The 71,256-nt window shown below is 40.2% G+C and overlaps 3 protein-coding genes and 2 long non-coding RNA genes across 12 annotated transcripts; 4 read left to right on the forward strand and 1 right to left on the reverse strand.

Moving 5' to 3' along the window:
- Positions 1-8,810: 8,810 nt before the first annotated feature.
- On the forward strand, positions 8,811-55,182 carry LOC120732099 (myelin-associated glycoprotein-like). Of its 4 annotated transcripts, XM_040029446.1 has the most exons (9): positions 8,814-8,914; positions 9,727-9,793; positions 9,876-10,283; positions 10,379-10,669; positions 10,814-10,913; positions 11,024-11,059; positions 11,154-11,186; positions 11,528-11,542; positions 12,049-12,145. In XM_040029446.1, exons 2-8 carry the CDS (start codon positions 9,748-9,750, stop codon positions 11,538-11,540), a joined length of 927 nt encoding a protein of 308 aa, XP_039885380.1. In that variant the 5' UTR covers positions 8,814-8,914; positions 9,727-9,747; the 3' UTR covers positions 11,541-11,542; positions 12,049-12,145. The 4 variants fall into 4 exon arrangements, with proteins under 4 accessions (XP_039885381.1, XP_039885380.1, XP_039885378.1 ...); XM_040029444.1 differs by lacking the exons at positions 11,528-11,542; positions 12,049-12,145 and adding an exon at positions 54,360-55,182; XM_040029445.1 differs by lacking the exons at positions 11,528-11,542; positions 12,049-12,145 and adding an exon at positions 54,363-55,182.
- On the forward strand, positions 18,689-59,361 carry LOC120732097 (myelin-associated glycoprotein-like). Of its 3 annotated transcripts, none has more exons than XM_040029442.1 (11): positions 18,689-18,864; positions 25,634-25,710; positions 25,805-26,212; positions 26,308-26,601; positions 26,780-26,879; positions 57,451-57,486; positions 57,581-57,613; positions 57,956-57,969; positions 58,441-58,465; positions 58,605-58,797; positions 58,876-59,360. In XM_040029442.1, exons 1-9 carry the CDS (start codon positions 18,821-18,823, stop codon positions 58,449-58,451), a joined length of 1,017 nt encoding a protein of 338 aa, XP_039885376.1. In that variant the 5' UTR covers positions 18,689-18,820; the 3' UTR covers positions 58,452-58,465; positions 58,605-58,797; positions 58,876-59,360. The 3 variants fall into 3 exon arrangements, with proteins under 3 accessions (XP_039885376.1, XP_039885375.1, XP_039885377.1); XM_040029441.1 differs by having other exon boundaries at positions 18,690-18,864; positions 58,441-58,538; positions 58,876-59,361; XM_040029443.1 differs by lacking the exons at positions 57,451-57,486; positions 57,581-57,613; positions 57,956-57,969; ... (1 more) ...; positions 58,605-58,797; positions 58,876-59,360 and adding exons at positions 27,077-27,109; positions 27,655-28,023 and having other exon boundaries at positions 18,691-18,864.
- On the reverse strand, positions 20,170-22,910 carry LOC120732101. Of its 3 annotated transcripts, none has more exons than XR_005695524.1 (5): positions 22,497-22,909; positions 21,235-21,682; positions 20,832-20,920; positions 20,547-20,719; positions 20,170-20,386 (listed from the first exon to the last, which is right to left on the reverse strand). It is a non-coding gene; the product is annotated as an uncharacterized LOC120732101 (long non-coding RNA). The 3 variants fall into 3 exon arrangements; XR_005695525.1 differs by having other exon boundaries at positions 20,170-20,719; positions 21,235-21,346; positions 21,444-21,682; positions 22,497-22,907; XR_005695523.1 differs by having other exon boundaries at positions 20,170-20,719; positions 22,497-22,910.
- Positions 43,899-45,003, forward strand: LOC120732102. The gene is made up of 2 exons (XR_005695526.1): positions 43,899-44,412; positions 44,488-45,003. It is a non-coding gene; the product is annotated as an uncharacterized LOC120732102 (long non-coding RNA).
- LOC120732100 (myeloid cell surface antigen CD33-like) lies at positions 56,426-57,316 on the forward strand. Its single transcript, XM_040029448.1, has 3 exons — positions 56,426-56,703; positions 56,804-57,129; positions 57,242-57,316. Exons 1-3 carry the CDS (start codon positions 56,535-56,537, stop codon positions 57,278-57,280), a joined length of 534 nt encoding a protein of 177 aa, XP_039885382.1. The 5' UTR covers positions 56,426-56,534; the 3' UTR covers positions 57,281-57,316.
- Positions 59,362-71,256: the final 11,895 nt, after the last annotated feature.

Here is a 71,256-nt window from a genome sequence, read left to right on the forward strand (position 1 = left end):
CCGCACTTTGTGTTTACGCCCTTTTTGCGCTGATTCTAAAGCTGTTAGTTTTATCTCTCTCCAAACAATATGGACTGAACCAGCAGCAAAAGAAGATCCAAACTAAGCTTCACATAAACATCGTCATGAATTCCCTCTGACTTTTGCTGTTTTGCTTCCACCACAATAAAATCACACTTCATGCACAGCTCTCGCTCTCTTTCTCAGTGTACTTCAAGAACAGTTTCCCGTCTATCCCCGAAATCTGTTTTCTGCATTATTCGCTTGCTTGTTACGCACAAGACTACAGTTATTTACAGTGCTGTCGGCCGATGTTTTTTTTTTCCTTTTACTTACTTCTGAAAAGAAAACCTAATTTCTGCCGTTCAACAGGCTTCTGAACAAATTTAAACTTTTTAAAATTATACAAAAGGCAAAATGCTTAGCCGTGTCTCTAATAAAACTGCTGTAACTTCAGAGGTAATGTTCATAAGTTGATTAATGGTTTTCTTTCATTTATGATGTACTGCAGAATATTTTTATAAAATCCCAGGCCAGGAAAATCACCTTCATGCTTTTCTGTGTTTTATCTTCAGCTACACAAAGGCATCTGCTGTGATGCTTACACCTTTGATAAAGTCTGGAAAGTGTCAGCTTCCTTTTTATAGATACAAAAATATGTAAATGTACTGATCTGAATTATAATATTTCTCACTGTCTGAGGAAAAAATTCCCAGATACAAATAGAATTGAATCGAATTGAATCGTGGATCAAATCGATTCAGGACCTTGTGAATCGGAATCCAATCGATTCTAGAAATCAGTGCCGATACCCAGCCCTAGTTACATCTCCTGGGTCTAGGTACGGTTTGCCCCTCTGGGGGCAGGGGTACCTGGACCTGAGATATAGAGTAAGTTTTTTGGAAGTGTGATTGTTGGGTACAATGTCTATTTGTCTGTCTCCACGTCGGGTGAGTGCCGAATATTTGCTTATGTGTATATGGGGGTGGGAATGCATGTTTGTGTCTGTGTGCGCCTGTTCGTCTGTGTCTATATGTCAGGTTGGGTCTTGGACTCCACCTCTCTGGGAACATCTCCGGCTCTCCAAGGTATGGAGACCTATCTCCCCTCACCACACTCCCTGCCGTGGCTGATGCCCTCAGACGTCGGTGCATTGGTGGTTCTTGGTGTCTGGGGCTGGGAGCTCATGTATGTATCTGCTCACTCCTGGTGGCCGCTTGGTGGGGCCTGGCGTCTGTGGCCCAGCTGGGCCCCTTCTGGGGGGTGGGGCGCCCTCAGGCCTCTGGGCCTGGGGCTCGGTCCTTTCTGGCACAGCTGGCTGCCGGCAGAGCCTGCGGGCACGTCACTGCAACCCCCTCTCCCAGGAGGGTGGCACGGTTGCCCCTTTGGTGGTCCTCCTTGGGTCCTTGTACTCTGGGGCCTCTGTCTGGGGCCTGGATCTCCTCCATACCTGCTTCATGCCCTGGGGGACGGGGTGTGGAGTGTGTGGAGTTTGCATGTTCCCTTTGTGTTTGCATGGGTTCTCTTCAGGTGCTCTGACCTTCCCACATTCTGAAGACATGCAGTTAGAGGGGTTATGTAATTTGGTAACTCTAAATTGCCCATAGGTGTAAGTTTGTGAATGGTTTAGCAACCTGGTTAAGGGTATCATGGGTCTGTAGCTCTGTTCACGGTTTTGGGAAACATATTTAGTTTTAAAGTAAGTTACAGGGCTTTTCTCTGCCTTTCTGAAAGGCTTATATATATATATATTTTTTTTTAAAAAGCTACCTGATACACATATCATTATAATTATTTAGTTTTATTATTACAATATTAAAAAACACACACTGTGTTTTTAGTTCAGTAAGAAACATTTTGTATTAGATTTATATTTCAGATGCCAGTTATCACAAACACTTTATTGCAGTTCTTCCTGCTATGTGTGGCCCAACAAGTTATCAGGTTTAGTTGACAATCCCTTTTCACACAGGGCCATGTAGCTTTGAATTTTCTTTCCACTTAATAACAAGCGCTGTCATTTAGAAAGAGCATTTTGTAGTATTTTTGTCTAATATTTAAATTAGTTCATCTGGAATATTTGTGTGACAAACATACAATAAAATAGGGAATCACGAAGGGGACAAACACCACTCTCTGTTTGTGTCAGAAAGGGCATTCCTGTAAAAGTATGCCAAATCAAATATAAGGAGCTACTTGTTTTAAGTTGTTAGTCAATGATTGATTTTAATCTCATGAATTAGTTCTATCTCCAAAAGTTGTTTCTGTTCATCTGGACGTGGCGTTTTGTGGGAGAAATCCATCCAAGTGACTTCTTCAGTCTCAGCTGACTGCAGGGTTCCCCAATCTTATAAACAGTACATTTGCATAATGACTGAAACCAGCCCACTGAAGGAACAATGGGCTGGGAGGTCAGTTCCTTAATCTTAATTATGCACATTCTCATGACCATTGATCAACAACCACTGATCAATGGCCATGAGTACCATTCACAGAGAGTTGGGGAATGGCTGCAATCACAGCATTGTAAGATGGTGAAAGATGTACCCTTAGGCCCCCTCCTCGATTCAGAGATGGTCTTTCCCTTTTCACGTAAATGGCCTCCTTGACTTCGCGCTCAAACCAGGATCACATTAACTCGGTGGACCGACACATCAAATTCACCAGGGAGGATATGAAAGTGGTAGGTTAGCCTTCTTAGACTGAGATTTCCATCAGTAATGGGGGACATCTAAAAGCTGACGTGTACAGTAAACCTACACATACGGATCAGTATTTAAGGTTTGATTCTCATCATCCACTGGAGCACAAACTGGGTGTCATTAGGACGCTACAACACAGAGCGAACACCATCCCCACTGACACAGCACCCAGGGAGGCAGAAGAACAGCACATCAGGAAGGCCCTGAGTAAATGTGGTTATCCCAGCTGGACTTTTGTCAAAGCTGGAAAGGCACCTAAAGAAAGCTGATCCAGGAGAGAAGGACAACCGCTGCCCAAGCGAAAACCTGTAGTGATCCCATATGTGTCAATGTGTCAGGAGTATCGGAACAGTTGAGACGCATTTTTTCTAAACACCGGGTCTCTGTGGCTTTTAAACCCCAAAACACGCTGCGCCAAAAATTGGTCCACCCCAAGGATCGGGTCCCCCGACACAAACAGAGTAACATAGTGTACGCTGTTAAGTGCCAGGAGGATTGCCAGGATTTATACATCGGGGAAACCAAACAACCTCTGGTGAAGCGGATTGCACAACACAGAAGAGCTACCTCGTCAGGCCAGGACTCTGCAGTCTATTTACACCTACAGGCCAGTGGACACTCTTTCAAGGATGAGGATGTACACATCCTGGACAGGGAGGAACGCTGGTTTGAGCGCGGAGTCAAGGAGGCCATTTACGTGAAAAGGGAAAGACCATCTCTGAATCGAGGAGGGGCCTAAGGGTACATCTTTCACCATCTTACAATGCTGTGATTGCAGCCATTCCCCAACTCTCTGTGAATGGTACGCATGGCCATTGATCAGTGGTCTTTGATCAGTGGTCTTTGATCAGTGGGTTTTGGTCAGTGGTTGTTGATCAATGGTTATAAGAATGTGCATAATTAAGGTTAAGGAACTGACCTCCCAGCCCATTGTTCCTTCAGTGGGCTGGTTTCAGTCATTATGCAATGTACTGTTTATAAGAATGGGGAAACCTGCAGTCAGCTGAGACTGAAGAAGTCACTTGGATGAGTGATTAAACGTTTCTCCCACTGAAAACGTTACGTTCAGATAAACAGAATCAACCTTTGGATTTACTTACCTGGATGACTGAGCATGCATCAAGACGAATTAGTTCTATGTGTTCCTTTTCTTTTTATGTAATATAAATACTCTATGGCAATACTGAAATAAATTAAAAGAATGAAAGAAGATTTCTTCTAGAGGCCCAGCTACAAAATATTTTTTTTAGTGTCAGTTTATAGTCTTTCTCTGAGTGTGCACTCAGTTGCTTCAGTGTTGTGAGTATGTGACTTATGCAGTAATATATAGATTACATTTAGCATATGGGACTTTTTCATAGATGAATACCACTGTTTCTTTGGGTTGATGTGAGGACGTACAGATCTGTCTTTACTAAAAATAACAACCTTGACGTCATTCTCTTTTTGGTTAGGGTGCTGCAGCTGTTTTTGATAACTGATAGACTTTAAACTTCAGCTTTCACACCCCAGTGCATCACTGGGCTCACAGTAATTTCCCCACATGCTTCCAGAAATAGAGTGTTTATTTGTGATAACACGCTTTCTAATTTTCTGTTCTGCTTTCTCTATGGCCTTATCAGAAGCAAGCATTTAACACAATAAATGAGAAAAAATGCATAGCAAGTTATTAATACATTTTTTACTATTAGTTCAGATGTTGTCAAAGTTATTTTAAAATCAGATAGAAAAATTACTGTTGGCCTTGTATCAGCGGAAGAAACTCAACAAACTGTATTTAGATATGTTTAGTGGTGGATATCTGCTGATAACAGGCAAGTTTCTCCTTTGCCTTTGAGTTAATTCCAGGTTATTTTATTTTCATCATGCATATTTTCAAAATATCATTGCACCCTCAAACGTACCTGAATGCACTCTGTTCCTTTAACACAGGAAGAGGCTGCCCTGCTTTTGTCAGATTTTACAAATTTACCCACACAGAACATGTGCATTTATTCCACGATTAGATCTTGCACAGTGAACCAGTCACTTCCTGTGCAAAGACAATGAGCTGCTAAAATCAAAAATAGCTCACTGGTTCAAATGTGCCATTTCAAAATGGCACAAAGACAAGTTAAATACAACATATATATTTAAAGTAGACATTGAATTGAATCTAAACAAGTGAAAAGGTAAATTGTGTTTGTGTCTGTTTGACAAGTTTATTGTTTCTGGAAGTAAAATGATGATGAGTTGCTTAATTGCATTTAATTAGCAAAAATTGCACTCTGACAATTAAGTTTAGGTTCTTCAAAATGGATAGAGTTGGAATTATCGGAAACGTTTTGACTATATTATTATTATTATTATTATTATTATTATTATTATTGTTGTTGTTGTTGTTGTTGTTGTTATTGTTGTTGTTCCATCCATTGGGGGATAGAGGTGGGCTGAAAACTGCACAGTTCACCCATCTATCAAAGGGCTAACATAGAGAGACAAACAGCCATTTGAGCTCACATTCACATTCACGCCTAAAGTCAATTTTAAAATCACCAATTAACTTAACATGCAGGGCCCTGTTTCAGGAAGCCGGTTTAGTGGAAAAACTGAGTAAGTATACCCTGAGTTAACGAAAACTCTGGGTTTTCGGTTTCACAAAGCGAGTTCAGATGAAGCCTCAGTGAGTCACCATGACGACACACTCCGTGAAGCTAACCTGCCCCCTAGCAGGTTTACTACAACTAACCCTGACTGTCTCCGCCCCTTTGTCGGAAACCTGACAGTAGGAAGTGTCGGACATGGCGTGCCCCTGCCTTGAAGAGCCAGTAGATCGTGAAGCCCGAATTCTCTGCAGAGCTCTCCGCCGGGAGAGAGTGATTAGAGCGCGTTTGGACATTTTATCATTTCCTGATGATTTTCTGTGCGAACGTTACCGTTTCTCAGCACAATCTATAATTTATTTGAATAACATCCTCAGGCCTAATATTGCTCATGTGACACATCGCGGACATGCTCTCAGTTCTGTACATATTATTTGTATTGCACTTCGGTTTTTTGCAAACGGGAGCTTTCTGTATAATATTGGTGACGCTGAGCACGTTTCCAAGTCTACCGTCTGTCGGGCAGTCAGGAATGTTACAGTTGCACTGAAACGTCTCCTGTACTCGTCTGTGGTGTTCCCCGGTCACAGACCCACAAGATTTATCAAAGAGGGATTCCACAAAATTGCAGGTATCAGGATGAACGAAACTTAATTCATGATGTGGTGATACTTGGACTACTACTTAAATTTTACATTTATTTTCAGGGTTCCCAGGCGTGATTGGCTGTATAGATGGCACTCACATTCCAATCATTGCTCCTTCAGTAAATGAAGGAGACTATGTGAACAGGAAGTCTTTCCCCAGCATTAATGTACAGGTACATAGTTCCCTGCAGCATTTCAAACTAACATATTATTTCATTATAGTAATGGATGCTAATTTGTGTTCTCTGCACTGTGAAGATCATATATGATGCTGCCAACATTATCACAAATGTGGAAGCCAAGTGGCCAGGCTCTGTCCATGACTCACAAATATTCCGTGAATGTACACTGAGCACAAAATTTGGACATGGTGAGTTGAGAATACTTTAAAATATATAAAGACCAATTGCTTCAGGGACATTTGAACTGAAGTGTATCCTTCTGTCTTAGGAGAGTTCACTGGCTACTTGCTTGGTGATAGGGGGTATCCATGTTTACCCTATTTGCTTACCCCTTACCCTGACCCTGAACCGGGCCCACAGCAGCGATATAATCTGGCTAATTGCAGGACAAGAGCCAGAATTGAAATGACTATCGGAATGCTTAAGGCCCGGTTCCAGTGCCTGCAAAGACTCAGGGTCACCCCAGAAAGGGCATGTGACATTATTGTGGCCATGTGTGATTCTTCACAACATTGCCACAATTAGAGGAGAACACTGTCCTTCTGAACCAAACATCAGCAGTGATCCAAACCATGAACATCCTGACCCTCCCACGGACATACAAGATGGAAGCGCAGTCAGAGACACCATATGTCACAATCATTTCTTTTGACCCATCACCTCAACATGTTGAAAGAAGAATAAACAGATTTTTTGTTCAACTGGCTTTATTGGTCGCCTGTGTTTCCTGTACACAAAGTATTAAAAGATGTAAACCTCATAAAGTGTCTCTGTTGCTTCCTCCTCTGTAATAGCTGTCAATGTTTCTTCATTATTTTCCTGTAGTAAAGAAATAAACAACTTTGCTGTTCTACTGTAAACTCATGTAATCTGTGGAGTATTACTCACAGCTGCGTGTTGGTCTGGCTCAACAGGAGGCTGCACCAGATGCAGTACACCACCACCATCAACTGATAGAATATGAGGTTTATACAGGTCACTTATAACTTACAAGGGACCAAATGGCAATTAACAAACATACCAATCACCTTACACTTCATTGTCATATTGCTCTCAAAGACAACCAAGACTGAGGGAAGGCAAAATCAGTAGGAAAATAACTTCACTACAAAATAATCCATTATGGTAAAGAGTTTATCAAATGAATGAGTAGCACTGCAAAGGTGACTGTGAAGACAGGATGTATGCACATCATGTCTTATTTTGAATTTACCCCCTATGTAGGCACTTGTGTCTTGCAGGGTTATTGACTCAGAGGATGTCCCCGCAGAGATGCCTTCGGCCACAGGGCGCCCACTGTTTTGGCTGAGGGCCAACTGCTCAGCCTCTGTGAGTGGTGGTGGTGGAGGACCCCCACCTGTTTTTCGGGCCTCCGCTTTTTTTCTGTTGGCTATAACGGGTCACATTTGAGCATACAGAGTAAGCAAATATGTACTTGTAATGTGCTCAGATAATTTCAATAAGTGCTTACAGAAAGGAAATTAATGTAGCCTCTAACTGCAATTGATTTACATCGGACAAACAGACCAAGCACTATGGCCCATAATACAATTACACCTCACCTGTTTGGACTATATTTTTATATTTCATTTTTACTTGCTGCCAGAAACGTTTGGGGCCTGTTGGGTTGCACCTGCGCTCACATCACGTCACAAAATAAAATGTATAAAATAAAAAATAAAATATAATGAATAACGTGTTAAATGGGTGGAAATCCCTAGATCAATGTTTAAATTAACACTCACGCATTGACTCTGTCGGCTATGTTTTGCCATGCATGCTCCCTTTCTTTTGCAGCTGAGGCTGTGTTACTTTTTTTCTGCAAAATTTGCATGTTATCGGCATATGCTGCCATCAGAATTTCGGCATCAAGCGCTGTAAAATACATTGACCGCGCCTTCTTTCCCTCCGTCTCCATGGTGACTCGCTTAATCTGTGCTCCACTGATCAGGGCTTTATGTATCCTCGTGCGCGAGCTTAACTTGGGGTTAAAGCAACTCCGCGTTGATTGAACTACTTGTTATCAGCCTTTCTGAAACTGAATATTCCGAGTTGGACAGTTCGGGGTTACTCAACCCTGAGTATCGTTTTTCACTCTGAGTTTTCTAAACCGGCTTCCTGAAACAGGGCCCAGGTCTTTAGATTGTGGAAGAAAGGCGCAGAAGTCACACAGGAAACACGGAGCGCATGTCACTGTACACACAAAGGCCCTGGCCAGCCACTGGATTTGAAACTAGTGTGGTAGTATAGTGCATACCAATAACTGTCCCACCCATTATTATTTATTAATTTAGAGTTTAGTAAAACCTAGATAAGGTAAATATAAAATAAAATCCATGTGTTACATATTAAATGTAATGTGCAATATGTTGATATCCTTATTAATTTCCGGTAATACTTCTCAGAAATGAGCCTTTGCTCCATGGCACACTGATCTATTCTCCACAGATGTTTTGGTGTTTTACAAATAAACAATATTTTGAAAAAAATATGGAATCATATTAAGATATCACTATCTTGCGTGTTGTTAGTTCAACTGGGAAGAAAAAAGGGTACAGATTATTGTAGTGAGATAAAGTGTTCATGGAGAACTGAAACTAACTAACATGTCACAAAGAAAAGCATATTTTATTTAAAAAAAAAAAACAATTAGAAGGCTGTGCTTCTGTCTGCAGTCAGAGGTAAGTGGGTGGTCCCTTTGAGGGGGATTTGAAAGTAAAGATCTGAAAGACTCAGACACATTGCTAAAGTGTTTTGTAGCCTTATATAAATCAGCCTTATATAAATCAGCCAGACAGCAGGTAAGATATTTATATGATTATATGATTATTAGATAACAAGTCTTGAAAAATAGTTCTCTGAAGGTCTTTCAAAGTTTTTCTTTGGACATTGGCTAAATGGGCATTGAAAGAGGAAGGAACAAAAGAAAGCATTCAGTGTCCTTCAAGAAGCCTTGAGAACTATTGCTTAAGACTTCTTAGTGAAATAACAAGAAAGCGTGCATAAAAGAGTAAAGGCTGTCTTGGAGAATAAGGGTGTTCAAACCAAATATCAACTTTAAGTTTGTTAGAATTGCAAAAACTTGTTTTTTCTTTATGTGCTGTATTTCCATGTGTTGGTAAATATTTTAGTAAATATCTGCACTTATTTCTCATTTTCCTTGCAAAATATAGAGAAATGAACAGTGGCTCAAGACTGTTGTGCAATACTGTAGCTTATGCAACTTACTAAGAATTTCACAGTAATGAATGATGTCAAAGCATAGAGATACTGCCAGATTTGAAGCTCTGACCTGGTCATGTCTATTTTTTTATATTTTATAGTCACTGAAGGTTCTAAGAACCCCTGATACCCTCTTACAGTTTGATGTCAAATGGCAAAGACTTTAAATATACAAAGATAAGGAACTACTGAGAGTAGTGAGCGATTTGCTGCATACAAGTAAAAATAAAACAGGCAAAATATAAATGACAGAGGCAAGGCAGTGACAAAATACAGAGAGTATATATAGTAATACATATGAAAATCTTAATTATTTGAATTTCATATGAATATATTTTTCAAGTTGCTTCATTTTTGACTGCTAATTTGTTCAGTTTATTTATTTTTCCAGTGTGTTACACAAAGGAGAAGCATGGACAAAGAGGCAAAGTTTATGATAACTTGTCTGATTTTTGCAGGTAATGAGCCAGCTTTTTATTTACAATTGTTTTATAAGTGCTCTATACCTTTATAAGTGACATTCGCTTAATTCTCTTTCAGTCATCTGTAGCTCCGCGTCCAGTGATGAATGGAAGGCCACTGTTGTAAAAAGCATTGACGCTCTGGTTGGATCCTGTGTTGTGGTACCATGTTCATTCTCCCATACTGGAGGAAACCTGCCCTCCTCCAGACTCAGAGCAATGTGGCACTATAAAGGCAAAACACCAGATACTAAAGGAAACAACATCTTTCATAGTGATACTACACTGATTAAGGACAACTTTAAGGGCCGAACAAAGATGTTGGGAGAGCTGGGCCAGAACAACTGCACCTTAGAAATAACTGAAGTTAAAGATCATGACAATGGCCCTTTCTGTTTCCGGGCTGAACTAGTGCGAACAGAAAACAATGACCCCACCAAGGACATGTTCTCCTTTGTTGAAGACTGCGTCGAGTTGAACATGCTCAGTATGTCACCGACTTTCCATGACTTCAAACATCTATACCAGTTTTCTGTTAAATCATTTTGCCTCTTACTTTATGTCTGACTTTTTCATCTTCAGCTGAGCCTCCAAAGCCTACATTGACTCAGCCAATGGCAGCCACTCAAGGAGAGCCCTACACTGCCATCTGTTCAGTCATGCACACCTGTCCAACCCATGTACCTACACTTCAATGGAACTGGAAGACAGAAAGGATCGTGTACCATAGACTAATTCATTCTGGCAACTGGGAGACACTGTCCATCCTGACATTTATTCCTGAGGAGAAGGATGACAACAGAGAGCTGACATGCACAGCTGAATTTAATGGAGGGCAAACATCCTCCTCAAAATTCACACTGAATGTAAAACGTGAGATCCTTTCAGTTCTTCACTTCCAATATGTTTGTTCACCTTAACTTTGAATAATTAAGAAAATGTTAACATCACTGTTAAAAGTATCTTTCAATGACTGTATGCATTCTTAATGATGTCATAAATTCTGTCTATTTCCAGGTATTGAGAGCTATAATCATATCATCATTCCTGCTGTAGTGGGGATTGGTACAGCTCTGCTCTTTGGCATCTTCTGCATTTTCATGGCAAAAAAATACAAGTGAGTCATTTTATAGAGAATCAAGCTTTCTGTTAACAAGGAGGAGACATTTTTCCTCTCATCAGTTCTACAGTACGCTCTTTAATATACATTTTTTTGTTCTGTTTAAGAAACCGCATTGCAGAGCTTCAAAATCAAGAAGGAACGTAAGTAGAAAAATATTTTGGATCAGATGCAGTTGGTTTCTGAGCCTGTCATCATATACGATAACAATATAATGATTGTTTTTATTTATCACAGCATGTGGAACAGGCTTTCCAGGTTATCTCGTAGGTGAGAAAACAATGTTTCTTTTCTTTTGTTTTTACAGTTTGGAGCATTAAATACGCATGTATGGTTTTTTTTTAATTGCAAAATCTTTGGAATTGTACATCCACACACATCTTCAAGATTACATTTCTAATTAAATTAAACCATTCAAGCCATTCTGATTAAAGGCCAAAGGGATTTTTGGTTCTCCACATATTTCACCACTAACTTTCCGTGCACATATGCCTCAATGGTCTCACAGTCATTTCAAGCAACAGGGCAGATTTGTTTTTCTTTGTTGTTTTTGATACTAAATTTAAAATGATATCTCATTTTCTGTTCTTGTTTGTCTGTGGTTTCATCAGGGGAAGACGCTGAAGGTGAGCTATGAAAAATGAATGCTTCTTTAAGACAGATTTATTATGTTATTGCTTAATTACTTATGTTATTACTCTTGAATTTCATTTCTCTTGAACTTAAAGCTCCTTTCAGCATTATTTACAGTCCTGATTTCATCATATTTTTTAAAATTATAAAAATTAAATACAAGTAAAATAGTCTGCTCATAAGAGTCGAATTAGGTTTGCAGGAGTCCTCTTCGCACTGGTTGATTTCACTTCCCCCTTCATTTTACAAAGTCTTAGAAGTTGATGTAGAGTTAGAGACACATTATACATTTTGTTTTTCTTCTTAGTTGTTTTTCACTTTTGAAAGTTCCTTGTGTCTCGTGCTTTGTTATTCCTCACATCTTTGAAGGCTTCCAGCCTACTGGATCAAAGGACAGAAACAGAATAGTCCTGTTCCCTTCTGTGTCTGTATCTTGTTCCTTTGCTTGAACTTAAAATCGTACGTATATACTTCAAACCTGTATTTTCTTATTTTTCAGACAATGAAATGAAATCAAGAAGGGGACCAAATTCAAATGGTTACATTCTGCTTTATATTTGCATATCAGCTTCAGGAAAATATGTTAGAAAAGTGTTAAAAAAACCCACAAAAATGTAATATAAAAAAGCTTTTTCTTCAACAGATAGCTTCTACCCTTTTTTATTAACTAGTATGATCCTTTCTCTTTGTATTCATGCTTGAAAGGATGCACTATCATATGATAGATGATTTATGCCAGAAATGTTAACTGAGCATGTAGCAATGTAAGCCCACCACTTCCTGTTTTCTAAACAGATGTATCAATACTGTAAGCCTATTTTTCAAGAATAAATCTTCATTTGTCTTGAGACTGAATTCATTGTTTGAACCATAAAGACCTTCAGTATTCAGTAAAATTTTAATTTAATTTACTCTCCTGGATCACTCAAAGTACTTTATACAACATGACTTGCACACCCATTCACACCCATCCGCGCAAGCACCTTCTTCTAAGTGCTTTCTGTCATTCATACTCCATTTCGTTAATGAATATAATTAAGGGGAAAATTATGGAAAATGTTGGGAAACAAAGACGCTCTAAAGTTAAAGATGGATTTTAATTCTAATTGTAGAGCTATTTAAAGCTTTTAAAGAGAATCAAAATGCGATCTCTCATATTTTAAGACGAACAGTAATAACTAATTTTAATGTGGAGATTTTGATCAGCACATGAGTATGAAAAGAAGATACTCAGTTGTGAAGAGGGAAGGGTTACTGAAAACAGGCCCTGTGATGCCACTACAGCACAAGACAGAGACAATTGTTTGTCTTGCTATAAGTCTGTGTGTGTCAACTTGTGTGGAGGAAGTGAGATTACTATAAAAATCTGATGTATTTAAAGATTATCTGTAGTCTTAACAGAGTCGTGAGTAATGGAAAACTAACTACTTGAAACTCAAACCTTAAAATGTTTAGACTGTAGTTACTTCATTATTGGTTGATCGGTGTTACCTGTATACAGACCCTCTGCAGAATGCTCATGATAAAACCTGCTCATGCTTTATATTCTGAGTGATGACATTACTTGAGTTTTGTTAAAACTTTTCTGAAAAATTGATACTCATGGTAGTTTAGTTTATTTAAACACTTATAATGTTTATAAAAATTTGAATTTACTTTGATGAAAAGTTGATTCTGTTCATCTGAATGCAGCGTTTTCCGTGTGAGAAACTTTTCATCACTCATCCAAGTGACTTCTTCAGTCTCAGTGGACTGCAGGTTTCCCCAACCTTATAAACCAGACGTCTCAAACTGTAATCCTCGAGGGCCGGTGTCCTGAAACATTTTTCCATGTGTCCTTGTTGCAACAGACCTGAATACAATTAGTAGGTCATTAGCAAGAGTATAGAACTTGACTGCATGTTGAAGTGGCAACCCCTAACCCTACTCAAGTAAATTTAAGTAAATGTAGGTGTTTAGAAAAAAGTACTTCTGAAAGTACTTTTATTGCACCATGTTCATTCATTCATGAGCTGCTTCAACATGAATCAAATGGCTGAATTGCCATCTCACCATGCAGTCAAGTTCTATACTCTTGCTAATGACCTACTAATTGTATTCAGGTGTGTTGCAACAGGGACACATGGAAAGGTTTCAAGACACCAGCCCTCGAGGACTGCAGTTTGAGACTCCTGTTATAAATAGTACGTTTGCACAATAACTCAATAACACAATCATTAATATGCAAATTGTCATGACCATTGATCAACAACCGCTTGTGATTGGTTCATCAGCAACAGGTGAGTATGATCATCAGCAGGTGTGGCTGTCTCCAGAGAGGGAACTTCTCAGACCCCAGCGCTGTACAAAACCTAGGACACAGGCAAACACAGAAACACACATAAAAGGGAGAGAGAGACAGGGAGCTCTAGGATGTAGGGAAACAAACAGAAATGGCAGGTTCAGCCAGCAAGGACAGAGGGACGGTGACAATAATCAGTCACAATATAACTGTTAACTTATAAAAATGTATCAACTTACTTATAATCTTTACAAAATACAGAAGGGCAGGCCGCTTGACCATCATTTTTTATCAACTGGTCAAAGGCGTAGAGCAGGGGTGGCAGACATAGTGCCCACTGGCTGATTACAATTATATCTGGCCCTTGGATTCGCTGGCCAGTGACGTCTGACCCAGTCTGCCAATCCTCCCGGAAGCCCCTCCACAAAATGCTCCAATGATATCCAGCAGCCTCCACCCTCCGTTAGGGTGGATGTCATAGCAGCGTGGTGTAACAGGTTTTCACATCCAGTGTGTCAAATAGCTGACATGGCTGCACCAGTGTATTGTGATGTTTCACCAACATGTATCAGATGCTGTTGTTGCCATCCATGTGGACATCACCAGAGACAGCCCCTGCCAGAACAGAAACTAAGACTGTAAAAATCTGCGCCTGTTTTTTGGTGCATTCTATTTATTAATGATTATTATGAGCAAACTATGACTTTTTGCATTCTGTTTTTTTTTTTTTATCTTTACTAGCCACTCTCTAAATCACACTCAAACAGCAATTAAGAAACCAAACTTCTTGGAAACTGTTGATTCTGTGACTTATAAAGTCCTTAAGTAATCCAGGTAAAGGTTAACTTCAATTCCTGATTTATTCTGTAATCTCTGGTCATATCTTATTCCCCTCAGTTTATTTGCTGCCATTGTCCCTTCTTTGTAATTGATTGTATTTCATTGTTTATACTCAGCTGCTGCCTTTGGCTCAGTATTTTGAGTTTTTTATTGACTTATCATAAATTGTCTTGAAATTCAGAAATTATTTATGTTCTCGTTCCTGAGTATATTATGTTTGAGTGCCTCTGAGTTTGATAGTTATAGCTCTTGATTTCTTGTTATATGTTGGTTCTTCTTTTTGTGACCAGTCTGTGCTTGTCTCCATGTCCTGTCTTCAGCATCTTTGTGCTTGTTTACCTTCAGTTTCTCCAGTCTGTCATAACACCTGTATGGTTTCACTGGGTCTGTGAAGTGTCAGTCTTTGTTTCGGTGTTGACTTACCTTTGGTTTGTGTCTAGTTTACAGACTACAAGCTAAACATGAAACTATAATCTTTTAATATCCTGATCTCTCCTTAGTTTGCAATATTTAGTTATCTTCATCATTGGCCCTGGTCATGTCTCCGTATCTACTCTGTGCCCTGTCTCTATGGTTGTCTGGTCTTCCTGTTATTCACATGTCTGTGTTTACTCCTTCCCTCTGTGTTTAAGTTTATGTGTCTGGAATCTGGGTCTATCTCTGTTTGTGTCCTGTCTTCTTTTGGTAGTCTCTTGTCCTGCGTGCATTGTGTTTCAATTCTGTTGCCCTAGTCTTGTTATTATGATCTAATTCAACTGTGTTGCCTGGTGTGTTCTATCTTCCCGATTAACTAATGATTATTTAAGTCCTTAGTTTCCGTCTTTCTTTTTTGCAACCTCCCTATAGGTGTCTGTCCTGTCTGTTTGGTGGTTTCCTGTGTATTTCTTTAGTTAGCATTTCCAAGAATATGTCCAATTCTCATGACAGTTTGCCTTTTTTACCGTGTTATCTGCCTTTTTGCTTTGCCAAAATCCAGATCACATGAAGACCCGTTCAACAGCTCATTTGGAAGTACTGACATCTGCTGGTTATTCAATATACAGCAGCCCTGCTGTGATATTACATATGGGCTACATGCCAGTCGATATATAAACATAAAGATGTACCAAATTGCAGAATACCCATATGATGTCCTGAATAAGCCTATCTCTGATTGATTAAAGATGTATGTTATCATTGTGAGATACTGTGTCAAAATGCTCCCTAACAGCTGATGTTAGGGAACACCTCGGATCCAGTTTAAGCAAGAAATCGATTCCCGCATTTTCAACAGATCGAATCACATAAAGAGTTCCCTCATTTCAGTGAAACGGGACCTCATTTATGTTTGGTCATGCCATATTCTGTAACCTGATAAGGGCCTTGACATGGACTTCATTTGGACATGTCCCCTATGCTCAACACAGGTCTTGGGGTTTCAGTATCAGACGCAGCGTCACTAGTTCCTTGAATTTCCTTTCCTTTGATTTCCAGCAATAAAGCTGTGGTTTAACTCTACTTACTCACCTGAGTCCTGCAATATTGGCTCCACAACTCTGCCTTCCGTGCATAGCGTAACATGACATTCCTTTTGTCACTCACCACATTGCTTTAAGTTTGGGGGGGGGGGGGTTCACATAGCTTTACTATATTGAGTTGTCATGTTTTCAGCTTTTCAGCTTTTGTCAGCAGCATGTTTTGACAAAGGAAATTCACATTAATACATTGACTTTATAGTCAGAATTATCTTGACAGTCTTTTACTGCATATAAAATATGTCTTGATGACTGATTTATTACCTTTCATGAGGGAAAGTTTTAAAGTTCTGTATTTCAAAGCTGTAACAATACGAGATTTGCATTTATTTATAAAGTTACTGTAGAAAATCCAAAGAAATATGCAATAAATAATTGTGTTAGCTGAATTCATGCATAACTTTTATTATCTAACATGCATTATTAGTCTAAGTCATCATATAGGTAGTTATACGGCGATATCATACAGGGATTAGTGTGCTCAATTGGCCAACAAACTTGCCTGACCTGAACCCCATAGAGAATTTATGGGGCATTGCCAAGAGAAAGATGAGACATGAGACGGAACAATGCAGAAGAGCTGAAGGCTGCTATTGACGCATCCTGGTCTTCCATAACACCTCAGCCGTGCCACAGGCTGATAGCATCCATACCACGCCGCACTGAGGCAGTAATTGTGGACGATCGTGGCTCAAGAGTTGGGAGTTTGCCTTGTAATCGGAAGGTTGCCTGTTCGAGCCCCAGCTTGGACAGTCTCGGTCGTTGTGTCCTTGGGCAAGACACTTGACCCATTGCCTACTGGTGGTGGTCAGAGGGCCTGGTGGCGCCAGTGTCCGGCAGCCTTGCCTTTGTCAGTGCACCCCAGGGCAGCTGTGGCTACAATGTAGCTTTCCATCACCAATGGGTGGATGACTGGATGTGTAAAGCGCTTTGGGGTCCTTAGGGACTAGTAAAGCGCTATACAAATACAGGCCATTTACCTTTTTTTTTTTTAAAAAGAGGACCCAAACTAAGTACTGAGTACATATGTATGATTATACTTTTCAGAGGTCTGACATTTTTCTATTTAAAATCCTTGTTTTATTGATTTAGAGATTAGATTAGATTAGATTAGATTAGATTAGATTAGATTAGATAAAACTTTATTAATCCCTTGGGTGGGTTCCTCTGGGAAATTCTGTTTCCAGTAGCACAGCACTGACAGAAGTTGCAAAAGAATGTAAGCAGAAATAGAAATATATCATATATACACATATACACATATATAAACACAGAGACATATATAAATATAGAGTATATAATAGTGATAAATAGGATAATAGGAATAACCAGGGAATTGCACATTTCAACTATTTTGAGTCTATTGCACCGTTGAATATGGAAAAATACTGCACAGTGAAAAGGGCACTGCAGATTAGATGTTCCCGCCCTCAACTGTCCCCCTGTTTCTCCTCCCTCTCCCCTCCAGCGAGGAGTTAAACAGTTTAATGGCGTGTGGGACAAAGGAGTTTTTAAGTCTGTTGGTCCTTGACTTTGGGAGAAGCAACCTGTCACTAAACAGACTCCTCTGGTTGTTTATGACCGTGTGCAGATGATGCCCAGCATTGTCCATAATGTCCAACAGCTTCTTTAATGTCCTCTTCTCTGTCACTGTCACCAGAGTGTCCAGCTTCATGCCAACCGCAGAGCCAACCTCCTGAGGAAATACAGTTTGCTTTGGCCTTTTTTATACAGGTGCTGCGTGTTGCATGACCAGTCCAGTTTGTTGTCCACCGATAGCCCAAGGTACTTGTATGTGCTGACCACCTCCACCTCCTCTCCCTCTATCTGAACCGGCAGTGGACATGGTCTGGACCTCCCGAAGTTCACAACCAGTTCCTTGGTGTTTGAAGTGTTGATTTCATGAAATATTCTAATTTTCTGCGATTTTGAATTTGGGGTTTTTATAAGCTGTAAGCTGTAATCATCGAAATTGTAACAAATAAAGGCGTGAAATACCTCGCTTTGCATGTAATGAGTCTATATCACATATTAGTTTCACCATTTTTCTCTTTTATACCACATATTTTAAAGGTTTTAGTGAAGTTACATTGTCATGGTGAGATAAAGTTTCAACGGGTGTAATTATATGTGTGTGTGTGTGTGTGTGTGTGTGTGTGTGTGTGTGTGTGTGTGTGTGTGTGTGTGTGTGTGTGTGTTATAAACATCAATAACAGGCCTTTTCTGAAAGTATAAAATAGGGTTTGAATTCAAGTTATAGCAGACTGTTGGCACTCTGAAATGAAATGCAGCCCCCCTTTGGCAGACAGCTTAAAACAGGAAATGTGCACGCCAAGTTCACCCAAAACATCCACAGCAACCATCACAGCAATGTCTTTAATAGTTGTAACCCCCCCCCCCCCCCCCCCCCTGTGTAATGTTATAAAATAGAGTCTGCCAAACAGAATCTTGTATAGGGCCTCAAAAAAGTTAGAAACGGCCCTGTCCCATTTCCAGTGAAGGATTTTTTGTATCCGCCATCTTATCCTGATCATGTTTTTGTATGTTAGTAAGACTGCTGTACTTCTTTCTAGGATTCCAGTGAAGTGGGTGGTTCCAGCTGGAAAGATTTGAAAATCCTCCCGAAAGAGTCGGAGATGATGTCAGAGATTTGCAGAGACAAACAACTGAGTAGAAGCAGGTAAAACAGTACTGTAATGACAACACAATAGATAACAGTATGAACTGTGTTTAAGTTTTGTGCTTAGGTTGAAAGTAACCACCTCGATCAGTAGCGGTCTGTCGTGATGGAGCGAGAGTTGAGCCGAAAGGCGACACTCTCAGTCTACATTTTAACCATGCTCGGCCCGAGGCAGGGCTGGACTGGTAATCTGGTAAACCGGGCATTTTCCTGGTGGACAGGCACACTTTCGGGTTTATGGACCGACCAGGAAGCAAAGGCAGCAGCCCGTTTCTTCATTTTCATTACTGACACTGGATTCCCCAATCAAATTTCTTACGTAAAAAAAAGTAGGAAAAAGTTTAGTTTGGAAGAAGTGGCGAAACGATGGAGAGAAAGGTTTAGTGCGTATTTGGGAATATTTCACGTCACTGCGAGCCGATTTAAGCCTAAACAGTAACACATGATACGCAGTCCTGTTCGTTTATTAATCACCAGGGGATGTCGCATAAAACGAGATTAAAGAGGCACAATCGTGTCCAATAGGGGTTAAACTTGCGGTTTCTGTCTGCACACTGCTGATTTGCACACCTGTGGTTTTTAACTTAAATTTATACTTGATATTTAATTTTAGCTTCATTCTCGTGTCTTTTCGGAAATTGCACAGCAATACGCATTTCACTGCATGTCATACTGTGTATGATTGTGTATGTGACAAATAAAATTTGTATTTGAATTTGAGCTAAAAAAAAAAAAAAAAGAGTAGCGAACATAAAGGGACGTTACCCAGATAGCAAGGAAACATTGAAACAATGTTGAGTCAATATCAGGCTGTGTCATTGATTCAACGTTGAAGTGTGACGTTGACCTAACGTCACTCTTGCACCCTTTTTTAACGTTGAAACAACGTCAGGTTTTGATGTTGAATCAATGTTGAAACCTGACATTGATTCAACGTTATATTTTCTAATACTGCTGACATTGAAACAATGTCAGATTCTGATATTGAAACACTGTTGAGCTATGGTGTTGATTTTCCACCTCTTTCGCACAGTTGCTTTTTATTAAAACAACAGTTAAATCATGACTGGAAATCTACCTTTCTTTATAGGTATTTTAACCAATACTAAACTACTGCATGTTTCCATCAATACTTCAACCACCTAAACACATAATTGTACTTATTCCTTAAATTGGACACCCTTTATAAAAAAAACCCCAAATGTCTCACAATGTATCATGTCAATATTAATATCCTAAAATAAGAAAGCATTGCATGTGATGTAACAGAGAAAAAAAATAAACAAAAAAAGGTCAATAGGCATGTTTCGTTTGCTAAATACTTTATTAAAAGACAGTTTCCTATTTACGTTTATATGATTCACAGAAGTTTGTAATTTTTTGCATGATGTGCGTCCTGCACCACCCAAACGATCTGGGGCATATCGGAGCCATTTCTGCACTGCTTGTGCAAAGACAAACTCGGACATAGAGTTTGCCCCTAACTGCTGCGTCAGGCTCCAATCAAGGCAAAGCGTCTCACCTATAGACACATTTTAAGAGATGGAATTAGCGTGTCTCATGTCTTAAATGTGTATGCAAGTGCTTGTGTGTTTAATCAACAGGCCGTTATGTATTTAAATCACATCTGACAGCTATTACACTTTATAGTTACAAAGTGTACATAACCTTTATATACTTACCATTGCCTTATTTGCCTCTTGTGATTGAAGAGCTGCCTCTGCATTGTTTAGCTCCTCAATGTTGTGCAAGGGCAAATCCAGAGGCAGTACCCCAGCATCTACCGATTCATTGCAGCCGGTATTGCGGATGGCTCTGACCTCCTCACGGAGTTCGTTAACAGCTCTCGTCAGGTCTGACAGAAAAAGATAATTTTTTTTAAGTATTTAAGAATACAGACAACTTGTCAAAAGTTTCCTTGTGTCACACACAGATATGTACAAAGACACTAGACAGTATTTTATTACCTGGTATTTTCACTCGAGGGGCCTGGGGAAACCATTTTTTTGTGGGCTGCTCATCCTCTGAGTCACTATATGTGTACAGGGGATTTGGTCTAAAGAAAAAAAGTTGAAAACGGTCATAAGTAATTACAAATGTGCTTTTGGAATATTTTTTCCTAAAGTTACAGTTTGATTTATAACAACACACACAGGAAACAGAGATGTGCAAGAAGGTACAGTATACAAGGAATTTTTGAAGTGCCCAAGTGTACAATGCTTTGCATTTATAAAAAGTTTACAAGCTTCCACTTTTTGGACTATATTATGTGGTGATATTGCAGTATGCAAGCACCACAGATATGTATAAAAGACAAGATCATAAATTCTTAGCAATCAAAGATATGTTTGTGAAATAAAAAAGATTTACTTGTGCTTTCTTTTATGACTGGTCTGAGTTTCAGCTTCGGACTGAAGGTCAGACGTATCACAGTGTTCACTTAGATATTTCTGAAGACTGCATTCTGCTTCGTGAAATGTGTCTGGAAGTACAAACACAATGTATGGCCAGACATAAATTAGGACACGAAAAACTTGTTATTGTTACATTTATACAACACCAATCCAGATGATACCCACCATGGCTTATTAGAAGTCGGACTGGTGCATAGGTGAGCCATGTTGCACCAGGATGAACTCTCCTCTTTACTGCGTCGTGGATCCTGAATGTGTCTCACGGAGGATATGGAGGCCATGACAATTTCTCCCCATTTATCCATGATCTAGGGACTATTTCTGTACCACCAGTGCTAAACTGCACAATGCACCAGTCTTTCATTTTTATCTTTTTTTAAATTTGGAGTCCTTTTTTGCCCTGTCTAGGATAAACAGGAAACAGATAATTACAATATATTTCATAGTCACTACAAAACTTGATCTATTGATTGAACTAAATAATAAATAATAGCTTAAAATGTATATAGGCAACAATTACAAGCAAACCCGTATATGTAAGCATTTAAACACTGAAGATAATAAAATTAACAGTATTTTGTCTAAGTCTGCCATTGTAGGAATTCATGGCACCGAGACAAAAACTTGGCGCACAGTGTGGCGTCAAAATAGGCGCACACCTTTGACGCTGCGTTTTCTCAGTCTTCCTCGTCCACACGTAAATGCTAAACGCAGTTTACGTGTGGACAAAAGGTGCAAACGCAAGTTAGGTGAGCGTGCAGCGTAAAGTTTGAATTGAGTGCGAATCGAAGCGGGTGCTCACCAATCATTAAAAGTAACAAAGTCATTGAACACATTTATACATTTACCTTTACGTTTATCAATCATATATCACAGATTTACAATTTTTTGTAGTACTATGCTAAAAAGAAACTACAGAGCGAAAGTCTGGGTCAAGCGCCGAGGCGACGGCAAGAACAAAGGAACCCTCGAAGCGTTAAAGCTAGCTTTGTAAGGGAATATAACGGAAAAGTATGGAACGAAAATGTTTTCTTTGTTGATAGACTTTGTTTGCAGTGCAATTTATTTGTTGCCGGATTGTAAGATGAAAGTAGACACAATTTCGGGCTCCCACATTTTATCCGAAACTTTACATTAACAAGTTTGTTTTGTTTTTTTTACTGTTATTCAAATGCAACCGTGGAAATAACGAATAGAACAAAAGTCATTCATTCTTACCTTATACTAATCGTGGTGCAGGCCAGTGCAGTGCATGAACTGATGCCTTCTCCGGTCAATTCCGCTGAGAGTAAATCTAATGTCCCGCTCTACTGTACAAGACAATGGTTACCTGGAGGGATGTACCAATGTGATAGGGGTGCTGTGGAATAGTCCAAGTGGTAGCAGCTTTAATTTCCCGCTCAACCATAAATAGATGGTTTTTCAACGTGATTGTTGTCACCTTGTCAACTATAAATAGATCAACAATCAACGATGACAGAACAACAGTGAATCAATGTTATTTCAATGTCAGTGTCAGGTTTCATCAGTATTTCAATGTTGTTTCAACATTGGTTTTGTGCTGACATTTCAATCCTGACGATTCTGATGGTTCAGATGGAAAATCAACATCTGTTCAATGTCTCCTTGCTATCTGGGTAAAGTTAAAGGATGTTAAAAATGCAGGCAACTTAAAATGCAACGTTTCTATCAACCCAACAAACATTAGCAAACACACAAACTGTGTGTGTGCTATGGTCCCAGGGTCGTTTCCACAGTGTTTGTTGTTAATAGAGTTTTGAGTCTTGTTTACTCATTATTATGTTGTGTTATGTTTACTAGTTCTGCTTGCTTGTGCTTTTAGTTTATTTGTATATATCATGTATCAGTATTTGTATTTTAGGTTGTCTTGGTTGTTAAATGGTCCTGTTCATGCCTTTGTTTTGACTGTTTCCTTAAAGTTAAGGACTCCTCGGTGGGATTTGATAAACTGGAAATTTCAAGCTTACATGTAAGTCCTCATGTTTTTAAATCAAATGTATACATGTGACATTATGTTTTGCATATTGTGAAACCTGCTGCAAAACAAACTAAGCTAGACTAACTATGTCAATTAAAGATTCCATGAAAATGATCTACAGGTAATGCAAGACAAACAGGTTAGTATGCTGCACTGTGATGGATTTAAAGTAAAAAAAAGAAAGAAAAAAAAAAACAGTCTGTGACTGGTGCACAGTGCCAGTCTAGTATAAAAAGTATACTGTCGGTGTGGAAAATGTAAATCACGCAGGATAACTAAAGAAACATTGGCTTACATCTGGTTCAATTCAGGTGTATACATTCACAGCAGGTCAGCTGATCACAGCCTGTACGTTATGAAAATCTACTGGAGCACTCAAAATAAATTATTGTAAGTTATGCTGAAGAACTATTGCTGAGAACTACTTAAAGAGATTTTAAGAAAGTTTGCCTAAGAGAGTTCAGGCTGTGTTGGAGAATAAAGATGGTCATGCAGAATATCGACTTTGTTACAATTATAAAACTCCGTTTTTGCCTTACTTATTGTAATTCCATTTTTGTTTGTATATTTCAATAAGCCACTATTTATTTCCCTTTTTCCTGGTAACATGAAATGTATGGTGGCCCAACACTTTTGCACAGTATTGTAGCTTGTATAATTTGCCAAGAAATTCACTGGCTCTGGCATGAGCTTCTCTCTATTTTTTTAAGTCACTGTAATGAAGCCTGAGATATTGATTGGGGACTTTAGGAACCCCTGATACTTTTCTTGCAGTATGATGGTAAAGACATTAAAGGTAGATATACAAGGAACCTGACAAGTGAGAGATTTGCTGCTTTCAGAGACAAATAGTGCAGACAAAATATAAATGGCAATATAATAGTCCATATGAGAATATTAATTATGCCTGTTTATTATAAATATATTTTAAAGTTGTCTAACTTCTAAAACTGTGTTGTAATTTCCATGTATTGAAGTGATTTTGATGCATTTATTTATTTGTATGTTTTTCATGGAAAAATCCTGCAGTGTCTTGCAAGATCCTCAAGAAACATGGAATACAAAACAAAGTTTATGATAACTTGTATGCTTTTTACAAGTAACATAATGAGTCACCTCTTGGTTAACAATTGCTTTACAAATAATGTATACCTTTATAAGAAATTGCAGAAGTCATTATTACGGTGCCATTCCCTTAATTCTCTTTCAGCCATCTGTAGCTCCGTGTCAGGTGCTGAATGGAAGACCAATGTTGTAAAAAGCATTGATGCTCTGGTTACATCCTATGTTGTGGTACCACAACACTCATTCTCCCATACTGGAGGAAACCTGCCCACGTCCAGACTCAGAGGAATCTGGCATGAAAAAGATAGCACAAAAAAAAACATCTATCATGAGGATCCTACACTGATTAAGGACAGCTTTAAGGACCCAACAAAGCTGGTGGTACTTCTGGGCCAGAACAACTGCACCTTAGAAATAACCGATGTTAAAGATCATGACAATGGCCCTTTCTGTTGAACTAGTGCAAACAGAAAACAATGACCCCACCAAGGACAAGTTCTCCTTTGTTGAAGACTGCAAATTTTCAAATCTACACAAGACTGATATTCTCTTCTTCCATTCAGAAAGTATATCAAAAAATAAAATAAAAAATTAACATTGGAGTCTAGATCAGCGGTCCCCAACCTCCGGGCCTCGGACCGGTACTGGTCCGTGAGTCGTTTGGTACTGGGCCGCGAGAGTTGAGGCTCAGGTGTGAAATGTATGGTTTTCAGGGTTTTTATCGGTTTTCAGCGTTATTTTGTTATTGTTTTTATCGTTAATTCAGTTTTCCTGGGTCTTTTCACGTGTGTTATGAATAAGTCTTCTTTTTTTCGGTACCGGTACTAGTTTTATTTTGTTGTATTTATCCGCGACACCTTAAAGGCCAGTCCGTGAAAATATTGTCGGGCATAAACTGGTCTGTGGCGCAAAAAAGGTTGGGGACCGCTGGTCTAGATGATGAAGGGTGCGCCCTCTAGTGTTGCTTGAAGGTTTTGTTATGTGGCTGTACTTTTTGGTATTGTCTGTCTCACCCATTTGTATAAATGACACATATACATATAAGCATGTATGATACTTTTACTGAAATAATGCCATTATTTATTTGTAAGATATACTTAGCACTTTATTGACATTATACACAGGGAAAATCACTTTTTACAATGATGGCTTGTATTTGTCAGATATAAATTTGTATGAATAATTCTAAATAAATGTCTATTGGCATTAATGCTGTTTGAATAAAGTCCACTTCGACAGCTGTGGTTTGCTTTGGTTATCATAGTAAAATGTAGTGTTTTGATTTCTTTAGTGTCAATCAAACATCCCAACATCAGAGAAGAATGGCCAAGCAGAAAATTATGAAGGAATTCTTTCTGCTTTTTGCAGGTAACATCACTGGTCAGCTATTTATTTCCAGTCTCTTTATGCTTAATGTGTATAATTAAATAATTTCCTTGTTATTTTCAAAATTCTCTTTCAGTCATCTGTAGCTCCGCGTCCAGTGATGAATGGAAGGCCACGGTTGTAAAAAGCATTGACGCTCTGGTTGGATCCTGTGTTGTGGTACCATGTTCATTCTCCCATACTGGAGGAAACCTGCCCACGTCCAGACTCAGAGCAATGTGGCACTATAAAGGCAAAACACCAGATACTAAAGGAAACAACATCTTTCATAGTGATGCTACACTGATTAAGGACAACTTTAAGGGCCGAACAAAGATGTTGGGAGAGCTGGGCCAGAACAACTGCACCTTAGAAATAACTCAAATTAGAAATCATGACAATGGCCCTTTCTGTTTCCGGGCTGAACTAGTGCGAACAGAAAACAATGACCCCACCAAGGACATGTTCTCCTTTGTTGAAGACTGCGTTGAGTTGAACATGATCAGTATGTCACCAACTTTCCATGACTTCAAACATCTATACCAGTTTTCTGTTAAATCATTTTGCCTCTTACTTTATGTCTGACTTTTTCATTTTCAGCTGAGCCTCCAAAGCCTACAGTGATTAAACCAAAGACAGCCACTCAAGGAGAGCCCTACACTGTCACCTGTTCAGTCATCCACACCTGCCCCACTCATGTTCCCAAACTCACATGGAATCTGGATAGTACAAAGGTCATTGTGCATCATAAAGATATTAAACATGGAAACTGGGAGACACAGTCCATCGTGACAGTTATTCCTGAGGAGAAGGATGACAACAGCGAGATAACCTGCACTGCTGAATTTAATGGAGGGCTGAAATCACCTGAAACTTTCACACTCCATGTAAAACGTGAGATCCTTTCAGTAGTTTACTTCCAATATATTTTTAACCCTTAACTTTGCATGATTAAGAAAATGTTAATATCACTATTAAAAGTATGTTTAAATGAATGTTGTCTGTATTCTAAAGAAGCAATAGCAAAAAAAAAACAAAAACCCAAGCAAATACCAACTCTGTCTATTTCCAGGTATTGAGAACTGTAATCACATCATCATTCCTGCTGTAGTGGGGATTGGTACAGCTCTGCTCTTTGGCATCTTCTGCATTTTCATGGCAAAAAAATACAAGTAAGTCTTTTTATAGAGAATCAAGCTTTCTGTTAACAAGGAGGAGACATTTTTCCTCTCATCAGTTCTACAGTACTCTCTTTAATATATATATATACAGAACGTAAGTAGAAAAATATTTTGGATCAGATGCAGTTGGTTTCTGAGTCTGTCATCATATATGATAACAATATAATGATTGTTTTCATTTATCACAGCATGTGGAACAGGCTTTCCAAGTTATCTCGGAGGTGAGAAAAAAAAAGTTTCTTTTCTTTTGTTTTTACAGTTTGGAGCATTAAATGCGCATGCATGTTTTGATTTTTTAAATGCAAAATATTTGGAATTGTACATCTACATACGTCTTCAAGATTACATTTCTAATTAAATCACTCTAAGTCCCTCTGATTAAAGGCTTTTAAGTTTTTGGCTCTCCACTGACTTCACCGCTAACTTTCCGTGCACAAATGCCTCAATGGTCTCACAGTCATTTCAAGCAACAGGGCAGATTTTTGTTGGTTGTTTTGATATTAAATTTAAAATTTAATATTTTCGAAAAGTCTTAGAAACTGATGTAGAGTTAGAGACACATTATGCATTATTTTTTTCTTTTTAGTTGTTTTTCACTTTTTGAAAGTTCCTTGTGTTTCATGTTTGTTTTCCCACACATCTTTGAAGGCTCCGACTGGATCAAAGGACAGAAACAAAACAGCCCTGTTCCCTTCTGTTTCTGTATTTTGTTCTTTGCTTAAAATCGCACATATATACTTCAAACATGTATTTTCTTACTTTTCAGGCAATGACATGAAATCAAGAAGGGGACCAAAGTCAAATGGTTATATTCTTCTTCCCATTTGCATATCAGCTTCAGTAAAAATAAATGAATAATAAGAAAAATGTTTAAAAAACAAAACAAAAATATAATATAAAAAGCTATAAGAAAAAAGGAAGACAGGAACAGCTTTTTCTTCAACAATTAGCTTCTACCCTTTTTCATTAACTAGTGTGATGCTTTCTCTTTGTTTTCATGCTTGAAAGGATGTGCTATCATTTTTGCTTTATGCCAGAAATTTTAAGTAATGTAAGCCCACCACTTCCTGTTTTCTAAACAGATGTATCAGTACTGTAAGACTCTTTTTATACAATAAATCTTCATTTATCCAGAGACTGAATTTATTGCTTAAACGATAAAGACCTTCAGTACAATTTACATTTAATTTACAATTACATAATATTCAACAGTGAGTAAAGTACCTTTTTCATTCAGATCAAATACAATATGAATACAGTGTGTGTTGCATGTTACTGTTAAATTGAGGAAGACCTCAAATAACAAGAAACCTGGTCTTCTCATAGGCATGTGTGTAACTCTTATTTTTTTATTTTTTTATTTTTTTTTGCCTGTCCCATTTGGTTCTTTAGCCGTCAGAATTGTTGTCTGAAGATCAACAAGGATACCCAAGGGATTTACTTTGCCAAATGGATCATCACGGCCTTGCCGTATTGGTCCATTTGATCGACCTTTGTTGTTATTATTTATTTTATTTTATTTTCAGTTGTTACAGACAGGACAGACATGACTGGGGGATAGGAAAGGGAGAAAGAAAGATGAAGGAAAAGAAAAACAGAAGGGAAGAGGGACAGTGAGAAACTTAAAAAGAGAAAGAAAAAACAATCTCCTGGATCACCTGTTGAGAGAAAAAGAAGAGAAAACAAGCAAAAAAAACCAGAACAAAGCAACATACTAAACACAACACCATCGCATTAATCTAGCTAAGTGTAAACAGCAGTAAATACTAAATATTCAATGTTGTTGTGCAGCACGCAGGACAGACAGCGCACAATATGCTTTGAAGTAGCAGCCAAGAAAGGTGTAGTTTATGTCTATGAACAGTGAACACCTGTGTGCACACCTGTGTGGATCAGCGCGCTTGTATTCAAAAGGTTTCCCCATGTAACGGTCTGCTAGAGGGTGTAGAGGGCCATAGCCCCGTCCCCCAGGGCATGAAGCAGGTATGGAGGAGATCCAGGTTCCAGACATCCAGAGGCCCCAGAGTGCGAGAGCCCAAGGAGGACCACCGGAGGGGCATCCGTGCCACCCTCCTGGGAAGAGCTGAGGAGAACCTCAGACGAGTGGTCACCCAGTAGCCACAGAGCAGAAGCCAGAGGGGGCTGCACTGGCGTGCCAGAGTGAACCGAGCCGCAGGCCCAGAGGCCCAAGGGCCCTCTACGCCCTGGAAGAGGCCCTCTCAGTGGCTACTTGGCTGAAGTAGCCACCGGGAGTGAGCTGGTACATACCTGAGCACCCAGCCCTGGACACCAAGAACCACCAACGCACCGACCCCCGAGGGCATCAGTCACCGGCAGGGAGTGTGGTGAGGGGAGATAGGCCTCCATACTTTGGAGGGCCTGGGAGTTCCCAGAAAGGTGGAATCTAAGACCCGACCTGACATATAGACACAGACAAACAGGCGCACACAGACACAAACATGCATTCCCACCCTCATGCACACATATACAAATACTCAGCACTCACCCAACGTAACTCTTAACTATGATTTAAAGAAAGTTTCCATTTATTTTAAAATTTCATCTTCACATGTCACAAAGGTTCATTTATCATTGGTTAATGCATTAAAGATATTTAAAACACAATATAACCATGAAATGTTTGAATGACTTGTTTGTTATGTATCTCTCTTATATTTTGTGATTTGTAAATGGCAATTGGACTGGCTCTTCTATAGAAGAGAGGGAAGGGTTACTGAAAACAAGCCCTGTGATGCCACTACAGCACAAGACGGAGACAATTGTTTGTCTCGCTATAAGTCTGTGTGTGTCAACTTGTGCAGAGGAAGTGAGATTACTATAAAAATCTTATGTATTTAGAGATTATCTGTAGTCTTAACAGAGTCGTGAGTAATGGAAAACTATACTTGAAACTCAAAGACTCTTATTCACACTCTAACTGCAATTTTTGATTCTCTGACTTTATTAAATCCTCTAGGTAGAGGGTGACTTAATTTCCTGATTTATTCTGTAATCTTTGGTCTTTCTGTACTTCCGTCCATTCATTTGCTCCCATTGTCCTTTCTAATTGATTTTAACTCATTGTTTATACTCGGCTGCTGCCTTTGACTCAGTATTTTGAATTTGTTATGTACTTATCATAAATAGTCTTTAAATTCAGAAATTATTTATGTTCTTGTTCCTGAGTATATTATGGTTAAGTACCCCTGAGTTTGTTAGTTATAGCTCTTGATTTCTTTTTACATGTTAGTTCTTCTTTTTGTCTCCAGTCTGTCGTCTCCATGTCCTGTCGTCAGTAGAATTATACTGTGTAGCATCTGATTGATGTGTGAGGAATACTTATGCAATACGATAACAAACATCTCATTTAAAAAATTAAACTACAAATAGCAGGACACTGAATTGACTGAATAGCTGGATGAACATGAAAAATGTTTATTTGAATTTTAGATTCACATATCCAGCTCTTTTTCTTCTTAAAGTGTACCTCGCTGATGCATCACCACAGATCATCTTTAAGAGTTGTAACCTCCCTGTATAACAGGGCCGTGCAGAGAGGTTTACAGGGGCGGGTGCTCAAAGTTAAAAAGGGGCACATTGAACCAGGCTGAATAACAACAACACACATTCATCAAGAATCTAATATGGGAAGGGCAGGGCTGTGTTGATCTGAGACTGTAGACATTAAAAAGTCCATAGGAGAGATGGTAGCTGATTAAACAAGTGTCATGAGATAATAACAAAATGCAAAGATTGGTGACAGCGCTTGGAACCATAAGGCAACAAAAAACTGTGAGAAATAAATCAGGCTCTGCCTGTGAATCACTCTTTGCTTCTCTTCTTCCTTCCATCCCATCATTTCATATATCACTCTCCACTTGCTGTCTATCTGAGAACAAGGCACAACTTGCTATTGCAATAAACTATAATTTAATTATCCACACCTAACAACTCTTGCACTTAATCTAAAATAAAATGATGACAGAAAAATGTTATAGCACTGCCTTTAGTAGCCTCACACAGCTCCTACTGTTTCCTCCTCATGTCCTTACCAGGCATGTCTGGACAATGTTATATCATGACTAATATTTTTTTTAAAAATCCATCTAAATAAAACACACACATGCACGCACACACAATGACATTTTAGACCTTCTTCAGAATACTGTATATACTATGGGCATCACTGTGCTGATCCAGAATCCTTACATTATTATTTATTACTAGAGCTACAATAATAAAGCAATGAGGAGGGGGAAGTAATAAATATGAAATAATGTCATTATGATGATTCCATTTGTTTCACTATCCACTCTGTGCAGGGGCAAAGCTTATTACATTTTTAAACTGTAGAGATACAATCATTTTACTGCTGTAAAATCCAAATTCTGTCTTATTTAAAATATAAATCTAATATAATCTGCTTCTTAATGTATGTTCTTTAAAATACAGCTTGTGTTTTTAATATATTATAATTATAATAATGCATAATTATGTGGACATGCATATTAGATCGTTTTTTAGTGAAATATAATCCCTCCAGAAAGGCAGGAAAAGCCCAGAAACTTACTTTAAAACTAAATATGTTTCTAAATACTTTAAAACTAAATATGTTCCCTAAAACGGTGACAGAGCTACAGACCCATGACAGCCTTACACAGGTAGCCAGCAGCTATGACCAGCACTACTTGTGCAGTTAATAAAAGGACAGGTAATGTTTGTCGCGCTGTTGCACACACAGCACGCTCGTTTGTTTCAGTTCGTCAGTTGCAACAAGACAGCTTACCAACGTGTACGTAATAAGCTAATACTCCTGTGTGCTACACACTACAGTGTACGCTGTACACCTACTTACTGGTTATGTCGCATCAGTCTGTGTCTCTGAGTTAACTTGTGTTTCTCCTACAGCTCCGGACCGCTAAAAATGCGCGTGCTCTTTGTGAGCTCGTTCTCGGCTCGTAACCAGCGCGTTCTGCCGTCAAGGGCGATCATTGGTTAAATGTGATCACGTGACTGATGCAAGCCAGATCCTTTTATTTAGCAAAACTGTGATTAATAGTTAAATATTATTGTTGAGGGGCACATGTGAGGGCACATATTTACGACCCTCAAAAACACGGTCACGGGATTGTTTACAGCCTGAAGCAGCCAAGAGGAAGTGACGTAGCGTGAAGAGGACGGGCATGCGCGGTGAGAGAGAAGACGAGCGGAGCAAAACAAAACACACGTGTCTGGACGAGAGAAGACGCTAGGAAAGACCCGAACAAAGTGTAAACGAGAGGTTAGCGAGACAGTGTGCGGTACCGCAGCGAGTCTAGGCTGGGTTCCCGTCCATGTATGAACTCTGACTCCGGCTACGGCGGCCTTACGGGTGCAGCGCCGGGGCGAAGTGTCGGCGGAGATAGCGCTAGCAGAGGGGCTAATCGAGAGCTAAGGGCTAGCGGCCGCTCCCCTCCAATCTGCCTCAGTTTTCCCGGCGTTGCCGGTAGAGTTTGACGGTGAAGAGCGTTTAGAAAGCGAGACAGCACGGCTGGCTGTCTGGCGAAGGACCAGCGAGTTTCCGAGAGAGGAATTGGGCGGCTTCGCTTCGCCCGGCCTGGGGACTGCCGTAGCTCCGATAGCCCGCGGGACCGCCATTTTGGGCCTCAACGTCGGCGGTGTTTGGAGTACCCTGCCACCCAGACGACGCTCCGGATGTTCACCCTGCTTTAGCGGGCTGTATGTAAAAGCTTCGCCTACCCGTGAGTTCATCACACCCCATTTCAGGAGGGGCAAAGGTACTGTTTCTGTGTTTTTTCTTTGTTTTGTGTGGACCGGAGAATGGACATTCTATTCCGGCTGTGGAAGTTCTGGACAGCCTAACAGACTGTAACTCCGGTTAACGACACCTACCCCTAGAACTATCTGTCCGTCCCACCCCAGAGACAATTTACTGGATTAAACTGTAAAGACTGAAATGTTCTTTTGGTGTGTCGGACATTGTAAATGATGTGTTGAGACTGTGTCAGCCATTTTAGACAGGATAATTGCTGTGTTAACTTTTACTGTTCTTCTGTATTGTGAGTGCTTTCTCTGTGACTAAGGTGGGTTGTGCGGAGTCGAGGACTCCTAACACTGGGTCCCACCAGTCTGTTTTGATTTATTTTACCTCATTTTATTTCTTTCATTTCTTTGGTCCTGGGGAGGCTCCTTGCTGTTTTCCCCTTTGCTCTCCAGGGCCCTGTGGACATTGTTAACCAAGTTTGGGTTTTTTTGAGGGCTCTCCAGATAAATAAAAGGAGCCACATGGTTTAAAAAGTCGTTGTTGAATGCTTTTGTCCGACCCAGGTTGCCTTGGAGTAGGGGCGCCCGAGTTATTTGGTTAGGCACAGGACGACGGAGTTAAGTGGGACCGTGCTAGTATTCCATGTGCAGGCGCTACTATCATTGCAGGTCCGGGCCTGGAGTCCTCCTTTTGTGCCTACTGTTGCCAGGTAACTAACCCCATTCTTACTGAAGTAAGTGTCCGGGTCAGTCGTGCTAGAGGGGGGGTTACGGACTTAGATCCCACCACCCGCTAGTCGTTCAAGGCAGCCTGTGCGCCCCTCTACCCCTACATAGCCGGGCTAGTAGCCCCTCACAATTGGCGTCACGAACAGGATTCACCCATTGGCTCGGGGTCGTTATAGAGGAGGAATAGAGTTAAGGCAAACATGTCTGAACTAGAAGATTTGAAAAGGAGCTTTGATGAACTACAGGGGAGGCTTGCGGAGCAGGCAGGTGCCTTACAGCAGGCACGAGAAGAACAGAGAGAAGCTCTTTCTCTCGCAAGGGCAGTGATTGATCAACAGGCCCAAGCTTTAAAAGCCCCGGCGGCGATCTATGTCCACCGAGACCGCAAACTGGCAGATTTTAGTGGTTGCCCTGGAAAGAGTGGAGATGATTGTGTGGAAGAGTGGATCGCGGCAATGCGGTCTGCGTTCCAAGTCATGAAGGTGCCAGAGGCGGACCGTGTAGAGCTGGTCAAACAACACATAAAAGATGAGGCCAGGGCAACTGTTAAGTTCATGTTGGACGGGGCAGGAGAGTCCGTCGAGGGCATATTTGAGGTTCTCCTTCAAACCTATGGAGACAAGGTCCCCATAGGTACCAGGTTGAAGGAGTTCTATGAGAGAAGGCAGATGTCCAGCGAGACGGTCAGAACTTATGCCTATGACCTACAGGAGAAGCTGGCTTTGATTAAGAGGCGAGAACCCAACCGCGTTCCCGACTCAGAGACAGTGTTGAAGGAACAGCTAGTGCTGGGCTTGCGGGATGACCTTTTGAGGCGAGAGATGAAAAGGAGGGTCAAGGAGGAGAAAGGCCTAACCTTCATCGGGCTGCTGCAAGCCGCAGTTGACTGGTCCGAGGAAGAAGAAGCCCAGTCCTCTCTCGCCTCCCAAAGTAGGCTCAGAACTAGAGGTGCGGTGAACGCTGCAGTACCGGCCGAAGATAAACCATCCCCCCTCACCCTGGAGATGCTCCACGAGGAGGTTAGGAAACTAGCTGCTCGTCAAGAAGAGCTGTACTTAGCACTACAGAGCAGGGAAAGAGGGAGCAGCCAGCAGAGTGCACAGCGCAGGCGAACACCCCTGAGGGACGGCGAAGGGCGATATATTTGCTACAGCTGTGGGGAGCCTGGCCACACTAGCCGGCATTGTACCAAAAAGCTAGACGCAGGGGCTCTGGCCCCTATTCCCATAGACCCGGCGCAGGTGGCATTTTCTGGCAATCCAAACGCCAAGGGTGGGGCCAAGAAACACCCCACCACACCGGCCATAGGGCGCCAAGCAGCCGAGTGTCTTCTGACAGAGGTGGAGGAGAGCCTCCAAAGGAGTGCTCTTGGGAGGTGTCGCACAGTCCACCTTAAGATAGGGGGGGTGGACACCACCTGCCTCTGGGACACGGGGTCAAATGTGACGGCTATTACGGAGTCCCATTTCCGTAGGTGTTTTGGGCCACAGGAGTTGAAGTCAGCAGACTGGATTGAGCTCACAGCCGCAAACGGGCTCGATATTCCTGTCTTGGGCTGCTTGGAGGCCGAGGTTGAATGCGCCGGGAGAGTGGTTGGTAAGAAGTGTATTTTTGTACTCACCGACACTCACCCTCAGGTAGACAAAGCTAATGGGCTCCCAGGGATCGTGGGGATGAATGTTATAGAAGACCTCGAAGCGCTCTTTATCGCAGATGGGGGTCGCGTCCACATGGATCCCCACGCTCCAGGCGAGACAGAGGCCACCATCCGTCGGTTGATAGCCCGAGCGAGGAAGGAGTTCCCGCGCACGGGTCCGGGGGGCAAAATCGGGTTCGTCAAGGTGGCCGGCAGGGAACCCGTTATCATCCCCCCGAGGAGCGAGAAAGTGGTAGAGGGCCGTTGCGGGGTCTCACCTAGGGTTGAGTGCCAAGTGCTGGCAGAGGCGGCAAAAGAGATAGAGCTGCCGCGGGGACTGTTAGTTGCCAACACTATTGCGACAACCAGTGGTGGAAGAATCCCTCTCAGAGTGATGAACACAAGCGAGAGGGCTGTCAAGCTGATGCCAAGAGCCAGGCTTGCCGTTGTAAGCAAACCACGAGCTGTGCTCCCCAAAGAGGTTGTACGGGTAGAGGAGAGAGAGGGGGCACTCGTGGTTAAGCCGCTGGGTCAGGGTGAGAGTATAGCGACAGGGGGTGAGGTTGGGCAGTTGCCGGTCCCTGTACAGGCTAACACCCGGGACCTCACGGAGCTACAGCGTCAAAAGCTTTGTCGGCTGTTAGCCCAACACCAAGACGTATTCTCGGCAAGCGAAGTCGATTACGGCTACACCACCACGGTGACACACAGTATCCCCACCGAGGCACCCCCAATCAAACAGAGGCACCGAAGGGTCCCACCCCATGTCTTTCAAGAGTTTAAGAGGCATGTTCAGGAGCTCGTTAGCCAGGGGATCCTTAAAGAGAGCTCCAGTCCATGGGCCTCACCTGCGGTGGTGGTTATTAAGAAAGATGGAAGTGTTCGATTCTGCTGCGATTACAGGCGGCTGAACGAAGTGACGTGCAAAGACGCCTACCCACTTCCCCGCATCGAAGAGTCGTTGGATGCGCTGGGCAATGCGCTGTTATTCTCGACCCTGGACCTGACCGCAGGCTACTTCCAAGTGGCCATGAGCGAAAGGGACAGGGGAAAACGGCGGTTACAACACCATTTGGCTTGTTTGAATGGACTCGGATGCCATTTGGCTTGTGCAACGCCCCAGCCACTTTTCAGCGGCTGATGGGTATGGTACTGGGGGACCTCAGTTTTGATATACTCCTTGTCTACCTGGATGACATTATAGTCTTCTCCCGGGACTTTGACAGTCACTGCGAGAGGCTTGAGACAGTGTTCGAACGTTTGAAGCAGCACGGGTTGAAGTTGAAGCCGACCAAATGCTTCCTTCTGCGGCCGGAGGTTAAATTCCTTGGCCACGTGATTTCTGCTAAAGGCGTCCAGGTAGATCAAGAAAAGGTCAAGGCCCTGGAGGCATGGCCGGCTCCAAAGAGCGTGCGAGAGGTGAGGCAGGTGCTTGGATTCATGAGCTACTACAGGCGGTTTGTGCCAAGGTTCGCACAGTTGGCCAAGCCTCTGCATGCCCTGGTTGGGAAAGGGTTGAAAAACACGTCGAGGGGCACCCAGATGTTTGTTTGGACCAGTGAGTGCCAGGAGGCACTGGACGAGCTGAAACGGTGCCTGGTGTCCCCTCCAATCCTGGCCTATCCCAACTTTGGCCTACCCTTTATATTGACCACAGATGGGAGTCTGCACGGACTCGGGGCTGTGCTCAGTCAAAAACAGGAGGGCGTAGAGCGTGTGGTAGCCTACGCGAGTCGGGGGCTGAGAGGCTCCGAGAAGAATGACAAGAATTACAGCGCATTTAAACTGGAACTTCTGGCGCTTAAATGGGCTGTTACCGAGAAATTCAGGGACTACCTGATGTACGCCAGATTCACGGTAGTCACGGACCATAACCCGCTGCGCTACCTGGCAACGGCTAACCTGGGGGCTGTCGAACAGCGGTGGGTAGCACAACTCGCTGAGTATGACTTTGAGGTGTGTTACAAGCCCGGGCGGCAAAACACGAATGCAGACGTCCTCTCCAGAATCCCTGACCAAGAGGAACCTGAGCAGGAGGACACGGGAAAGGACTTTATCAAGGTGGGCCCGGAAGAAGTGCGTGCGTGTCTGTGGCCTGCTAGGTTGGAGGAGGATGGTAGGGCTGATCTGAAAGCCAGAGTGCAAGCGACTGCTGGGAAAGCTCTCGGTGGGCACAGCTGGGAGGAGGTCGAAGTGGCTCAGAAAAACGACCCGGTCGTCGGGCCCGTGTATCGGGTGGTTGAGAGGGGCACGGAGATGAGCCATGCCGATCTCCACGCGTTAACACCGGACGCGAGGCGGCTTCACCAACAGCTTGACCGCCTTAGGCTTTATAAGGGTGTACTGTATAGGCATGTCAGTGACCCTCGTGATGGGGAGGAGATCAGGCAGCTCATTGTCCCAGGGGCCTTACAACGTAAGGTATATGAGAACCAGCATGAGCATGGGGGGCATTTCAGTGCAAAGAGCACCCTCGCGGTGATGAGAAGGAGCTATTACTGGCCTACCATGAGTAGAGATGTTCAAGATTGGGTTCAGCAATGCAGGCGGTGTGCATTGGCAAAGGATGTCTTTCCCAACCACAGGGCCCCCATGACCTGCAGCAATGTCACCGCACCCCTGGAGGTCCTTGCTATGGACTATACGGTGCTAGAAAAGTCTTGTGGGGGATACGAAAATGTCCTTGTCCTTACAGACATGTTCACCAGGTTCACAGTTGCCGTCCCCACCAGAAACCAAACTGCTGAGACGACAGCAAATGCTTTGCTGAAACATTGGTTTACCTATTACGGGTGCCCGGCCCGGTTGCACTCCGATCAGGGGAGGAGCTTCGAGGCTAGTGTTATAAAAGAGCTGTGCAGGGCCTATGGGATTGCCAAGAGTCGCACCAGCCCTTACCATCCGCAGGGGAACGCGCAGTGTGAGAGGTTTAATAGGACCATGCACGACATGCTCAGGACACTGCCACCAGAGAAGAAACGGGATTGGAAAACGTACTTGCCAGAGTTGGTTATGGCTTATAACTCTCGTGAGCACTCCTCCACAGGTTATGCGCCCTTCTACCTCCTGTTCGGGAGGGACGCCAGAATGCCCTTGGACCTCCTGGGAGGGAAAGACATGAGGGAACCAGAGGCGGACAATCTGGACGACTGGGTCCGGGACCACCATGAGAGGCTTAGGACCGCCGTGGAGGTAGCAAGCTCGGCTACCCAGGAGGCCTCTAGGAAGAGGAAGAGGATCTACGACCGGAAGTCCCGCGGCGCCCTGCTTCAGTCTGGTGATCGGGTGCTGTTGCGCAATCACAAACCCAGAGGCAGGAATAAGATCCAGGACAAATGGGAACCCAACCCTTATTTGGTGGTGAAACAAAACCACCCCGACATTCCTGTGTTCACGGTCAAGCCAGAGAAAGGTGGCTCAACGAGGGTCGTGCATAGGGATCAGCTCAAATTGTGCACCTTTCAAGCGCCGACATGGCGGCCGAAGCAGGCCAATAGGCTGCCAGCCGAAGTGGAGTCCGATACCGACTTCATGGAGGTTGTTTGTGTTCCACCACTCCCATGTGAGTCGAACCCGAGCGCTCTCGTTGCCCCAGGGGCGGACGAGGTTGGCGACTGTGTCGCCCAGGGGTTGGAGCCGGATTTAGCGGGGGAGGTACAACCAGTTGTGGCCCTAAGTGAGCCAGAGGAGAGCGATGAGGCCTCAGAGGCGAGCGATGAGGTGCACGAGGGGCGAGGGGAGGTTTTGCAGTTTGAACGCCCTTTGAGGCGAACCCGAGGGGTACCTCCTGCGAGGTATAGAGATTATGTTACGAAATGAAGCCATGGATTACTGTTATGCTCATTTGCAATGTAATGTGAGTCATATGTGAATGGTATAGAGTGTTACTGAACATGTGAGTTAATATGTGTTATTCTGTGTTTGTTACAGGGATGAACTGCTTGAGTCGTCGCTGGTGTGGCAGGGTTTAGCTGGGGGGAAATGTGAGGGCACATATTTACGACCCTCAAAAACACGGTCACGGGATTGTTTACAGCCTGAAGCAGCCAAGAGGAAGTGACGTAGCGTGAAGAGGACGGGCATGCGCGGTGAGAGAGAAGACGAGCGGAGCAAAACAAAACACACGTGTCTGGACGAGAGAAGACGCTAGGAAAGACCCGAACAAAGTGTAAACGAGAGGTTAGCGAGACAGTGTGCGGTACCGCAGCGAGTCTAGGCTGGGTTCCCGTCCATGTATGAACTCTGACTCCGGCTACGGCGGCCTTACGGGTGCAGCGCCGGGGCGAAGTGTCGGCGGAGATAGCGCTAGCAGAGGGGCTAATCGAGAGCTAAGGGCTAGCGGCCGCTCCCCTCCAATCTGCCTCAGTTTCCCGGCGTTGCCGGTAGAGTTTGACGGTGAAGAGCGTTTAGAAAGCGAGACAGCACGGCTGGCTGTCTGGCGAAGGACCAGCGAGTTTCCGAGAGAGGAATTGGGCGGCTTCGCTTCGCCCGGCCTGGGGACTGCCGTAGCTCCGATAGCCCGCGGGACCGCCATTTTGGGCCTCAACGTCGGCGGTGTTTGGAGTACCCTGCCACCCAGACGACGCTCCGGATGTTCACCCTGCTTTAGCGGGCTGTATGTAAAAGCTTCGCCTACCCGTGAGTTCATCACACCCCATTTCAGGAGGGGCAAAGGTACTGTTTCTGTGTTTTTTCTTTGTTTTGTGTGGACCGGAGAATGGACATTCTATTCCGGCTGTGGAAGTTCTGGACAGCCTAACAGACTGTAACTCCGGTTAACGACACCTACCCCTAGAACTATCTGTCCGTCCCACCCCAGAGACAATTTACTGGATTAAACTGTAAAGACTGAAATGTTCTTTTGGTGTGTCGGACATTGTAAATGATGTGTTGAGACTGTGTCAGCCATTTTAGACAGGATAATTGCTGTGTTAACTTTTACTGTTCTTCTGTATTGTGAGTGCTTTCTCTGTGACTAAGGTGGGTTGTGCGGAGTCGAGGACTCCTAACACTGGGTCCCACCAGTCTGTTTTGATTTATTTTACCTCATTTTATTTCTTTCATTTCTTTGGTCCTGGGGAGGCTCCTTGCTGTTTTCCCCTTTGCTCTCCAGGGCCCTGTGGACATTGTTAACCAAGTTTGGGTTTTTTTTGAGGGCTCTCCAGATAAATAAAAGGAGCCACATGGTTTAAAAAGTCGTTGTTGAATGCTTTTGTCCGACCCAGGTTGCCTTGGAGTAGGGGCGCCCGAGTTATTTGGTTAGGCACAGGACGACGGAGTTAAGTGGGACCGTGCTAGTATTCCATGTGCAGGCGCTACTATCATTGCAGGTCCGGGCCTGGAGTCCTCCTTTTGTGCCTACTGTTGCCAGGTAACTAACCCCATTCTTACTGAAGTAAGTGTCCGGGTCAGTCGTGCTAGAGGGGGGGTTACGGACTTAGATCCCACCACCCGCTAGTCGTTCAAGGCAGCCTGTGCGCCCCTCTACCCCTACATAGCCGGGCTAGTAGCCCCTCACACACAGACAAGACTCCGCACGCACGCACACACACATAAAAAAAAAAAAATTTTTTTTTAAAAAGTTGCCTCAACAAAAGGGCACTTTGGGCACCCATCAGGAAAGGGGCGGGTGCTCAAGCCCCTCTAGCCCCCCCCCCCCTCTGCACGTGCCTGCTGTATAATGTTATAAAATAGGGGCGGCCAAACAAAATCTTGCACAGGGCCTCAAAAAAGTTAGAAACGGCCCTGTCCCATTTCCAGTGAAGGATTTTTTTTCATCCGCCATCTTATCCTGATCATGTTTTTGTATGTTAGTAAGACAGCTGTGCTTCTTTCTAGTATTCCAGTGAAGTGGGTGGTTCCAGCTGGAAGGATTGAAAATCCTCCTGAAAGAGTCGGAGATGAACAAATCAAATTTCTCACACAGCTTGTAGATAAAAAGTTTCATTTGGAATGTTGAGACAACGCCGGTCTCTGCGATTCTTTTGGTCCTGGTAGAGATGTTTCCATGTTTTACACAATCCTTTTATTACCCATTATTCTTACAGATGCATCTGGAGATCAGCACACTGCATTCCTATGCAGTCCTATGCTAAAGGCTGATCTCAAGAACTCCACACAACAGTTACAGTTATAACCTCTGGTCTCCTCCCCCCTACAGTAAACACCCCCACAATGGAAATACACTAGTACAGTGGCCAAGGGTGCTGACACCCTGACCCCCATCTCCTTTTAAGGTAGTGCCCGTTTGCCCTTTGTCTGCTCCTCACCCTCAGTAACTCTTGCTACTGTCCTGGGGGTGGGGGTTGATTGTCCTTCTGCCCTGTACCTCAGTTCTTTGTTCCCATCCCAGGCCTTTTTTGCTATTTTGTATTCTTACACTCATTAACCGCAATATTATAATGTTGCAAGCAATTACAAACTATATTCTCTTTACCTTTGATGTACATTAAGAATCTATTCTCAACAGGAAGAAGGTGGAGAGAAAGGTTTAGGGAATTATTCACGTGCCTGTGAGCCGATTTAAGCCTAAACAATAACACATGATATGCAGTCCTGTTCGTTTATTAATTACCAGAGATGTCGCATAAAAAGAGATCAAAAAGGCAAAACCGTGCACCATAGTCAGGGGTTAAAGTCGGTTTTTGTTTGTTTGTTTGTTTTCAGTATCGTTGAAGTTATTTCTTCTCGGGACTTGCACAGCAATAAGCATTTCACTGCATGTCGGACTGTGTGTATTATTGTGAATGTCACAAATAAAATTTGAATTTGAGCTAAAAAAGAGTAGCAAGCATAAAGGGACGTTAAAGTTAAAGGATGTTTAAGTTGCAGGTAATTTCAAATGCAACAAACATCCGAAAGCACACAAACTATGTGTGCGCTATGGTCCCTGGTTTGTTTACACAGTGTTTTTTGTTAATAGTTTTGAGTCTTGTTTATTCATTATTATGTTGTTTGTGTTATATTTCCTACTTCAGTTTGCTTGTGCTTTTAGTTTATCAGTATTTCTATTTTAGGTTGTCTTGGTTGTTAATTGGTCCCGTTCATTTTTTTTTGTTTTGTCTCTGGCTACGTTCACACTGCCGGCGAAAGCACATCAAATATGACTTTTTTGACCCTATGCAACCGATATCCGACCATGGTATGACAGTGTGAACAGCACAAATCCGATATTTTCAAATCCGACCCAGTACCTTCGTATGTGGTACTGAATCCGATGCATATCTGATGTTTTAGAAAGCGACTGCTGTTTGAATGGTCATGTCGCATTAAATCCGTCTTTTACGTCACTGACACAAGACAGACACCAATTATCAGCGCCGGCTGAAGACACCGTGAACGCTTCCTGGCCATCCATTGTGGATGTTAGTGAAACTTTTGGGAAGACAGTATTGGAGAAACGTGAACATTTTATTTGTAGGCCCTACTGTATAATCTGCAGATTCTGACAGAAATCTATCCTTTGAAGCACCGCTCCTCTCTAAAACAGCAATAAGGATCATTATTAGGCCATATGTAAATAACAAAATTACTTTACAACTTAAAGCTAAATTAGGAAACGTAAAGTCCGAAACAAGTCTTGATATTAAGGGCCATCAGTCAAACAATACTGTTTGGACTGGGTCTAAACAGAGCGCGTTGTGTGTGACGTCTTCTTTTGCGCATGTGGGCCGCTTTGAGGGTTCACACAAGAGCGCGTTTGCTGTCACAAGCAGACAAAAAAATTCGGATTTGATCAAAAAATCGGAATTGAGCATTGAGACCAGCAGTGTGAACGTAGCCTCTGTTTCCCTGAAGGTAAGGACTGCTCCGTGGGATTTGATAAACTGGAAATTTAAAGCTTGCATGTAAATCCTCATGTTTTTAAATCAGATATTGGGTCTGTAATTTTTTTTTAATTTTTTTTAACTAGCACTTTGGTCAACCTGTGTTGTTTTAAATGTGCTTATCAATAAATTGATTAATTGACATTATGTTTTTTATATTGTAAAATTTGCTGCAAAATACTGAATATACTCTACAGGTAATGCAGGATAAACAGGTAGGACTGCCACGATTAGTCGACTAGTCACGATTACATCGACTATCAAAATCATCGACGACTAATTTAAAAGTCAACGTGTCGTTTGAAGCTTTGTAAGATCCTGAAAGACTATACACCAGTTTTTGAATTGTGTCGATAGGCCACGTAAAACCAGAGTTATGATAAAAAAAATACACACAATGTTTTGGTTTTTTTTGTTTGTTTGTTTTTTTTGAACAAAACAGTGGTGTTTATCGCGGGAAGAACGGCAAAAACGACGTTTTCTACGGCCCGCGCTAGCAAACACTCTTCACTTGTGAGTAAAAAAAACAAAAAAAAACAAAACACCCCTTCCCTATTGGTGTTAGAATTTACCATGTCAGCCAATCAAAAAAAAAAAAATGATATGGCAACATGCGGCACTTGGTTGTTTAGGGAGAAGGGGTAGTTTTAGGAGTGACACCCGCGACGGAAAGTGGGCGAGCAAAAGAAAGAGAGCGTGCGTTTTCATATGTGAGACATTAGTGACGTTTAGTGTGTTTAGAGGCTAGAGTTAATGTGTAGTGTAGTTATTGTTTTGTATTGTGTGTCAGTTATACTGCTGAATGTCACATTTGCTCCAAAAAAGCCATCAAAAGCAGATTCCAGTGTAAACACTGTTCCCACATGGAAAACCGGACTGATACACCTGCTGTTGTCAGACCTGCAGGGTTTAGGCCTGTGCTGTTCTCTTCTGTCTTATACTGAACACAAACTATTTTTTTGGACTGGCACAAATAATTTGTGTGCCTTCTTATTTGATGCAGAACACCTGATTGTTCTGTAAATAGATTTAAATGGTTATATAAAAAACGCCTGAGGCCTTGCCTGCATTTTTAGGTAAATAGTACCATATAACTTTGTTTGCAAAACTTGTGCATGAACCTGAAGTTTCCAAATTGATATAAAAATTGTTAGTTTTCAAAAAAAGTGTCCTCCTGAATGGGATTATAAGATAACAAGCAGCGCTGTGTGTTTGGCAGATGGCAGGTCATGACGGACAGTTCAACTCTCGTGCCACTTTTTGTTATGAATGTATTCATAAGTGTGCTACATTGGTTTTGCATCAAAATTACTTAAAAAAAACCTGACAAAACCATGAGCAATTATCTGGAATAACTAATTTTAACATCTTATTTCTAAAGGCTGTATTTTTAGCAACAACACTTAATGTGTTTTTAAAACAAAATGGTAGGTTTATAAATGAGACTGAGTCTTATTTGATTTCCTTGTTTTAGGTCTCAAACATAGTCCAGCATTGACGAACCATCAGTTTGGAAGGGTTACCGATATTTGTTCGCGACGACGAGACCAAACTCTTCTTAACATGTCTGGTGAGTATGCAAATCTTCTCAATCTTCAGTTTTGGTTTACAGACACTTATATGTACTGTTGTTAATTTTGCATAGGATACAGATCCAGTTGAGAGGGCAACCCGCGGTGTTACGGTGGGCATCCTCACTGTGCTGGAGGACTGCGTGGGACCCAACTCGCAGTCCACAGGGGTCAACACTGCCATTGTTTTGGAAGAGGACATTATTCTTGATGATCTGACAGACCTTCCCACTGCCTTTGCCTACCTGTTTGGCTTACTTTATGGGCTCAACATGGAGTTTCCCAAAGAACTCAAGTACACATTTGTTTGCTGTATGGAAACCAGATAGAAGAGTTCACATCCTGCCATCTTATGTTTTGATCTGTTTGTTAGTGACTATCAATCAAGATAGGTTTGATATTCTGACTGACAATACCACACCTTTAAAATGGGATGAGTAACATTTATTACAAAAATTTGCCTTTTTTTTGTTTTTGGAAAAGGACTTTATTTGTGGCTGAATGTTGTCGGTATGTTAAAAATGGCTCATCTCAAAACATTGTCAGTGGTGCAGTTGTGTTTGAACACAATAAAGTTATTTGAAAATCAACATTGTGTAAACATTCATTAATACAACAGGGAGCACCTTATGAAAACTATAAAGGATACTTTTTCTAAACTTTAGGAAATTGATTGGCAAAACAAAAAAAATATGTTGTGTAAACTTTAGGAAATACATTGGCAAAACAAAAAAATATATATTTTGCAAACTTTAGGAAATATGTTGCCAAAATTAAAACTAATACCTTGTGTAAACTTAAGGAAATACACAATAAAAAACAATAAAATATGAGTTAAGAAAAAGCACAGTTATTAATCTTGTAAACACAAAAACATTAGTTGAAGCAACTTTTCTCCTAAACTTGAAATTATAAGTTATCCATCAGAACCTAAAAACGTAAATGCAGTGGGTTGCCTTGAGTTTTTAAGTTTTCGCAACAATTTTTTTTTACAGTGTAGAGCCGACGAGAACAGCGAACTCCCACCACATCGTTCCTTTGCTTGAACTTAAAATCATACATATATATTTCAAACCTGTATTTTGTTATTTTTCAGGCAATGGATGAAATCACTCACACCTGTGAGTAATTAGGCTGCAGGCTCTTAAGACCAGCGCTCTCAAACACTCATTGCCAGAAGGTCAACTAACCCTCATTAGTGAAGGCTTCACAGTCAGAGATCCTCATTATAGTTAAACTCTGTAGTAACCTTGTTTTCCTCTGTTCTCAGTAGTCTGTCGGATGCCAGTACCTCACCGACATAAACCTGTCTTCATACAGCCGCTGGTCTGTTCATAGCGTCTTCATTTCACGTACCTGCCTGCCTAACTGCTCAGCTTGCTACAGAATAGTGTTTTCAGCCATTTCTCACGCCTCACCCGGACCCTTTCCTTCCCCCTACACTGTAAAAAATGGCAGTGAAATTGACATAAAAACCGTGTAAAATCCCTACAGAAATGTATAGTAAACCCCAAAACACAATTTTTCTGTTTCAATCACAGTGAATTTTTGTAAACTTTTAAACAGAATGTTTTTGTTATATTTACAACATCAATGTGTGATTATAATCAAATTTATTGGTTAAAACTACAAATACTTTGAACAAAAACAGTGAAATACCTTAATACTCATAACCAAACAATTATGTTAATTTGACATGTAAAAAATTATAGTTTTAGTCAGTTGTTTTTAAAAATACAAGAATTATATATTTAAGTCACTTTACAACTGCATGGATATACTGGGCCTACTTTTAACATGATTCATGAAATGATGCAAATTCAGGGATAGGACTAATAAAAATGTTTTCACAGAAGATGTCATTGTGAACCTGAGAGATTGCCTCTCTATTTATAGGCTATATAAAAATATACAATTAAAATTGTTTACATCATGTTTTTTTCTTAAATCATTCGGGCTATTTGCAGCCTATTGTAGAGTAACCTGTAAGAAATTATTATTTAACGACTAAGTAATGCTTCTGTCATAATGCTTGTATTCTTTATGTTTCTTTTAATTGCAATGTGATACTTAGACTAGACTACTTTTTTGGGTTAGGTTAGCAATGTCTCATTATTACAGGCTAAACAAACTTACAGTGCCTCCCATAGGATTTCTATAGCGCCTCATCTCCACAGAGCTGTAAGCTACTTTAGGCTACTCTCCGTTGCACTGAGCGCGCCTAATTTTGAATGTGCATCTGAAGCTCATCTCTGATTGGATAATGACGTGAGGGCAGGAGGAGAAGTGTGCCTAGTTCACGACTATAGCTAACGAGCCAGCACGCACCATTTGCAGAGTGGAGAGAGAAGACGGGAGAAGAAAACGTTGAACTTTTAGCAACTACGTTTTTAGGACAAATTACAAACATACGATTTCAAGTGTTTTTCTGAAGATTTGTGTTTGTTCGTCAGAAAGTTTGCACGGTAAGTTTAATATCTTGGCGATTTTTTTTCGAGATAAAAGCACCAGTTGATATTTAGACCAATGCTTGATAACCTAGCGCTAGCATGCTAGTTCAGCTGAAAAGCACAGGCTAACTTTTGAAATACTAAAAATGATCATCTGCGTCTTTTGTAAAAAGGTATTGGTCACATTAAGAGGCTATGTACTACATTGCAGAGTGCATAAGAATGAGCCTTGTTGTCTTTTTAAACGTGTTGGTGCCAATTGCAGCCAAACATTCACCACATACTCTGCTTTCAAGGGGCATTTTTATCGTGTGCACAATTAGGGCTGCTCAATTATGGCAAAAATGATAATCACTATTATTTTCACTGAAATTGAGATATCGATTATTTGACAATATTTATTTAACCCTTTAAGACCTACCATAGAACCAAGTCCGCCAGAGCTTATATTATTTTTTTACATGTTGTAGTGCCATTTGTGGGAGCATTTCAAGTTGCTATACATCAATACAACTGTTATAACCCATATTTTAATAATATGTATGCATTAAGTCCATAGTAACTACATTAATTGCAAAAAAGTGCAATAAACTACAAGAAAAATTGAAAATTGTTTTTTTTTTTTTTTTTTACATATAGTTCTACTTGGAGAAATTTAAGAGGTTTATCCCTCAAAACCTTAAATACAAAAAAGTTGCAAAAAATAGTTTACAACAACAGGAAATTTATTTTGAGTGTCTTCATAGTTTTATTTTGGAGATACAGCAATTTTTATATACTGCAGGAAAAACAAAAAAATAATCATATGATGCAAATTTGCAAAGAAAACAGCATGTGCATCAAAATAAACTATTTCCAGCAAACTGCAATTAAGAAACCAAACTTCTTGGAAACTGTTGATTCTGTGACTTATAAAGTCCTTAAGTAATCCAGGTAAAGGTTAACTTCAATTCCTGATTTATTCTGTAATCTCTGGTCATATCTTATTCCCCTCAGTTTATTTGCTGCCATTGTCCCTTCTTTGTAATTGATTGTATTTCATTGTTTATACTCAGCTGCTGCCTTTGGCTCAGTATTTTGAGTTTTTTATGGACTTATCATAAATTGTCTTGAAATTCAGAAATTATTTATGTTCTCGTTCCTGAGTATATTATGTTTGAGTGCCTCTGAGTTTGATAGTTATAGCTCTTGATTTCTTGTTATATGTTGGTTCTTCTTTTTGTGACCAGTCTGTCCTTGTCTCCATGTCCTGTCTTCAGCATCTTTGTGCTTGTTTACCTTCAGTTTCTCCAGTCTGTCATAACACCTGTATGGTTTCACTGGGTCTGTGAAGTGTCAGTCTTTGTTTTGGTGTTGACATACCTTTGGTTTGTGTCTAGTTTACAGACTACAAACTAAACATGAAACTATAATCTTTTTATATCCTGATCTCTCCTTAGTTTGCAATATTTAGTTATCTTCATCATTGGCCCTGGTCATGTCTCCGTATCTACTCTGTGCCCTGTCTCTATGGTTGTCTGGTCTTCCTGTTATTCACATGTCTGTGTTTACTCCTTCCCTCTGTGTTTAAGTTTATGTGTCTGGAATCTGGGTCTATCTCTGTTTGTGTCCTGTCTTCTTTTGGTAGTCTCTTGTCCTGCGTGCATTGTGTTTCAATTATGTTGCCCTAGTCTTGTTATTATGATCGAATTCAACTGTGTTCTATCTTCCCGATTAACTAATGATTATTTAAGTCCTTAGTTTCCGTCTTTCTTTTTTGCAACCTCCCTATAGGTGTCTGTCCTGTCTGTTTGGTGGTTTCCTGTGTATTTCTTTAGTTAGCATTTCCAAGAATATGTCCAATTCTCATGACAGTTTGCCTTTTTTACCGTGTTATCTGCCTTTTTGCTTTGCCAAAATCCAGATCACATGAAGACCCGTTCAACAGCTCATTTGGAAGTACTGACATCTGCTGGTTATTCAATGTACAGCAGCCCTGCTGTGATATTACATATGGGCTACATGCCAGTCGATATATAAACATAAAGATGTACCAAATTGCAGAATACCCATATGATGTCCTGAATAAGCCTATCTGTGATTGATTAAAGATGTATGTTATCATTGTGAGATACTGTGTCAAAATGCTCCCTAACAGCTGATGTTAGGGAACACCTTGGATCCAGTTTAAGCAAGAAATCGATTCCCGCATTTTCAGCAGATCGAATCACATAAAGAGTTCCTTCATTTCAGTGAAACGGGACCTCATTTATGTTTGGTCATGCCATATTCTGTAACCTGATAAGGGCCTTGACATGGACTTCATTTGGACATGCCCCCTATGCTCAACACAGGTCTTGGGGTTTCAGTATCAGACGCAGCGTCACTAGTTCCTTGAATTTCCTTTCCTTTGATTTCCAGCAATAAAGCTGTGGTTTAACTCTACTTACTCACCTGAGTCCTGCAATATTGGCTCCACAACTCTGCCATCCATGCATAGTGTAACATGACATCCCTTTTGTCACTCACCACATTGCTTTAAGTTTGGGGGGGGGGGGGTTCACATAGCTTTACTATATTGAGTTGTCATGTTTTCAACTTTTGTCAGCAGCATGTTTTGACAAAGGAAATTCACATTAATACATTGACTTTATAGTCAGAATTATCTTGACAGTCTTTTACTGCATATAAAATATGTCTTGATGACTGATTTATTACCTTTCATGAGGGAAAGTTTTAAAGTTCTGTATTTCAAAGCTGTAACAATACGAGATTTGCATTTATTTATAAAGTTACTGTAGAAAATCCAAAGAAAATATGCAATAAATAATTGTGTTAGCTGAATTCATGCATAACTTTTATTATCTAACATGCATTATTAGTCTAAGTCATCATATAGGTAGTTATACGGCAATATCATACAGGGATTAGTGTGCTCAATTGGCCAACAAACTTGCCTGACCTGAACCCCATAGAGAATTTATGGGGCATTGCCAAGAGAAAGATGAGACATGAGACGGAACAATGCAGAAGAGCTGAAGGCTGCTATTGACGCATCCTGGTCTTCCATAACACCTCAGCCGTGCCACAGGCTGATAGCATCCATACCACGCCGCACTGAGGCAGTAATTGTGGACGATCGTGGCTCAAGAGTTGGGAGTTTGCCTTGTAATCGGAAGGTTGCCTGTTTGAGCCCTGGCTTGGACAGTCTCGGTCGTTGTGTCCTTGGGCAAGACACTTGACCCATTGCCTACTGGTGGTGGTCAGAGGGCCTGGTGGCGCCAGTGTCTGGCAGCCTTGCCTCTGTCAGTGCGCCCCAGGGCAGCTGTGGCTACAATGTAGCTTTCCATCACCAATGGGTGGATGACTGGATGTGTAAAGCGCTTTGGGGTCCTTAGGGACTAGTAAAGCGCTATACAAATACAGGCCATTTACCTTTTTTTTTTTTTTTAAAGGGGACCCAAACTAAGTACTGAAACTAAGTGACTTCAGAGGTCTGACATTTTTCTATTTAAAATCCTTGTTTTATTGATTTAGAGATTAGATTAGATTAGATTAGATTAGATTAGATTAGATAAAACTTTATTAATCCCTTGGGTGGGTTCCTCTGGGAAATTCTGTTTCCAGTAGCACAGCACTGACAGAAGTTGCAAAAGAATGTAAGCAGAAATAGAAATATATCATATATACACATATACACATATATAAACACAGAGACATATATAAATATAGAGTATATAATAGTGATAAATAGGATAATAGGAATAACCAGGGAATTGCACATTTCAACTATTTTGAGTCTATTGCACCATTGAATATGGAAAAAATACTGCACAGTGAAAAGGGCACTGCAGATTAGATGTTCCCGCCCTCAACTGTCCCCCTGTTTCTCCTCCCTCTCCCCTCCAGCGAGGAGTTAAACAGTTTAATGGCGTGTGGGACAAAGGAGTTTTTAAGTCTGTTGGTCCTTGACTTTGGGAGAAGCAACCTGTCACTAAACAGACTCCTCTGGTTGTTTATGACCGTGTGCAGATGATGCCCAGCATTGTCCATAATGTCCAACAGCTTCTTTAATGTCCTCTTCTCTGTCACTGTCACCAGAGTGTCCAGCTTCATGCCAACCGCAGAGCCAGCCTCCTGAGGAAATACAGTTTGCTTTGGCCTTTTTTATACAGGTGCTGCGTGTTGCATTGCATGACCAGTCCAGTTTGTTGTCCACCGACAGCCCGAGGTACTTGTATGTGCTGACCACCTCCACCTCCTCTCCCTCTATCTGAACTGGCAGTGGACATGGTCTGGACCTCCCGAAGTTCACAACCAGTTCCTTGGTGTTTGAAGTGTTGATTTCATGTAATATTCAAATTTTCTGCGATTTTGAATTTGGGGTTTTTATAAGCTGTAAGCTGTAATCATCGAAATTGTAACAAATAAAGGCGTGAAATACCTCGCTTTGCATGTAATGAGTCTATATCACATATTAGTTTCACCATTTTTCTCTTTTATACCACATATTTTAAAGGTTTTAGTGAAGTTACATTGTCATGGTGAGATAAAGTTTCAACGGGTGTAATTATATGTGTGTGTGTGTGTGTGTGTGTGTGTGTGTGTGTGTGCGTGTGTGTGTGTTATAAACATCAATAACAGGCCTTTTCTGAAAGTATAAAATAGGGTTTGAATTCAAGTTATAGCAGACTGTTGGCACTCTGAAATGAAATGCAGCCCCCCTTTGGCAGACAGCTTAAAACAGGAAATGTGCACGCCAAGTTCACCCAAAACATCCACAGCAACCATCACAGCAATGTCTTTAATAGTTGTAACCCCCCCCCTGTGTAATGTTATAAAATAGAGTCTGCCAAACAGAATCTTGTATAGGGCCTCAAAAAAGTTAGAAACGGCCCTGTCCCATTTCCAGTGAAGGATTTTTTGTATCCGCCATCTTATCCTGATCATGTTTTTGTATGTTAGTAAGACTGCTGTACTTCTTTCTAGGATTCCAGTGAAGTGGGTGGTTCCAGCTGGAAAGATTTGAAAATCCTCCCGAAAGAGTCGGAGATGATGTCAGAGATTTGCAGAGACAAACAACTGAGTAGAAGCAGGTAAAACAGTACTGTAATGACAACACAATAGATAACAGTATGAACTGTGTTTAAGTTTTGTGCTTAGGTTGAAAGCACAACCTAAGCACCTCGATCAGTAGCGGTCTGTCGTGATGGAGCGATAGTTGAGCCGAGAGGCGACACTCTCAGTCTACATTTTAACCATGCTCGGCCCGAGGCAGGGCTGGACTGGTAATCTGGTAAACCGGGCATTTTCCTGGTGGACAGGCACACTTTCGGGTTTATGGACCGACCAGGAAGCAAAGGCAGCAGCCCGTTTCTTCATTTTCATTACTGACACTGGATTGCCCAATCAAATTTCTTACGAAAAAGTAGGAAAAAGTTTTGTTTGGAAGAAGTGGCGCAACGATGGAGAGAAAGGTTTAGTGCGTATTTGAGAATATTTCACGTCACTGCGAGCCGATTTAAGCCTAAACAGTAACACATGATACGCGTCCTGTTCGTTTATTAATCACCAGGGGATGTCGCATAAAACGAGATTAAAGAGGCACAATCGTGTCCAATAGGGGTTAAACTTGTTCGTTGCGGTTTCTGTCTGCACACTGCTGATTTGCACACCTGTGGTTTTTAACTTAAATTTATACTTGATATTTAATTTTAGTTTCATTCTCGTGTCTTTTCGGAAATTGCACAGCAATACGCATTTCACTGCATGTCATACTGTGTATGATTGTGTATGTGACAAATAAAATTTGTATTTGAATTTGAGCTAAAAAAAAGAGTAGCGAACATAAAGGGACGTTAAAGTTAAAGGATGTTAAAAATGCAGGCAACTTAAAATGCAACGTTTCTATCAACCCAACAAACATCAGCAAACACACAAACTGTGTGTGTGCTATGGTCCCAGGGTCGTTTCCACAGTGTTTGTTGTTAATAGAGTTTTGAGTCTTGTTTACTCATTATTATGTTGTGTTATGTTTACTAGTTCTGCTTGCTTGTGCTTTTAGTTTATTTGTATATATCATGTATCAGTATTTGTATTTTAGGTTGTCTTGGTTGTTAAATGGTCCTGTTCATGCCTTTGTTTTGACTGTTTCCTTAAAGGTAAGGACTCCTCGGTGGGATTTGATAAACTGGAAATTTCAAGCTTACATGTAAGTCCTCATGTTTTTAAATCAAATGTATACATGTGACATTATGTTTTGCATATTGTGAAACCTGCTGCAAAACAAACTAAGCTAGACTAACTATGTCAATTAAAGATTCCATGAAAATGATCTACAGGTAATGCAAGACAAACAGGTTAGTATGCTGCACTGTGATGGATTTAAAGTAAAAAAAAGAAAGAAAAAAAAACAGTCTGTGACTGGTGCACAGTGCCAGTCTAGTATAAAAAGTATACTGTCGGTGTGGAAAATGTAAATCACGCAGGATAACTAAAGAAACATTGGCTTACATCTGGTTCAATTCAGGTGTATCCATCCACAGCAGGTCAGCTGATCACAGCCTGTACGTTATGAAAATCTACTGGAGCACTCAAAATAAATTATTGTAAGTTATGCTGAAGAACTATTGCTGAGAACTACTTAAAGAGATTTTAAGAAAGTTTGCCTAAGAGAGTTCAGGCTGTGTTGGAGAATAAAGATGGTCATGTAGCCTATGTAATTTGCCAAAAAATTCACTGGCTCTGGCATGAGCTTCTCTCTATTTTTTTTAAGTCACCGAAGCCTGGTATATTGATTGGGGACTTTAGGAACCCCTGATACTTTTCTTGCAGTATGATGGCAAAGACATTAAAGGTAGATATACAAGGAACCTGACAAGTGAGAGATTTGCTGCTTTCAGAGACAAATAGTGCAGGCAAAATATAAATGGCAATATAATAGTCCATATGAGAATATTAATTATGCCTGTTTATTATAAATATATTTTAAAGTTGTCTAACTTCTAAAACTGTGTTGTAATTTCCATGTATTGAAGTGATTTTGATGCATTTATTTATTTGTATGTTTTTTCATGGAAAAATCCTGCAGTGTCTTGCAAGATCCTCAAGAAACATGGAATGCAAAACAAAGTTTATGATAACTTGTATGCTTTTTACAAGTAACATAATGAGTCACCTCTTGGTTAACAATTGCTTTACAAATAATGTATACCTTTATAAGAAATTGCAGAGAAGTCATTATTACGGTGCCATTCCCTTAATTCTCTTTCAGCCATCTGTAGCTCCGTGTCCAGTGCTGAATGGAAGACTAATGTTGTAAAAAGTCTTGTGTAGATTTGAAAATTTGCAGTCTTCAACAAAGGAGAACTTGTCCTTGGTGGGGTCATTGTTTTCTTTTTGCACTAGTTCAACAGAAAGGGCCATTGTCATGATCTTTAACATCGGTTATTTCTAAGGTGCAGTTGTTCTGGCCCAGAAGTCCCACCCTATAGAAGTCCCACCCTATTCACAGACAGTAGTCTGTCGGATGCCAGTACCTCACCGACATAAACCTGTCTTCATGCAGCCGCTGATCTGCTCATAGCGTCTTCATTTCACGTACCTGCCTGCATAACTGCCCAGCTTGCTACAGAATAGTGTTTTCAGCCATTACTCATGCCTCATCCGGACCCTTTCCTTCCCCCTACGCTTTGCCTCCCCCTGTACCAAGTAAGACTGTTACTAATTACTACCCATCTCTGGATCTACACCTGGAGCTCATTTTAATCCCTGTCTTCCTCTTTTTAGTGACTCAGGGAGCCCCGCTTTGCAATCCTCCCTTGCCCTGCAGTATAGGGTTCCTGCTCTGGAAAATACCCAGTGTTGGGTTCCCTGGCTGCTGCCCCTGACAGCAAGAGACTTATTCACTGGACTCTCTCACAGCACAATTCTTGTTCATAGTTCATGGTCACGGTTTACATTGTTGTGCCTCTCTTAGCGCTGTCTAGTTAAATCTTAGTATATACTAGTTCATTGCTTGCCATAGAAATGTTTGAGTTGTTTTTTATAGTGTTAGTGTTTGGCGCTCCACAGAAAGTATTGTGAATACTTTCATAGCATAACTCTAGTGACCTGTGCTCCTCTGTATCATTGAAGTTCATAGTTTATTCTAGCATTTTTTAATCAGCTAATATGATGCTTTCTCTTTGTTTTCATACTTTAAAGGTTGCACTATTGTTTCCCAGAATGTTAACTGCACATTTATCAATGTAATCCCACCACTTCCTGATTTCTAAACAGATGTATCAATACTGTAAACCTGTTTTTGAACATTAAATCTTCATTTGTGCTGAGACTGAATTTATTGCTGTTTATTGCTTGAACAGTGAAGACCTTCAGTATTCAGTAAAATTTCAACTTTAACTTCAAACTTACAATTGAAGTCATTATTACGGTGCCATTCCCTTAATTTTCTTTCAGTCATCTGTAGCTCCGTGTCCAGTGCTGAATGGAAGACCAATGTTGTAAAAAGCATTGACGCTCTGGTTACATCCTATGTTGTGGTACCACAACACTCATTCTCCCATACTGAAGGAAACCTGCCCACGTCCAGACTCAGAGGAATCTGGCATGAAAAAGATGGCACACAAAAAACCCATCTATCATGAGGATCCTACACTGATTAAGGACAGCTTTAAGGACCCAACAAAGCTGGTGGGACTTCTGGGCCAGAACAACTGCACCTTAGAAATAACCGATGTTAAAGATCATGACAATGGCCCTTTCTGTTGAACTAGTGCAAACAGAAAACAATGACCCCACCAAGGACAAGTTCTCCTTTGTTGAAGACTGCAAATTTTCAAATCTACACAGAACTGATATTCTCTTCTTCCATTCAGAAAGTATATCAAAAAATAAAATAAAAATTTAACATTGGAGTCTAGATGGTGAAGGGTGCGCCCTCTAGTGTTGCTTGAAGGTTTTGTTCCGTGGCTGTACTTTTTGGTATTGTCTGTCTCACCCATTTGTATAAATGACACATATACATATAAGCATGTATGATACTTTTAGTGAAATAATGCCATTATTTATTTGGCATTATTTACTTAGCACTTTATTGACATTACACACCAGGAAAATCACTTTTTACAATGATGGCTCGTATTTGTCAGATAGAAATTTGTATGAATAATTCTAAATAAATGTCTATTGGCATTAATGCTGTTTGAATAAAGTCTACTTTGACAGCTGTGGTTTGCTTTGGTTATCATAGTAAAATGTAGTGTTTTGATTTCTTTAGTGTCAATCAAACATCCCAACATCAGAGAAGAATGGCCAAGCAGAAAATTATGAAGGAATTCTTTCTGCTTTTTGCAGGTAACATCACTGGTCAGCTATTTATTTCCAGTCTCTTTATGCTTAATGTGTATAATTAAATAATTTCCTTGTTATTTTCAAAATTCTCTTTCAGTCATCTGTAGCTCCGCGTCTAGTGATGAATGGAAGGCCACGGTTGTAAAAAGCATTGATGCTCTGGTTGGATCCTGTGTTGTGGTACCATGTTCATTCTCCCATACTGGAGGAAACCTGCCCACGTCCAGACTCAGAGCAGTGTGGCACTATAAAGGCAAAACACCAGATACTAAAGGAAACAACATCTTTCATAGTGATGCTACACTGATTAAGGACAACTTTAAGGGCCGAACACAAAGATGTTGGGAGAGCTGGGCCAGAACAACTGCACCTTAGAAATAACTCAAATTAGAAATCATGACAACGGCCCTTTCTGTTTCCGGGTTGAACTAGTGCGAACAGAAAACAGTGACCCCACCAAGGACATGTTCTCCTTTGTTGAAGACTGCGTCGAGTTGAACATGATCAGTGTGTCACCGACTTTCCACCTTCCAATTCCAAATATCTATACCAGTTTTCTGTTAAATCACTTTGCCTCTTACTGTATGTCTGCCTTTTTCATCTTCAGCTGACCCTGCAGAGCCTACATTGATTCAGCCAATGGCAGCCACTCAAGGAGAGCCCTACACTGTCATCTGTTCAGTCATCCACACCTGTCCAACCCATGTACCTACACTTACATGGAACTGGAAGACAGAAAGGATCATTGTGTACCATAGACTAATTCATTCTGGCAACTGGGAGACACAGTCCATCCTGACATTTATTCCTGAGGAGAAGGATGACAACAGAGAGCTGACATGCACAGCTGAATTTAATGGAGGGCAAACATCCTCCTCAAAATTCACACTGAATGTAAAACGTGAGATCCTTTCAGTTCTTCTCTTCCAATATGTTGGTTCACCTTAACTTTGCATGATTAAGAAAATGTTAACATCACTGTTAAAAGTATCTTTCAATGACTGTATGCATTCTTAATGATGTCATAAATTCTGTCTATTTCCAGGTATTGAGAACTGTAATCACATCATCATTCCTGCTGTAGTGGGGATTGGTACAGCTTTGCTCTTTGGCATCTTCTGCATTTTCATGGCAAAAAAATACGAGTCATTTTATAGAGAATCAAGCTTTCTGTTAACAAGGAGGAGACATTTTTCCTCTCATCAGTTCTAAAGTTCGCTCTTTAATATACGTTTTTTTTTTGTTCTGTTTAAGAAACCGCATTGCAGAGCTTCAAAATCAAGAAGGAACGTAAGTAGAAAAATATTTTGGATCAAATGCAGTTGGTTTCTGAGCCTGTCATCATATATGATAACAATATAATGATTGTTTTTATTTATCACAGCATGTGGAACAGGCTTTCCAGGTTATCTCGTAGGTGAGAAAAAAAAAACTTTTTTGTTTTTTAAATTTACAGTTTGGAGCATTAGATATGCATTCATGCAGGCATTTTGTTTTCTCTTGTTTTGTTTTTTTGTTTTTTTTTATCCAATATCTTTGGAATTCTGCATCCACACAGGTCTTGAGATTAGTTAATTCATTCTGATTAAAGGCCAAAGGACGTTTTAAGTCTTTGGTACTTCACTCGCTTCAGAGATGGTCTAACTTTCCGCCTCATTGTCATTGTCTAACAAGGATTTCATGGTTTTCTTTGTTGGTGGTTTTGATATTAAATTTAAAATGATAACCTATGTTCCGTTCTTTTCTGTGTTTTCATCAGGGGAGACACTGAAGGTGAGATATAACAAGTTAATGCTGCTTACATATCCATGTTATGTTATTACTTCTGAATTTACAGTTGTAACTCTTGTCAGCATTTTCTACATTCACAATTTGATCATACTCTACATATTTTTAAACATTATAAAAATGAAATGCAAGTAAAAATTTCTGGCTGAATAAGTTTTGTTAGGTTTTCAGGAGTCCTTCTTGCAGTGGTTTATTTCACTTCCCCCTTATTTCCTCTTAGAAATTAATGTAGAGTAAGATACACATTATGCATTTTGTTTTTCTTCTTAGTAGTTTTTCACTTTTTGAAAGTTCCTTGTGTCTCATGTTTTGTTTTATTTCCCATCTTTGAAGTTTTCCAGCCTATTGTGTTTTCTCACCTATCCCATTCCTTTCTGTTTCTGTCCTTTGTTCCTTTGCTTGAACTTAAAATCATACATATATATTTTAAACCTGTATTTTCTTTTTTTTTTTCAGGCAATGGTTGAAATCACTCACAACTGTGAGTAATTAGGCTGCAGGCTCTTAAGACCAGCGCTCTCAAACACTCATCGCCAGAACGTCAACTAACCCTCGTTAGTAACTTCACAGTCAGAGATCTAGTTAAACTCTCTACTTACCTTGTTTTCCTCTGTTCTCAGTAGTCTGTCGGATGCCAGTACCTCACCGACATAAACCTGTCTTCATGCAGCCGCTGATCTGCTCATAGCGTCTTCATTTCACGTACCTGCCTGCATAACTGCCCAGCTTGCTACAGAATAGTGTTTTCAGCCATTACTCATGCCTCATCCGGACCCTTTCCTTCCCCCTACGCTTTGCCTCCCCCTGCACCAAGTAAGACTGTTACTAATTACTACCCATCTCTGGATCTACACCTGGAGCTCATTTTAATCCCTGTCTTCCTCTTTTTAGTGACTCAGGGAGCCCCGCTTTGCAATCCTCCCTTGCCCTGCAGTATAGGGTTCCTGCTCTGGAAAATACCCAGTGTTGGGTTCCCTGGCTGCTGCCCCTGACAGCAAGAGACTTATTCACTGGACTCTCTCACAGCACAATTCTTGTTCATAGTTCATGGTCACGGTTTACATTGTTGTGCCTCTCTTAGCGCTGTCTAGTTAAATCTTAGTATATACTAGTTCATTGCTTGCCATAGAAATGTTTGAGTTGTTTTTTATAGTGTTAGTGTTTGGCGCTCCACAGAAAGTATTGTGAATACTTTCATAGCATAACTCTAGTGACCTGTGCTCCTCCGTATCATTGAAGTTCATAGTGTATTCTAGCATTTTTTAATCAGCTAATATGATGCTTTCTCTTTGTTTTCATACTTTAAAGGTTGCACTATTGTTTCCCAGAATGTTAACTGCACATTTATCAATGTAATCCCACCACTTCCTGATTTTCTAAACAGACGTATCAATACTGTAAACCTGTTTTTGAACATTAAATCTTCATTTGTGCTGAGACTGAATTTATTGCTGTTTATTGCTTGAACGGTGAAGACCTTCAGTATTCAGTAAAATTTCAACTTTAACTTCAAACTTACAATTGAATAATATTCAACAGAGAGCAAATGACCTTTTTCATTCAAATAGATTGTGAATACAGTGCGTGTTGCATGTTACTGTTAAATTGAGGTGGAGATCAAATAACAAGTGTGAGTACAAGAAAATAATTATTATAATATGATGTGTTAAATTTCTTTAGATCAGAGCAGGGGCGATTTTAGCCCATTTTGCGGCTCTCCCACTCTGGCTCTAGTGCCGTTGCTGCCCGAGCGATAGTGGCTGAGACGCAGCGGATCGGAGGTGTGAGTGCCTGGCTTAAAACAGGACATATTAGCTGCATTTAACCTTCAGTTACGCTTTATATAGTTAGGTAGGAGTCAGACCATGTTTCTTTTTAGCTGAAAAGCATTACACCAGGTAACCTGCAGTGTTGAAAACATGTTTTCCGACGATGTTTGCTACCCTACAATCCGTCCTACTCTGTAGTAAAATCAGCAACATTTGAATACCCTGTTGCTCCCATTTAAATGTATATTGCCAATTTAAAATCTAAAACTTAAAATTGTCTGTAGCCTACTGTTGTTACCACTGTCCTGTTTGAAATGGATACTAACTAGCTAACTGACTGAATGCCCATTAACCTTATAACTCCTGTTGTGTGTGTGTGTGCGTGTGTGCATTTGTGTACAGAGACAGCCAGGTTCATAAGGGATATAAGGATGTTTTTTCAAAAAAAGGAGCCACATTCAGGTAAAAGTGTAAGATCAAATGATCCGTCTCTCAAGAATAATGTCGGATCAGTGTTTCAATATTTATATATTTTATTAGATGTTCATGTGGTTTGGTTATTTGCCTTTTGGTTGAAAGTACACTGAGAGGGGACTTTTTGTTAGTGATCTTAATAGTGTTTTTTCATATTAATGTAATTTTTCATCTAATTGAATACAATCTATTTGTGTATGATTGTCAGTCCAAAGAGGGAGAGAGGAAAGAGGGGAACATGAGGAGAAAGTACAAGATCAGGTAAGAAAACAGACAGGGAGTACTAACAGGCAAAACAGGAACTGTTAAACTGGCAAAGAAAAAACAACTAATTTTACTCGTACAATCTGGAAGTTGTGTTCTCCCTATATTAAAGCTGCTATACTGAATCTGCAAAACAAACTGGGTTGAAAAATTTTTGACCCTCTTTAACAACATTCCAACATAACATTATAATGGATTGGGGAGATTAAAATTAATGATATATTTTTATGTGGTTCAGCCACAACTCTACTAAAACCTCAGCCAGTAATAGGTAGGCCAACTTTTGGACCGTCCAATTGTCTGTATGACTGCCGCAGTATATACATCACATTTGCACACTATCAGAAAGTGCCAAACAGAGCCCTGGTGGAGTGAGGAGCTGTAAAGAGAAGCAGAGTGCTCTGTTTATATTCTAAACATGTTTTAAGCTTGTTTCAAAGATTCTGTCCTGCAGCTTTAAATGTTTTCCAAAAGCACACATACACTTAACTTATCAGTGTTTCTCCAAACTTTTTACAGTGTGTACCACCTGATAAAATGTCAAGCTCTCCCAAGTACCACTATGAAAGCATGAAACTCGTAAATCTTACAACACAAAATTATTATTATTAAATTAGTAAAATTTGTATCGGCACTAAAGATTTTTTCATACATTGTATACATTCTACCACAGGCAAAGTTGCCTCCATTTTTATAGTTTTTATTAATATTTTGTAATAATTTATTTGTAATAATTTATTCTGTTTTGGGAGTGTTTTTTTATGCATCTGTATTATATTACACATACACATTCAAAGTGAATCTCTGTCCAAAAATGCACTCAGTTTACTTTTTACTCACTGTGAGCATCATTCATTATTCTCCCGCAGTAATTAAGGAGCTATATGTATTTTTTTTTATTCCAATCCATTCTTCTTTTGCAGCATTTAAATAACCTTTATCTGATTTGATGGTTTTGTTACAGACTTCTCAAAAAAGTGTTTTGTTTTTCTTTCTCAAATGTGGGGATTCAATTGTGTTAAAATGCACAAAACAGTGATATCATGTTTTGAGACTGTTGTGGAAGTTTTCCATTTAAATAAAGCCTGCAGACGAGCGGTGAGCGGCAGCTAACATTCTTTAATCAAAGCACACAAAGAACATACAACCAAGCTTGTGGAGCCCCTGCATGACCGCGGGACAGACGGTCAGCAGAGTTCTCCCTGAGCCTAGCATGGCTCTCAGTTAAATACCTTCTCCAGGAACAAAAGGCAGTACATAGCTGTTTGCTCCTCCTTTGCTACTTCCCAAAGTCCTCGAAGAGACAAAACACTGGTCCTCTGGAGTTCCTGTTTCCCCCAACATCCTTACTACACCCCCTACCATTTGTCTTAAGTATGAGTGTCAGACATGTTAAAATCCAGGGGCACCAAGGCATTATACAAAAATAATGTGATTAATACATGAGTGAAAGAAATTCCTATACAATCTCACCCTTTGATTCTTAAATCAAGAATCACATTAAAACCAGAATTTCTTTCCTGACATTCTATATGTCACATCAACATTATTGTACACTTAAAGGAGTTTCACACTGTGTATCCTCACTTCACTGTTCTCTCACCACCCTTTGTTCATCTTTAATCTTCCCCACAATCTAAGCTCTCACATGCAAATGGAAACAACAATGATACAGAGGAAAGGTCTTCTCCAGAGTGTCAAAGTACTTTGCATGGCAAAGTGAAACAGCATTAGGTGGTCATTCTCAGTCACGGTCATGGCTCCTGGTGTCTGTGCCATTTACAGAGTCATAATTCCAACGCTGATCTTCCTTGCGCTGTCACTTTTGGAGCTTGGCACGCTCTCTCCATCCCTCGATTTCTGTTCCAAACGCGGCTGTAGATTTAAGGCAGAGCACGTCGTACACCTTAGTTGTCTTCCTCAACGTCAACGGTGAAACTCTTTCATTTTATTTTAAGATTTTGCTGTTCAAAATCTCCTCGTGACAATCCTTTGGAGGGGCTTGAGCACCCGCCCCTTTCCTGATGGGTGCCCAAGGTGCCCTTTTGTTGAGGCAACTTTTTAAAAAAAAAAATTATTTTGTTTTTAATGTGTGTGTGCGTGCGGAGTCTTGTCTGTGCCCCTCAACAATAATATTTAACTATTAATCACAGTTTTGCTAAATAAAAGGATCTGGCTTGCATCAGTCACATGATCACATTTAACCAATGATCGCCCTTGACGGCAGAACGCGCTGGTTACGAGCCGGGAACGAGCTCACAAAGAGCACGCGCATTTTTTCCGGTCCGGAGCTGTAGGAGAAACACAAGTTAACTCAGAGACACAGACTGATGCGACATAACCAGTAAGTAGGTGTACAGCGTACACTGTAGTGTGTAGCACACAGGAGTATTAGCTTATTACGTACACGTTGGTAAGCTGTCTTTTTGCAACTGACGAACTGAAACAAACGAGCGTGCTGTGTGTGCAACAGCGCGACAAACATTACCTGTCCTTTTATTAACTGCACAAGTAGTGCTGGTCATAGCTGCTGGCTACCTGTGTAAGGCTGTCATGGGTCTGTAGCTCTGTCACCGTTTTAGGGAACATATTTAGTTTTAAAGTAAGTTTCCGGGCTTTTCCTGCCTTTCTGGAGGGATTATATTTCACTAAAAAACGATCTAATATGCATGTCCACATAATAATTATTATAATTATAATATATTAAAAACACACGCTGTATTTTAAAGAACATACGTTAAGAAGCAGATTATATTAGATTTATATTTTAAATAAGACAAAATTTGGATTTTACAGCAGTAAAATGATTGTATCTCTACAGTTTAAAAATGTAATAAGCTTTGCCCCTGCACAGAGTGGATAGTGAAACAAATGGAGTCATCATAATGACATTATTTCATATTTATTACTTCCCCCTCCTCATTGCTTTATTATTGTAGCTCTAGTAATAAATAATAATAAAAAAAAAAGATTCTGGATCAGCACAGTGATGCCCACAGTATATACAGTATTCTGAAGGTCTAAAATGTCACTGTGTGTGCGTGCATGTGTGTGTTTTATTTAGATGGATTTTAAAAAAAAATATTACTCATGATATAACATTGTCCAGACATGCCTGGTAAGGACATGAGGAGGAAACAGTAGGAGCTGTGTGAGGCTACTAAAGGCAGTGCTATAACATTTTTCTGTCATCATTTTATTTTAGATTAAGTGCAAGAGTTGTTAGGTGTGGATAATTAGATTATAGTTTATTGCAATAGCAAGATGATGGGATGGAAGGAAGAAGAGAAGCAAAGAGTGATTCACAGGCAGAGCCTAAGTGCTGTCACCAATCTTTGCATTTTGTTATTATCTCATGACACTTTTTTAATCAGCTACCATCTCTCCTATGGACTTTTTAATGTTTACAGTCTCAGATCAACACAGCCCTGCCCTCCAGCACTATCCACAGCAACCCCTCAACAGCAACATTGTACCCATCAGGTAAAGCATCGGCTACGTTTGCTTTGCCTTGTTGCCCATATTAGATTCTTGATGAATGTGTGTTGTTGTTATTCAGCCTGGTTCAATGTGCCCCTTTTTAACTTTGAGCACCCGCCCCTTTAAACCTCTCTGCACAGCCCTGTCTATCACTATGGCCTTCTTCCTCTCCTTGTCCAACACTATGACTGATGACTGGCAGGACGTCATCTGACTACACTAGTTCAGTCCAGAAAGAGAAAGGGCCATTGCCATGGTTCTCATGTCAGTTATTTCTAAGATGCAATTGTTCTGACCCAGATGTTCCAACAAATAAATAAATAATAAAAACTCATATAAATTACAGATTTAGTTCTTATATTCAAACGAGCAATACTTTTGTTATATCTGACCAATGCCAAACGGCTTATACTGTGTTTACCGTGTTTGTGGTTTTTTTGGCTGACTTGTGACAAATGCTGGTTGAAGAATGCCCTCCTGAAGCAGTGTGTGACCATGATGGAGAAGGTGCCAGGCTGTTGTGGCTGTGTATAATTCTTCTACATGCTACTGACACCCCTGTTTGGTCAATGAATAAATTATGACATTGCCAGTATGTCTTGTTTCTTCAGACTTCAGTCATAAATACAATAAACAATACCAAATGAGATTCAATAATTCGCAAAAACCATAGCATATATAAATATTAATATGCTATACATGTTGTCATCCTCTGTGTCAATTCAGTTATTTTAAGTTTTATTTATACAGCGCCATATATGTATTTGCTAAACTTCCTGTAGTCTTTTCTTTATCCTATAGTCTTCTTTAATTTCTTCAACCCAAAAAAATGTCCAAAGAGATATTAGGAAGAAGGTAGTTGTGATGAGTGACGTTGTATGTGTATGTGAGGTGTGTGAAGGCCCCTTTGTAGAATCTCTCCTTAAGGGTGGTTTTTCTCTCAACTTGTAAAGAAGAAATGACAACAATTAACAGTCAACCTGGGACTGTTAGTTATATTAAGAATGTGAAAACTAAAGTGTGAACTCATACAAGACAACATGTCATGTGACTCTCTATATAGGCACCAACTAATAAAGAAAATCATAATTTGACAGCTCTGCACCAACAATAGACATGTATAACATAAGGTTCAGTCATTCTTCTTAGAGAAAAAAAAATTTCTAACTGTATTTAAAATATTTTTTCTCTTTATTAAATTAATGCAATTCATGCCTTGTTTAAAGAATGTTGTGCATTACTTTGCATGCAAGTATGAGATATTGATCTAGACAGTGGCCAAGTGTTAGAGGAGGACATCTGCTAATCGAGAGGTTGGTGGTTTAATTCTTTTGGTCTGCAAATATCCTTGGGTAAGAAGGAGGATGTGTGTGTATTCACGTTAGATAGAAAGCACTTACATAGAAAAAAGTGCTTGCGTGAATGAGGTAAGTGCTTTGAGTGCTCAGAGCAGAAAAGCTCTATATGAAAATCAGTCTATTTACCATATTCAGTGATGTTAGACCATGATTTACAGTCATAGGTTGTGATTAGAAAAGTACAGCTGAGCACAAAGGTGTAGGAGACAGGAGGAACCTTTGATAACTTCAGCTATTTGTGCTTAAATTTGCATGACTTCTTAAAGAGCTTTCATTAATTAATTTAACAGATCCATTTTCTTCCACCTATGCAATCCACTACTTCAGGCAGCTGGAGCATATCCCAACTGTCATAGGGCAAGAGGGAGGGTATACTCTGAAAAGGTTCAAAGTCTGTTGCAGAGATGACAAACAGAAGAATACAACTAATTTTAGAGTCATCAATTAAAATAACTGCTGAAGGATTTTGGTTTGTGTGAGGCAGCCAGAAGGTAATTCAATTCAATGTTATTTTATTTATATAGCTCCAAATCACAACAAATAGTCGACTCAAGGCGCTTTATAATATGATGAGTCACTGGTATCAAAGCTGGAGCCTATCCCAGCTACCACAGAGAGAGAGGCACCCTGGACAGGTCACAGGGCTAATATAGAGAGACAGACAACCATTCACATTCATATTCACACCTGTGGTCTTGTGGTCTTTAGAATTACCAATTAACGTAACCCGACTAAGTGCATGTCTTTGGACTGTGGGAGGAAGCCGTAGAACCCATACACACACGGAGAGAACATACCACACAGAAAGACCCTGGACTTGAACCCAGGACCTTCTTGCTATGAGGAAACAGTGCCTTCCACTGCGTTAACTGTTTTTTTGTTCGTTCATTTGTTCGTTTTTCAATTGCTTTATCATTAGAATTATTATTTTAGCAACTGTAACAAAACAACTTCTCATATTAGCAAAATAATTATCCATCCATCCATTTGCTTCCGCTTATCCTTTTCAGGGTTGCGGGGGGCGCTGGAGCCTATCCCAGCTGTCATAGGGCGAGAGGCGGGGTACACCCTGGACAGGTCGCCAGTCTGTCGCATGGCCAACACACAGGTACAGACAACCATTCGCACATTCACACCTAGTGGCAATTTGGATTATCAAATTAACCTATCCCCACAGGTTGCATGTCTTTGGACGGTGGGAGGAAGCCAGAGTACCTGGAGGGAACCCACGCAAACACGGGGAGAACATGCAAACTCCACACAGAAAGACCCCGGCCTGATGGTGGAATTGAACCAAAAATAATTATGTATTTATTTATATTTTTATCTTGTTTCAGACCTCCAATCTGTTCTTCTGTTAATCTGATAACTCCCCTTTTATAAAACAATGATATGGGTGAAAATATATGCATTTTGATACATGTTGACTTCCCCATTGTACCATATATGAAACAATATTGAGACATAATAAAGCTGAATGCAAACTAACAAGTCACTTCTCACCACAAAGAAATAATAGCACCCTAACATATCTGTGTCACTTTCTTTTAGATGCGGCAAAGAGAAGAAGAGATTAATCCTTTAGAGTAGATTTTGTTTTTCATATGCGTTTGCTTCAAAGGTATGATGCTGTTTGTACAATGTATATATTTAGTGATAAGCTGTACAACACAAAAACTCTTCAATCTAAAAGTCTACTTTTTTAAATCTTACGATGTTGTTTATTTTTCAAGCAATTTTTGTGAGGAATTTGTATTTTGTTTTATGCATTTACACTTTCCTTCTCTGCTTGATTGTCCTGTTTCTGTACTTCATTTAATCATTGTTTGTTGCATAATTTATTACAGTAACTCAAACAAAAGCCTCATCTTGGACCGCTGATGTGCCATCCTCAGTTAAAGGTCTCCGTGGCTCATGTGTGGTCATCCCATGCTCTTATGACTACCCAGCTGGAGAAGACCAAAAAGTCAATATATTTACAGGGATTTGGAAGACCACGGAAAGAGAGCGTGTCATCTATCATCCAACTGAATCTAAAATTCTGGAGAAATATAGGAGACGAACAAATAAATAAATAGTGTGCACAGTTCAATAACACTTTAACCTCCTAAGACCTGAACTCTTTCATGGCATGCATTTTTAATTTTTCTTTGCTATTTGGGCTGATTGGGACCTGATAAATTTAAAAACAAAGAATTATCGTTTTACCTGATGTAGTTTGTGAGAACAGGATATCTGGCCCTTGAGAGCAAAATATAAGATTGCGGACTAGACAAAAAAGTGATGTCCACATATGTTGACGCCAGGTCATAGGAGGTCAATAATAATAACGCATTTGTGCAAAACTACAACTCAACCTACAAGATCACTTTAATATCAAATATCATGTAGCAGTGTTGGTTTCTATGACTCAATTCATAAGTGTATAACTATGTAAGTTTAAAACTAAGGTTTTCAGTTAATACAGACATGTTTATGTAATTGTGTATTTTTTCATCCTAAAGCTCAAAAAGCAGGAAAACACGTGGAGACATGAAAAGACAAAATTGTACCAAGTGAAGTTCCCATCATTTTCATTTTATTTTTTATTTTTTTATTTTTTTTTTAACCAAATCTGATTCATTTTTTGTGGATTAAAGTCAAACAAAAAAAGAAAAAAAAATCTTCCTATTATTTCACCCCATATTTATTTGCTAGTAATACATCTGTGTTGCGTGTTGGAAAGCTCAGAAGGATGATTTAAAAAATAAAGAAATTATATACATATCATTAACATAAAAAGGAATGTCCAGAATTCAAAGCTTTATAAAATATAACATCAGTTTCACAGTACATTAAGTGGTCCCCATGTTGCATTAAAGTGATTATAATGTTCCTGATTTACCTTGTTAACACAGATCAACCAAACCCCATCAGTTTATCTATGAAAGGAGAGGTAAAGGAGGGTGAAAATGTGTCTGCTTCCTGCTCTGTGTCTCACTCCTGCCCCACATATCCACCTGATTTCCACTGGAGTCACTCTGGAGCGCAACGTGATCAACCACAGAAGCTTCATGAAGGCCAGTGGAATTCAACATCTACTCTGACCTTTTGCTCAAACCGCTCTGATCATAACAAACCTTTACAATGCAGTGTTACATACCACGGTGGAAAGCAGCAGGAAACATACAAGATCATTAAAATAAAATGTAAGTATTTAATTATAAATACATGCTGATGATAAAAAAATCATTCAAATACTGTAATTTTTTTAAAAATATATATATAAAGATGAGATTCAGTGTCGTATCCCTTTCACGCATAGTGGTCACTACAGTGGACAGCTATTCAAAGGTTGTTTCCTTGTATTTGTGTCAGTGTTGATGGTATACTTGCACATAAATCACTATTGGACACTAATGTGTCACTCCAACCCTGACACCCACTGGTTGTTTAATGTTACTGCAGATGAATGACATGTTTCATTGTAATTCTTGTTATTTAACCCTGTCATGCATGAATGATGACAACCTCAATCAGGATTTTTGTCTTAAATATTTTTATTCATCTTTTTATGCCTAAAGATAAATAAACAAACTTAATTCAAAGATCCCGATTGAGGTTGCCATAACCCTCTTTTAACCATGTCATGCATGGCAGGGTTAAACTATATAAGGAACTTGGAAAGGAAGCAAGTGGACTTTCAGTCACTTACTCTGCAAGCGACTTAGACTACTATGACCTGGATGACTGAGAACCTACATAGACATGATGTCATATGCTATTTAGAAAGACTAAATTAAAACATTCTCATAAGGGATAGAAAGTACGTGCACTGAAAAAAAGGTATTGGCCAGCTCTTGGATTTATGTAAGCATCTTGCGTGTATTTAACACAATTGCCTCAAGCTTTAAAGTTAAGTGTAACTATATAGTGTAGAAACTACATAATATGCAGAGAGGGTAGATTAAATTGTTCATATCATGTTCGAGTGAAGTAAGTCAATAATATAGCAATGTTAAATCTCGCGACACTGCACGGGATTTCAGTCTTGCATGCTTTGGATCATGGTTTGAGGAAGGCATCCATCTCAGTCAAGTCAAGCAGCCGCCTTTATTTTTTTTGGTAAACCAAAAGAAGTAAATTAGGTGGTTGTTACGTTACAAAAAGTTTACCTTTTAATTTGAACACAAACGTTTCATGTTTCTATCTTGAACGAAATTAAATCATGTAGGATCTGTACAAAATTCAACTTAATTTGTTTTTGTTGAGATGGCATGATACAATCTAGTAAGAGTGGTTAGATGCTGGACACATAAAATTAACAAGATCACATGAGATTTCAAAATCACTGAAGTTATAAGAGGCAGACAACTACACACACACTTTTTAATGTGGTTTAACCTGTCAAGGACAAAAATGTGAAGACAATTCTGCATCAAGCCTTGAAATCATTGCTTTCCTACTTTTGATAAGCCTGGATTGGTGGCATGGTTATGTTGCCTCACAGTAAGAAGGTCCTGAGTTCAAATCCACAATCTGGCGCAAACCAAACCAGACTAGACTTTGTTGAACATTATGTAAAATGAAGACAACATGTAGTATTTAAGTGACCAAGTACTGGGGTAAAGGTTATTGAATAGTGTTGAAATAAAATGACAAAATTGAGAAGGATAAAAATATTCCAAGAGCTCAACTTACTTCATCTAAACATGCTTCAATCGCGTTTTCTGAACACAAAATGCACAGGTTTATTGAATATGAATACGTTGTGTTGATTTAACTCATGTGTTTAAGTTTCTGCCAAAGCAAAACATTTGTGTGCAACCAATGTCCACTATTGAATCAAGTTAATCCAACATGGCCTTTTTTTCCCGTGTATTTTTATCATGTCGAATTTAAGTATTATATTCCAGTTTTTCTATTTTCTGTAATTCAAATTTCTTTTAAAACATAGACAGTATATGTAGGAAAGGCCAATTTGTGCTTTGCTTTGATGTGATATGCTTTGAAAATTTACCATTTCAATATTTGTTGAGCAGTGAATATGTTTTTATAAGTGTTTGATTATTATTGACTTTGTTATTAATTAGACAGTAACAACAGAAGATGTGCCGTTTGTCTTTATGAGAATGACGGAACACGTAACTCTTAATGATTTAAGAGTATAGAAATATATGTGGAAATATAATCCATAAAATGTATGTTAGGAATGTTGTGAGTTCTTTGTGTGTCCTACATGAATATGTTGCATCAGCATTAACATTTTTTTTATAATTCAAGTATTTATTAGATTTTGCATTTTATAACAGCAAATACAGAGATGCAGGAACCAAAAGCAAGAAGCAAACAAACAAAAACAAACAAACAAACAAACAAACAAAAAAAACAAAAAAATAAATGAATAAATTTTTTTAAAAAACACAACAAAACAAAACAAAACAAAACATATGTTGTATTAAGCTCAAATGTCCAAGTCAGGTAGACATAGGTGCAAAAATTGTCCCACTGTTCCAGTGCAGCTTCCGTCACATGATGTATTTTTCCCAGGATCTTTTCGCATGCAACATTCCCAATCATTCTGTCTTTCCACATTTTAAGCGTTGGAATATGGGAGTCCTTCCAGTGTTCCAAAATGACACGGGCACATGTTACCAATGCAGTACTTAACACTCTAAACTGGTGTTTATTTAATTGCAGCACCTCTCCTTTGTCTCCTAGTAAACATAATTTAGGTGATCTGGGTAGGTTACAAAGTGTCCACCCTTGCAAATAATTCAGTACAGTGTTCCAAACTGGAAAAACCAGCGGGCATTCCCAGAGGGCATGTATCAGAGTACCTTTGGCTTGTTGGCATTTCCAACACAAGTCATCTCTACCAATCCCCATTCTATACAGCCTTGAAGGAGTATAATAGTAATTTCCCCCTGGCTTCCCTAATGTATAAT

This window comes from Simochromis diagramma, unplaced genomic scaffold, assembly GCF_900408965.1.
Source record: "Simochromis diagramma unplaced genomic scaffold, fSimDia1.1 OVJJ01000361.1, whole genome shotgun sequence".
Lineage (NCBI taxonomy): Eukaryota > Metazoa > Chordata > Actinopteri > Cichliformes > Cichlidae > Simochromis > Simochromis diagramma.

Coding starts and splice junctions, on each gene's coding strand:
- LOC120732099 (XM_040029444.1), top strand. CDS start 9,748: ATGGACAAAGAGGCAAAGTTTATGATAACTTGTCTGATTTTTGCAG. Junction 11,060..11,153: donor CTTCAAAATCAAGAAGGAAC/GTAAGTAGAAAA, acceptor TATTTATCACAG/CATGTGGAACAGGCTTTCCA. Junction 11,187..54,359: donor CTTTCCAGGTTATCTCGTAG/GTGAGAAAACAA, acceptor ATTCACAGACAG/TAGTCTGTCGGATGCCAGTA.
- LOC120732097 (XM_040029442.1), top strand. CDS start 18,821: ATGATGTCAGAGATTTGCAGAGACAAACAACTGAGTAGAAGCAG. Junction 26,213..26,307: donor CGTTGAGTTGAACATGATCA/GTATGTCACCAA, acceptor TTTCATTTTCAG/CTGAGCCTCCAAAGCCTACA. Junction 26,880..57,450: donor TTCATGGCAAAAAAATACAA/GTAAGTCTTTTT, acceptor GTTCTGTTTAAG/AAACCGCATTGCAGAGCTTC.
- LOC120732100 (XM_040029448.1), top strand. CDS start 56,535: ATGTTGGGAGAGCTGGGCCAGAACAACTGCACCTTAGAAATAACTCAA. Junction 56,704..56,803: donor CGTCGAGTTGAACATGATCA/GTGTGTCACCGA, acceptor TTTCATCTTCAG/CTGACCCTGCAGAGCCTACA. Junction 57,130..57,241: donor CAGTTCTTCTCTTCCAATAT/GTTGGTTCACCT, acceptor GTCTATTTCCAG/GTATTGAGAACTGTAATCAC.